Source organism: Phocoena phocoena, chromosome 17 (assembly GCF_963924675.1).
Source record: "Phocoena phocoena chromosome 17, mPhoPho1.1, whole genome shotgun sequence".
In the NCBI taxonomy this organism is placed as follows: Eukaryota; Metazoa; Chordata; class Mammalia; order Artiodactyla; family Phocoenidae; genus Phocoena; species Phocoena phocoena.
The window spans coordinates 19,150,989-19,223,077 of record NC_089235.1 but is presented as its reverse complement, the minus strand read 5'-3'; the positions used below and the strand labels follow the sequence as shown (position 1 = coordinate 19,223,077).

The 72,089-nt window shown below is 35.5% G+C and overlaps 1 protein-coding gene across 1 annotated transcript; it reads right to left on the bottom strand.

Moving 5' to 3' along the window:
- Positions 1–36,294: 36,294 nt before the first annotated feature.
- Positions 36,295–57,623, bottom strand: PI15 (peptidase inhibitor 15). Its single transcript, XM_065895610.1, has 6 exons — positions 57,503–57,623; positions 56,650–56,958; positions 41,592–41,710; positions 40,590–40,722; positions 40,353–40,468; positions 36,295–37,202 (listed from the first exon to the last, which is right to left on the bottom strand). Exons 2-6 carry the CDS (start codon positions 56,920–56,922, stop codon positions 37,067–37,069), a joined length of 777 nt encoding a protein of 258 aa, XP_065751682.1. The 5' UTR covers positions 56,923–56,958; positions 57,503–57,623; the 3' UTR covers positions 36,295–37,066.
- Between the last annotated feature and the right edge of the window lie 14,466 nt (positions 57,624–72,089).

The window sequence follows — 72,089 nt, the reverse complement described above, 5'->3', positions numbered from 1 at the left end:
TATGAGTAAAATTGCTCTTTTTTAAAGGATTGCCGTCCAGAATTCTAAAAATTAAATTAAATAGTGTGTATTAAGTGTGAAGCATGATACCTGCCACATAGCAACTAATAAATGGTAAGAACTCTTTTTTTCTATGACCAAATCCTAATGACCCAGCTTGTTTTAATCAACCAAAGCCATGTTCTCTGGCCATGGCTAATAGAAACCCTTCACTCAAGCTAAATTAAACATATTTTCTTTATTGTCCCAAATAGTAAGTAAGAGGTGGTCACTCCCTCTAAAGAAAGTCAGATAAAAATCTTAACCTGTCTCAGCCTACAAAGGCCCTTTCCTGGAGAATGTCTCTGAATTTAGGCAATCTCAATACCTATTCTGTAGTTTTGTTCATTTTGTTTGAATTGTGAGGGTAAGGAATAACTACATTATTTTAGCTTAGCTGTCCTTTGTGAGCCAAGAGCAGTGTGGCAATTTAGAACCTTTTTGCATTTTCCTGTTTTTCCTATTTTGAGCAGATTGGGTTCAAATCAATATATATGGAATGTCAAATGGGCCATCATTTTGAATTTCTGAAGCTTATAAACTCATTGAAGGCAAAAGGGTGAGTATGAAAATGATTATAATATAAATTGGAGTAAGCTAAGAGAGATATGCCAAAAAACTATGGTAAATTGGAGGAGAGAGATGTTATATAGTGTTGGTGGAGATGAAGACAGACATCTGAATTGAAGTAGCAGGTGTAATTGTCTTGAAGGCTGGATAAGATTTTAATAAATGGAAGAAAGGAATTAAGACATTCCAGATGTGGAAAAACAAACATAAAGGAGCTTAAGTAAATATAAAAATATGGAAAAGCAGCCTGTGTATTTGGGTAACAGCTAGCTATAGTAATCAAAATAAAAATAGTATGGTATTGGAATAAAAACAGACACTGGATCAAAGGAAAACAATAGCAAGCCCAGAAATAAACCCATGCATATATGGTCACTTAATCTTCGACAAAGTACCGAGAACATACAATGGGGAAAGGATAGTTTCTGCAATAAATGATGTTGGGAAAATTGGGTATTCACATGCAAAAGAATGAAACTGGGTCCCTATCTCACACCATACACAAAAATCAACTCAAAACGGATTAAAGACTTGAACATGAACTGGAAACTGGTAAAATTCCTAGAAGAATACATGGGCAGTGAGCTCCTTGGCATCAATCTTGGCAATAATTTTTTGGACTTGATGCCCAAAGCAAAGGCAACGAAAGCAAAAATAAACAAGTGGAACTACATCAAACTAAAAAGCTTCTGCACAGCAAAGAAACCATCAATAAAATGAAAAGGCAACCTATGGAAGGGGAGAAAATATTTGCAAACCATATAGCTGTTAAGAAGTAAATACCCTATATACAAGGAACTCCTACAACTCAATAGCAAAAACAAACCAAAACAAAATTTATAAAATCTGATTTTAAAAAAATGGTCAGAGGACCTGAGTAGGCATTTTTCCAAAGAAGACATACAGATAAGCCAACAGGTACATGAAGAGGTACTTATCTTAATCATCAGAAAAATGCAGATCAAAACCACAATGAAAAATCAGCTCACATACAGTAGGATGCCTGTTATCAAAAAGATAAGAGATAGCAAATGCTGGCTAGGACATGGAGAAAAAGAAACACTTTTACACTATCATTGGGAATGTAAGGTGGTACAGTTACTATTGAAGCCGTTAAAAATAGAACTAAATTAAAGAATTAAAAATAGGACTACCATATGATCCAGCAATCCCACTTGTGGATATATATCCAAGGAAATGAAATCATTATCTCAAAGAAATATCTATACTCTTTTGTTCATTGTAGCATTATTCATAATAGCCAAGAAGTATGGAAACAATTTATGTGATGGTTTACAAATGAATGGATAAAAATGTTTTATATATATAAATACACATATATATATAGAAATATATAGAAAGAGAGAGAGATGTTCAGCCATAAAAAGGGAAATCCTGCCATTTGTGACAACGTGGATGACCTCGAGCATGTTATGCTAAGTGAAATAAGCCAGAGAAGGATAAATGCTGCATGGTATCACATATATGGAATCTAAACAAACAAACAAAAAGTTAAATTCATAGAAACAGAGAATAGAACAGTGGTTGTCAGGGGCTGGGAAGCAAGAAAAATAGGGAAAGGTTGGTGAAAGGGTACAAACTTTCACCAACCTCTCTGAGCTATAAGATGAATAAGGTCTGAGGATCTAATGTAACAATGTTGTAAAGTTGAAACTTGCTGAGAGCAGAATTGTGTTCTCACCAAAAAAAAAAAAAAAAAAAAAAAACAGGTAAGTATATGAGGTGATGAATGTGTTCACTAACAATGGGAATCCTTTCATAAAGTATATGTATATTAAACCATCAAATTGTACACTTTAAACGTACTGCAAATTACCCCAATAAAGCTGAAAAAAATCAGTCTTAAAAATTAAGGGCTTCCCTGGTGGCGCAGTGGTTGAGAGTCCGCCTACCGATGCAGGGGACACGGTTCGTGCCCTGGTCCGGGAAGATCCCACATGCCACGGAGCAGCTGGGCCCGTGAGTCATGGCCGCTGAGCCTGCACGTCCGGAGCCTGTGCTCCGCAACGGGAGAGGCCACAACAGTGAGAGGTCCGCATAAGGCAAAAAAAAAAAAAATTAAAAAGTAAATGCAGAAAATAATATACAGAAGATCAAAAATGTATTTCTTGTTCTCTCATAAGATGCTTTTGGATACATTTTTCAACAAAACAGGCTACTAAAACAAGAATGAGGGATCCATGGAATACAGATAGAGGGTTGAGTTAAAGAACAGTGAAGAATTATAGAATTGAACTGTGAGCCAGTTCAAAGAGCAGAAATATGAAGGTCTGAGTGAGGGAAGGCCTCAAAAAAAAAGAGGAGGAAGAGGAGAAGAAAGAAGAAAAAGAAGAAGAAGATGGATATGACTATTTGAAAACTGAATTGCTGGGCATTTGACAGCCTCTTACAATATTTCAAAATATTAATTTTACGTGCATCAAAAATTAAAACAATAAAATAGAGTAATTTTACAAGAAATAAAATATAATAACATATTTTCTGTTTACTTTAATAGTCACATTATAATAATGATGTATTGGAATTTTATTTAACCAAAAATGTGTGATATAATTATTTTGTAATGGTGCAGTAAAGGGTAATGACTCCATAAAAGAAAGTCACTATTCAGTGTTATATAAAAATGGAAGTAAATAGCAGTAATAAAAGAAAAAAAAGTTAAAAGTGGGTCCCTCTGGGGAGCAGGATTGTGAGGATGCTATTTGTTTGTTTGTTTTTTGTTTTAATATAAGCCTTTTAGTAATGATTGACTTTTTAATCAAATGCCTACATATAAAATGATTTTAATAAAAATAAATTTGACAAAAATAAAAATTCACTTTAAAAAGTCTATAAAACTTCCACATACAGTCATTATAGCTAAATAACTCTAACTAATAGGTAAATGGAACAGACAGTGCAGACAATTAGCCATGTAGAAGTCAGAGGATAATCAGCCCTGGTGTCATGAAAATAGATTTTGTAGACAGTGAACAATGAGAAGTTCCTTGCGGCTGGATCACACAGAGTGTTGAAGGGGGAGACCAGCAATAGGGCAGGTGTTGATGGGCTTTGAGTATCACGGTAAGTTGTTGTAACTTTATACTGTGGTCAGTAAGAAGCTAGCCTGAGTTGTAAACAGAGGAGAAAGAAAATTAAATTCATTTTTGGGAAAGATACCTGGCACCAAACTGGAAAAGAGAAGGAATTTTGGAACGTAGAATAATAAATAGCTGTTGCAATAGTTTTGAGACATGATGAGGGTCACAGAGGCAGTGGAAATAGAAAAAGATCCAATTCAGGAAATATTTCTGAGATAAAATCAGTAACACTTCATGAAAAATTGGATGTGGGGAATGAGGGACATATTCTAGGATAAATCTAAGCTTTCTAACAAGGGAAATTGAGAGACTGGTGACCCATATAATTGACCCTAGGAAAAGTGGAAGAGACAATTCTGCTGTTGCAGATATCTGAGAAAATCAATAGAACATGTGTTTCTCCAAAGTAGGTGGCACACCTGGAGAGTTGGTGTGGGCATATACTTTGCACCGTCAGAAAGTCGGATGAACTAAAATTAATTTTCTTTATTTCTCCTTAAATGAAGTTACTTTTGTTCATAAAATGTCAATTTCAGTTGTAATAGAAAATGTAACCTTGCTATTTTAATGTAACTCAATCAGACCCTGTTAGATCTCAGTCACCTTTGGGTAGCTACTTACACTCTACAAGGATGTCTCCAGCTTCCTTTTCTCCTTCCCTGAAGACCAGAAGGGAGTGATCTAGGTTCAGGATACCTAGGAAGGAAGCAGAGAGTTAGGTGGGGTGGCTTGTGAATTGTCCTGGCACCAAAGGAAGCGTGTCCATTCTATGGTCCTCACATATCCTTCCTGGCCTCAGCTGGCACCCCTCTTTCTTGCACAGTTGCCTCCATCCCTAGAACATCTGCCGCCAATGTCCATAATCTTGCCACAGTTCCTACTTCTCATATGTTATGCATTCTAATCTCCCCAATGAAAGTTTAGTTCTTCTCAGCTGGACCTCAAAATTATTTCCACCTCTTGTTCAAAGGGTACAATTCCCCAGCATTTTTCCTGCAACTTGCTCACACAGGCTGTAACTTGTAAGCCCACACTCTGGACACCTCCCACAGACAGCAGCTCTGGCACTCAGAAGTCATGTTGAACTCTAGGTTTCTCCTTAAAAATCAACATACACATGGAAAAAAACACTTTTCTCTTGTAAATTATTGAAAGTTTTCTTTATTTTTCTCTGATTGAACACAATTTATTTCTTAAGGATTTAAGAGCTCACATTTATTCTCAGTATGTAAATATCATACATGGTTACTAGTACTAGTGTTTTTTTAGGACAAAGATATCAACAGTTAATTATTCTATTTAGGTCTAATGGATCCTTATTTTTCTTTACTAAACCACCAAACCCATGCATTTATATATATATATATATACACACATATACACCTCTCCATACGGATATATATGTATACACGGATATATGTATATATGTGTGTATATGTATACACGGATATATGTATATATGTGTGTATATGTGTACATACATATATGTGTGTGTGTGTGTGTGTAGCTATTTCAGGTAAAACAATCACTTTCAGTTACACCCTCTGGTGGGGATGAGGAAGGTCGTGATATATGTGAATCTGACAAGTGGAGTCCATGGCAAGAATACGGTTATATCAATAAAAATGCCCTAAGGACACTAAAGTCTAAGGCAAATTGTTCCGGTTTAGATGGCAGATCTTCACTGTGTTGAAGGTCAGCAAGAACTAATGAAGGCACACACATCAGATACTCCACCTATGATATTTCAGGACACATTAAAATTCCCCTGTGTATCCCATGGTTAAAGGAAAGAGAAGGGGATTAGGGGGAGAATTCAAAGTTGACTCAGCAGTTACATGAAACAGACTGTTAAAAACTGGTCATAAAGAAAATCTTTATTTTTTCAAAACGTAGAAATAGTATGCATATTCTGCTAACCATAAGAAAACTTAAATAGACTTTAATAGCAAAATGAAATAAAATAGACAATACATAGCCTTCCACCTGGAAATCTAAAAGAAAATGTTCTCTTAAATAATATGTCAAAGTGGAAATAAACTACGTAAAAAAATGTATAGAATTTGGCAATAATGAAAACTCCAGATATCAACACCTAACATATATAGCAACATCAGAGAAAATTAATAGCTTTAATCATTCACATTAATAAAAGAAGCATAAACATAAATAAAAATTCAACTAAAGTATTGAGAAAAATAACAAAATCAACCGAAAGCACAGAAGAAAAAGGTGAAGATAAAAATAGAATTAATGCATTTTAAAAGCAATAAAAATGATACCAAGAGCAGTTTTTGAAAATGCCAAAGAATGTTAAAAATATAGATCATCTAAATAAATAGAGATATCACAAATACACAAAATACAAATGCTGAATGAGTAATCACAGACACTTGGGAATTAAAAGAAGTATAAGATATCGTCTTGCTCAGAGTGAAGCAATTATATTTTAAAGTCTAATTAAAGTGAAAATTTGTTTTTACCAAACTACCCAAGAAGAACTAGAGAACTGAAAGGTACCAACAATTACAGAAAAGTATTTAAAGACCCACTCCCCCAACAAAGTAACAGGTCCAACTAGAAAAGCAGAAAACTCCTACCAAAGTTTTAAAAATATGTAACTTTAGTATTATTTACATCATATCAGAGTATTACTAAAAAGGGAAAACTTTCATTTTTTTCATAAATCCAGTATAACATTTGCACTAAAGCTGTTAAAGTATAGAAAAATTAATTTTATTTCATAAAAATTTAGCTAATCCTGCAAGAAAAATAAAAAGCCAAATCAATTGGAAAAAAATGAAAAACTGTGAAAAAGGTGTTTTTAATAGGTATTCCAGGTAAGAAGCTAATACATTTAATAAACAAAGAGGTTATTCAAATGTAGAAGAAAAAAAGAATAAACCAATAGGAAAACAAGTAGACATTTGAAACCATTTAAAATTAATGTCAAAAACCACCCACAAGATGAGAAATAAAAATTAATCTATGCTGAGATATCATTTTTCTCTAACCAAATATGCAAAAACTGAAAAATATTGATAAAAATATTTTGACCAGGGGCTTTCCTGGTGGCGCAGTGGTTGAGAGTCCGCCTGCCGATGCAGGGGACACGGGTTCGTGCCCTGGTCCGGGAAGATCCCTCATGCCGCGGAGCGGCTGGGCCCGTGAGCCATGGCCGCTGAGCCTGCGCGTCCGGAGCCTGTGCTCCGCAACGGGAGAGACCACAACAGTGAGAGGCCCAAGTACCGCAAAAAAAAAAAAAAAAAAAAAAAAAAAAAGTTTGACCAGGGTATGGATGTGGATGTGGACTAGGGATAAATTAATCCATATCCATTAAAATTTTTAATGCACTTCCCCTTTGACTAATAATTTTACTTTCTATGATTTCAGCCTATAGATACATGCACAGCATGCATTTCATCATTAATTTTAGCATTTTTACAGTAACAAAAATCAAAAACAAATGAAATTGTCCATCAATAGGTTATGCTATGTTTACCCATATAAATATGTACATGCTGTATTCATTCAAAGCAATGAGTCAGGTCTGTTTATTGACATGGACTCATTTCCAAAATATGTTAAATGAGAAAAGCAAGATGCAGAACATTGTGCATATGCTATCAATTGTGCTAAAAATTGACAACAGACATATATATATATATATATATAAAATATATATAATTTGCATTGAATGTCTATAGGAGGACATACAAGTAACTTGAGAACAGTTGCCTTTGAGGAATTACTTTGTATTGATTGTACTTTGTTTTTAACTTGTTGCATGAAGTATCTATTTCAACAAAGAAAGAAGGGAAGAAAGGGAGGGAGGATGGGAGGGAGGAAAAATGTAGCTATTGGTGGAAGATAATGAGTTCAGTTTTAGACCAGTTAAATATGTGCTGTTTTCAGGACCTCCAGGGACAAATTTTCAGTAAGCAGATGGAATTCCAGTCTAGAGGATGACAAAGAAGGAGAAACTAGAGTTTATAAATTTGTGATTCTTCAATGTGTAATAGTGTGGATGAGATCATCCTGAGAGATATACGAGAATTACTAAGACAGGAAATATGGGAAACACAATATTTAAAAAGCAGGAAGAGGAAGAGGGGCCAACAAATGTCACAGATGGGTGGCCAGAGGAAGGGAAACAACAGAGCAAGAGGGGAGAAAGTTTCAAGAAAAAAAACACATACCCTCCTACGTGTTTAACACCACTGAAAAAGCCCATGGTATATTGTATGAATAGTGAATGAAGCCCAGAACAGAAATTCTTTTGTTCTTATGTTAAATAAGACTACAGTATACCTATGCTTACACTTTGCAGATATAAAATACTACATTTTGAGTTGGTAAAGTAGACTGTATCCCTACTTATGATAATTATTATTTTTGCTTTGTAGGTGACTAACATGGTCCTACAAAAACCTAGCATTTAATCTCATGAATCAAAGGGTGAATAAATATACAGTGTTTGACATATTGTACAAAACGAATAAGCAGCTGTTGAATAAATGTTAAATAAGCACAACATACAAAATATTAATAGTTTAAGAATTATAATATATTCTGTAACCATAAATTAAATCAAGCAGCCATGAAATTGAGAATTAATCAGCTATGAGTGAGAGCTCATATCCTTTCTTATCCCTAATTATAAGCAATGAATTTAGGACTCATGTTAATTTCCCAGCTGTGGTGCAAGGAAGGAGAAAAGGTGGATGGGAGGGGGAGAGGAGCTGTTCTTGCATCACTACCATTGTGACACACACTATCATACACACGCTATCACACACACGCAAACATAACTGTATAATTCACAAAGAACGAATGATACAAAAATGAGCATTTTCTAATTGCTATACTACAGGTGACTTAAGATGGCATTTAAATGATAAATCACTATCACAAAGTAAAGGACACACTTTGGAAGACATTTTGGCAGTTTCTTACAAAAGTAAACATATGCTTAGCATAAAACCCACTAATCACACTCCTAGGTATTTGAAAACTTATCCTCACAAGAAGCTCCACATGAAGGTTTATAGCAGCTTTGTTCAAAGTTGCCAAAGGTTGGAAGCAACCAAGAGACCTTTCACTAGGTGGCTAAGACAACCTTAACAAGGACCTGAGAGGTATCTCTTTGATTACTAAGAAAGATAGCGATCAAATCAAAATACTTTGAATACTTAGAACCTGATATTATTGTTGAGCCTCTAAGTGTGAAAAAAAATGCATTTCTTTTCTACATATTTTTTGGCAATTTAAAGATTTATTTATTTATTTATCAGTTAGTTTTTTAAAGAGTTTGATTTTGGATAGTTAAGATACCTTACAACTGAATGCAATTCAGGTAGATGTGTACACAAATGTTTTGTATGAAAATGCTGCTTTTATGTACTTATTTTTTATCCCTGTTTTCATTATTACATTACCAAAATACACCATAGGTCACAGGTTCAAAAAAGGCCATCGTCCATTGATAGAGTCCCCTAACAATGCCACTGTAAATTAACCTAGTAGTTGATTGGTTTTCCAGTCTTAGAAGCCACTTTAGCTTTGGTGAATGTTAGAAGACATCTTGAACTTTATGCATTGGATGCAGTTAGATATCAGTAAAACATGATTTCCTCAAGGGGGAAAAGGGCTTTTTCCATAAGATAACTCTTACCAAAGTTTTGATGAGCTCAGTGTAAATGAATCAGAAACGTATTGTATTTCACTTGAAATATACAGGGATTTAAAAATTAAGGAGAAAAAGACTTGGCAAAATGTGTTAGGAGGCTTTGCCAAACCCAAAACATTTGAAAAAAATTGTCTGGATATTCTCAGAATTCTAACTGCCACAAGTTTTGCCTATCCTTAATTTTTATAGTTTGACATTTAATCATGGAATCTGGTGGAACAGTATTGAAGATTTTGGGGGAAAGTGGACTACAAACTAATTGCCATTTAGTCAGCAAAACTGTGTTTTTTATAATTAGCTGTGTATCAAAACTTAAATCTATATTCGCAGCAACAGATTTTCTATTTTGACCTGGGTTCACATGCTGCTTCTTCCAGTTACCAGCTGTTTGACCTTGAGCAAGTGACTTAATATTTCTGTGCCTCAGATTTCTTATCTTTAAAATGAATGTAATTATATAATATTACCTACATATACAATATTCTTAAGAGCCTTGGGACATAGTAAGTATTCAATAAATATTAACAACTATTGGATAGTACAACTGCTTTGGTTATCAAAGACAAGACACTTCTAAATAACTTTTCTTTCTTAATTCCTACTGAAATTGTAGGAGTTAACCATCCAGACTCTAGTTATGGTGTATGGCTTCAAGCCCCCACCCAGTTTTATTTCTGAATTCTCCTGTTCTTTATCTCCACTCTATATTTTTCCTGTGAGGCTGCTCTTACGTTCCATCTGCAGAGGAGGAGTTGTGGTCTACATCTGTCTGGGCATTTGGGATCAGGCGCTATTCCTCTGCCCCTGCCATCCCACGGTTTACCACACTGCGGTAGCTGCATTCCTGGTTCCTTCTAATGCTCTTTCTGGGGAGGAGGGGTCCCATAACAACACCTCCCCCACTCCAACCCTTGACCTCACCAGTAGAAGCATCAATACCGGAAAGAAAAGCAAAATCTCATCTTGAGGTGATAGCCTTTCCCTGAGATGGTGCTCAAAGCTGATCTTTTATCATTCATGCATTTATTCATCAAATATGTATTGAGGATATAACAAATGATTTGATCTATTATAGAAACCACATTTTATGAAAGACAGGTAAGTTAATTTATCATTGCCACTCAAAAATGTGCAATCTAGCTGAGGAGATGATGGATCCATAAATCATGATGTTATAGTGCAATCTACCTTTAAAGGATGAACTGAGGGGAACAGACAGTGGTGCTGGAGAAGAGGATAGTGAAGGCTGAGAGCTCTCTGCAAGCCGCAGGGGTCCAGGAAGGCCCTGGAAGACGTGGGACTTGAAAACTGGATCTCGTGAAGTCAGACAGTTATTAAATAGATTAAGGAAGGAGGCAAGGACATTCTGAAAGTCAGGAGATGCAAGCTGAGAATAAAGTCAGGGAATTTACATGGGACAGTAATAACACATAGCTGGAAAGAACACAGTAAGAAAATGCACCCTAATGTTTTTTAGGATGGTCTGCATATGGGGAATACACACACACACACACACACACACACACACACACACACAAACATATATATATAAACTTCCTAGTGGAATTAAATGTTCATGGGTCTTAATTTTGGTGCTCTGAGAGTTTGAACACTGACCTTAACTCTCCTGACGTTTTTCACCCAGGGTACATGAACATTGCAAACAAACTCCAAACAACCTACTTGACACACCATAGGTCCCTAATTCTACATATATTCTGGATGCTGACTCCCTCCTGCTCCTTCCTCCAGAACCTCAAATACAGAGATTTTGCAAAAATGATCCTTGGCCCTTTCAGTCATTCTGGTTTCCAACACAATTCTTAAAGCCTATGAAAATGAATCTCTCAACACTGTACCCTGTGAGCAAGTGAAGCTAAACTAACACAAAGGAAAAAAAAGTATACCTTTTAGTGCTTGTTATCATTGGTGGATTTGCTTTCTGGTTTGGTTGCTCTCTTCTTTCTTTCATTCTTTTTTAAGTTACTTTTATATTTTTTTATTTTTAATAATTTTTTTCTATTTTAATAATTTTATTCTTTCTTTCTCTCTTTCTCTTTCATTCTCCCTTCCTTCTTTCCTTCCTTCCTTTCTATTTCTTTCTTTCTTTCTTTCTTTCTTTCTTTCTTTCTTTCTTTCTTTCTTTCTTTCTTTCTTTCTTTCTTTCTTCTTTCTTTCTATCCCTTTTCTTCTGAGCTGTGTGGCTGACAGAGTCTTGGTGCTCTGGCCAGGTGTCAGGCCTGAGCCTCTGAGGTGGGAGAGCCGAGTTCAGGACATTGGTCCAACAGAGACCTCCTGGCCCCACATAATATCAAACGGAGAAAGTTCTCTCACATATCTCCATCTCAACGCTATGACCCAGCTCCACTCAACGACCAGCAAGCTACAGTGCTGGATACCCCATGACAAACAACTAGCAAGACAGGAATACAGTCCCACCCATTAGCAGAGAGGCTGCCTAAAATCATAATAAGATCACAGATACCCCAAAACACACCACCGGACATGGTCCTGCCCACCAGAAAGACAAGATCCAGCCTCATCCACCAGAACACAGGCACCAGTCCCCTCCACCAGGAAGCCTACACAACCCACTGAACCAACCTTAGCCACTGGGGGCAGACGCCAAAAACAACGGGAACTATGAACCAGCAGTCTGCTAAATGGAGACCCCAAACACAATAAGTTAAGCAAAATGAGAAGACAGAGAAATACATAGCAGATGAAGGAGCAAGGTAAGAACCCAACAGACCAAACAAATGAGGAGGAAATAGGCAGTTTACCTGAAAAAGAATTCAGAGTAATGAGAGTAAAGATGAGCCAAAATCTTGGAAATAGAATAGACAAAATGCAAGAAACATTTAACAAGGACCTAGAAGAACTAAAGAGCAAACAAACAGTGATGACCAACACAATAAAAGAAATTAAAAATTCTCTAGGAGGAAGCAATAGCAGAATAACTGAGGCAGAAGAATGGATTAGTGATCTGGAAGACAAAATAGTGGAAATAACTACCACAGAGCAGAATAAAGAAAAAGGAATGAAAACAATTGAGGACAATCTGAGAGGCTTCTGGGACACATTAAATGCACCAACATTCGAATTATATGGGTCCCAGAAGAAGAAGAGAAATAAAAGGGACTGAGAAAATATTTGAAGATATTATCATTGAAGACTTCCCTAATATAGGTAAGGAAATAGTCAATCAATTCCAGGAGGTGCAGAGCGTCCCATACAGAATAAATCCAAGGAGAAACATGCCAAGACAAATATTAATCAAACTATCAAAAATTAAATACAAGGAAAAAATACTAAAAGCAGGAAGGGAAAAGTAACAAATAACACACAAGGGAATCCCCCTAAGGTTAATAGCTGATCTTTCAGCAGAAACTCTGCAAGCCAGAAGGGAGTGGCAGGACATATTTAAAGTGATGAAAGGCAAAAACCTACAGCCAAGATTACTGTACCCAGCAAGGATCTCATTCAGATTCGACGGAGAACTTAAAACCTTTACAGACAAGCAAAAGCTAAGAGAATTCAGCACCACCAAACCAGCTTTACAACAAATGCTAAAAGAACTTCTCTAGGCAGGAAACACAAGAAAAGGAAAAGATGTACGATAACAAACCCAAAACAATTAAGAAAATGGTAATAGGAACATACATATCAATAATTACCTTAAATGTAAATGGATTAAATGCTCCAACCAAAAGACATAGACTGGCTGAATGGATACAAAAACAAGACCCATACCTATGCTGTCTACAAGAGACCCACTTCAGACCTAGGGACACATACAGACTGAAAGTGAGGGGATGGAAAAAGATATTCCATGCAAATGGAAATCAAAGAAAGCTGGAGTAGCAGTTCTCCTATCAGACAAAATACACTAAAATAAAGGCTATTACAAGAGACAAAGAAGGGCACTACACAATGATGTGGTGCAGAAAGTGAGGAAAGGGGGCCTAATATATTAAAATCAGGTGAGCCCACAGACATAGCTGCCATGGGAGGCTGAGGGAGAGTCCCTTGCTTTTTAAGTTCTCAAATAATTGATGGACTAATATCCTGAATGCAGACATGCATTATACACAGGTCAAAGAGAGTGTAAACTTTTTTCCCTCTAAGCCAGAAGCTGGTTTTCTACCTTTTGAAAAGTTATTGAGTACAAGCAGGCACTAAGACCTTTGCTCAGGAACCAGCCAAACTGCGGGCCGTGGTTAGTGGAAATGCATATTTGTTCTGGGAAGCAAAACTAGTGGGAGAAAAAAGGGCAACTTTTAAACAAAATACTAAAAAGAAACAGATCTGAGGAATCTGGTGAAACTGAAACTTTTAATCCAAAGAAGATAATAATGACTGAATGGAAAATAATCTTCATACTCATATTTTGATTTCAAACATTGGAAATTCTTTTATGGTCTAGAATTGCTGCCATCGCAGTGTATAATTGTGCTCGATCGACAGTTGTTTATTGGAGTTATTTCTTCTCTTAACCTCAGGTTAACTGATCGCAGCAAAAGAATTCGTTGGGGAAATTACTTCAAAGATAACTGTTTCAAATGAAAGCGCGTCAGCTAATACTGGGCTCCTTTGGCTTCCAGTGGAAGAACGATCCCATTATAAAACAAGGGAGAGAACTCTATATAGGCATGGCTACTTTCAGCGACTAAGCTCTGCTCAAGAACATCTCTTCCGTGTACTGATGTGATCTTCCTAGTGAACAGGCTGGCTTACGTTGTAGGGGAAATATCAGTGTAGATGTGTGTCCATTCATAATCCATGTCCAAAAATGCCATGTTGTTCCCCATTTGGCAAATCCAGGTGGGAAAAAAAGAGATACTATGTATTAGAACTAGAAAACAGACTTTCTAACCTATTGCTCATATTGAGCAAGGTGCTTCCTGTTTTTCTAGTTTAATTGTCTCCTCTGTCCTCCAGTGGGTACAATCTCTTGGTTATATGTTTTAACCAAGATATGCTTATATGTTTTAAGCAGGAATTTTCATTTTTATCTGAAGCCCTCTGGATCCTCTATGGAAACCTCTTGGACTTTCATTTTTTGTCAGTGAAAACCGTAAGTGAAAGTGTAGTGAAAATTATATCCACTTTTTTTTTTTAGTGAATTAATGTTTTATAACTTGAAATGATAGCAATAAGGTAACTTGCATTCTTTCCTTTCATTGTTTCTCAAACTATTTGCTTTACCAAAGCATTTATTTGAATTATTCATCGATATAAAATGTAGTGTCTCTAAGGCAAGCCTCAAATTCATCTCTTTCTTTAGGTAACAGTGAGCCTGAGATAACCAGTAGAAAAATTATATTTTATGATGAAACAACAAAAAAGTATTCTAGAGAAAATGTTAACCTCTTTGGTGGAAGAGAGTTAACATTAGATTTTTTTGTTATAAAAATGTTACCTTGCACATTCTGTGACTTCTAGTTAATGTTCCCCAACTCTCAGTCTACTCTTTGCCCAACACCAGACATCCGGTTAGTCTTTTGGAATAACAATATAGCATTTAGCCAAAAAAATCTAAAGCCACCTAAATTTTATGTCATTGTACTTAAATTACATATTATTTCCATTTCTATATTCATATTGGAGTCTGGTTAGTTTCAGCATCTAGAGTTGTGGTTTGGGCGACTATTTCTACTCTTTAAAAATTTTAGAATCAAAAAATGTATTCAAAACAACTAAAACCAAGTTTTAATTACATGCTAAAGGTTTTTAAACTATACATGAATGTGAATGCACTTTCATTATCATATTAAAATATTATATATTGGCATTTTTTTCTCAACCATCTATCCATGAAAGCTCAAATTACTGGAACATATAGTACTCTTTTAAACTTATGGGGAAAAATCTCTGCTTGACAAGAAACTTGATGAGATCTCTGAAAGGGAAAAGTTTAAACAGCAGAATTACATACCAAAATTTCAATGGAGAATGTAATCAAATTATGGTAGTTTCATAAATGTTTTACAAAATTCAAATTGCAAAAATGAAAGATTTATTTTGATTTAGGAGGAGGAAAGTCAAAATGTAAAAAATATTTTATTCTACAAATAATATGAGTTTATAAGAAGTTAAATTATACACAACAAAGTGCCTAACTTCAGGGAAGGATCAAAAAGATATTAATGCGTGTTTGATGATTTACTATCAGATGGTGGATCCAAATCCAAGGTCATTTCTCCTGTTGCAACTTTGGGTGAACATAGCAACATATAGAGAATCCATCTAAGACACGGTTCCTTGATTTTCTTTACTCAACTACTTTCACTTCTATAATCACTTGAGTGTTATTACTTATGAGAACAATAGTTATTGTTATTATTTATAACCAGTTATTTGGTCTTTAATTAGGAACAATGCCATTATTCAATATTTATCAAATTTCCATTAATTCTCTAGTAACCATGTCAAGAAATCTACATACAAAATTGAGTAGTGGTTAAGAACACAGTCTGGAGTTAATTTGTCTGCGTTCAAATCCTGGCTCTGCCACTTACTAGCTGAAGATACCCTTGCTTATGGTTCAAACCCTATTCAGATTATGTAAAATACAACTCTGTTTTTAGTAGTGTGGTAAAAGAAATACTTTGAAAACCCCTCACACTTGAAATTATTAAAATTCTGCATAGAATATTTATTTGTTTTAATTCATTTCTGAGCTGACACAGAAGGAAGGAATCTGAGGAACGTTATAATAAAAGAGGAAGCAGGTGGGTAGCCTCATAGGGGACTTCACATAAAGCTGGACCCCTTCAGTCAGTGTAAGAGAGGGTGAGAAATAAACCCACTACACAGGAGGGGACAGCTGGAAAACTTGCCTGACTTGATCTTGGCACTAGGTGGTAAGAAAATAAAATCGTCCTTGAGAATTTGTAACCACAACCTAGCCCTTACACGACAGATGTTTCCAGTCTATATCCACCCTTTTTGCGGTCTTAAAAATCTGAATCAAGGAACTTAATTTAAAGTAGTTCCAGATTGGTAGCGTCCCTTTGGGACTAACTGCAGCAAAGCAAGCTCATCTTAGAGCGTCGGGGCTTCAACCCAGGCCTCAGATAATCTACAGATAACCTTCCTTGTTGTGTGAGGTGGCGGGAAGGGAAACGGGGCATTGTCAAAATCACAACAAAAACAAACCAGCAAGAAATTCAGATATTTGAATTAGCAGATACAGAGTATAAAATAACTATATCTAATTTCTTCAGGAATAAAAGAAGCCTATAAATATATAAAGGGAATAAGATGGTATAAATAATGACCAAGCAATTTTGAATAAAAGCCAGTTAGATCTTTGAAAATAAAAACTCAAATGTGTTGTCATTTTTTAGAATTATGTCTGTCTTTTTCTAATTGATTTATTCAATAATTCTGGATATAAAAACTTCCAGAAGTGCATTATAAAGTGTTTCTGCCAGTTCATGCTTTGCTTTTTTTTTTATAATTGAAGTTGATTTATAGCAGTATATTAGTTTCAGGTGTAAAGCATAGTGATTCAGTATTTTATAGATTATACTCCAGTTAAACTTTTTGCAATATAATAGCTCTATTTCCTTGTGCTATACAATATATCCTGTAGGTTATATATTTTATATCTAGTAGTTTGTACCCCTTACTCACCTACCACTCTCTTGCCCCTCCCCACTTACCTCTCCCCACTGGTAACCACTAGTTGTTCTCTATATCAATGAGTCAGTTTCTGTTTTGTTATATATATGTTTGTTTTATTTTTCAGATTCCACATATAAATGATAACATACAGTATTTGTCTTCCTCTATCTGACTTACTTCACTAAGCATAATACCCTCCAGGGCCGTCCATGTTGTTGCAAATGGCAAAATTTCATTCTTCTTTATGGGCAAGTAGTATTCCATTGTGTGCAAGAGTGTGTGTGTGTGTGTGTGTGTGTGTATATATATATACACACACACACACACACATATAATAATTTCTTTATCCATTCATTTATTGATGGACCCTTGGGTTGTTTCCATATCTTGGCTATTGCAAATAATGCTACTATGAACATTGGGGTGCATGTATCTTTTCAAATTAGTGTTTTTGTTTTTTTCAGATATATACCCAGGAGTGAAATTGCTGGATCATACGGTAGTTCTATTTTTAGCTTTCTGAGGAACCTCCACACTATTTTCCATAGTGGCTGCACCAAGTTACATTCTCACCAATAGTCTGCAAGTGTTCCCTTTTCTCCACATCCTTGCCAATATTTGTTATTTGTAGACTTTGATGATAGTCATTCTGAGAGCTGTGAAGTGATATCTTGTGGTTTTGACTTGCATTTCTCTAATCATTAGCCATGTTGAACACCTTTTCATGTGCCTTTTAGCAATCTGTATGTATTCTTTGGAAAAAAATGTCTATTCAGGTGTTATGCCAATTTTTTAATTGGGTTGTTTGTTTGTTGATATGGAGTTGTATGAGCTGTTTGTATATTTTAGATATTAACCCCTTATCAGTCATATCATTTACAAATATTTTCTCCCATTTGGTAAGTTGTCTTTTCATTCTGTCAGTGGTTTCCATTTCTGTGCAAAAGCTTTTAAGTTTAACTAGGTCCCACTTGTTTAGTTTTACTTTTATTTCTTTTGCCTTAGGAGACAGATCTGAAAAAATATTGCTGTGATTTATGTTAAAGAGTGTTCTGCCTATGTTCTCTTCTAGGAGGGAGAATAGTGATTCAATAGTGATTCAATAGTGATTCTTTATGGTTTCAGTTCTTAGATTTAGGTCTTTAATCAATTTTGAGGGTTTTTTTAATATGGTGTGAGGAAATGTTCTAGGTTCATTCTTTTACGTGTAACTGTCCAGTTTTCCCAGCACAACTTATTGAAGAGACTGTCTTCATGTTTTACCTTTTCATTCTCTTGATGCCATTTTTTGATAAGCAGAAGGTCTTAATTTTAATGAAGTTCAATTTATTAATCTATCCTTTTAGGTTTAAAGTTTATTGTGTCTTGTTTGAGAATGTTTGTCTACCCCAAAGTTATGAAGTTCTTCTCTTAGGTTTCCTTCTAGAAACTTGATTTTTACACTTTTCACTTGTATATCTATGAGTCTATCTCAAATTAATTTTTGTGTATTGTGTGAAGTAGTGCTTAGTATTTTTTTCAAATGGATATCAGATTGATAAGGAACCATTTATAGAAAATATCAACCTTTCCTAATGAACTGCAGTGGTGCCTGTGTCATAAATCAGGAACCATATATGTAGGGGTCTACTCATTTTGATTTGTCTATCTTTGTGCCAATACTACCCTGACTTTACAGGGTAGTTGTAAAATTAGTTCTGAGATCTGGTAATGTACTTCCTCCATTTCTTTGCTCCTGAAATTCAAGATTTTCTTGGGTATTCTAGGTTTTATGCTTTTCATATAAATTTTCAATTCACCTGACTGATTTTCACATACACACAAAAACACACTGGAACTTTAATAGGGATTGTATTGAATTTGTAGATCAATTTGGAGGGTACTGGCATCTTTAAAATATTGAGTTTTCCAATGCATGAAAAAGATAGGTACATTTCAATCAACAATTAAATCAAACTTCTCTCAGCATTTGTTTTTTTGGGTTTTTTTAGGGTAAAGGTTGTACATATAATTCATTAAATATATAACTATGTAGTACTTTGGTACAATTATAAGTGAATTTTTAAATGTTCATTTAGTTTTAGTTGCTAGTAAGAAGAAATTCAAACTGGCATTTATATATGATATCTATAATGAGCAGTGACCTTGTTCATTTACTTATTAGTTCTAATTATTTGTAAATTCTTTTGGATTTTCTATGTATGCAATCATGCCTTGCGCTAATAATGACAGTTTTTAATTTGTCTTTTCTATATTTTATATATTTTTCCCCTTTTCATATTACAGTGACTAAGGCTGAAGTAGAAATATTGAATAGAAGTGATGATAGTGTACATCATTGTTTTATTCTTACCTCAGTAGAACATTGTGTTTGGTGTTTAACCAGATTAAGTAGGATGGCAGCAGTAAGACAGTTGTCAATAGCTTTAATCAGATTAAGGAAGTTCCATTCTTTTCCAAACCAATGAGAAATTACTTTTTTTTTTGTTAGTGTGCTAATTTTTATCAAATGATCTTTCTGATTTTATTCAGATGATATATGAATTTTCTTCTTTATTCTAATAATGATGATAATTACATTGATTTCTGAATGGTAAATAAACTTTTACCATTGATGAATGGTATTTATTATGATGAATAAATATTCATCATAATAAACATAATACACTATCATATATATATATATTTTTTTTTTTTTTTTTTAACTGGGTTCTATTTGAATATTTTATTTAGTATTTTAGTGTCTTGTGTTGAAATACCTTTCTAGGCCCAAGATGGAGGAAGTACTGATGCGGGCAACAAATCAGCAAGCTGAAAAGAAACTTCGATAACATTTGCATTTAGTGTTTTCCTGTAAATGCTTCCCTTGACCAGAAACACAGTATATTCAGTCAGCCAATCCCCAAACACGAAGCCAACCTGGGGCTTCTTACCCAAAACAAGGTTAACTATGTGGCCCCAGCAATCAGGCATTTTCTATTTGTCTCTTCCTTGTTCTTTATTCTTTATCCTATAAAAGCTTCTTGCCTTCTGTCCCATTTGGTAGTTCTCTGAAAGGAGATGGTCCATTTCATGAAATGTTAAATAGATTTTGTTTATATCACCTAAGCATTTTTCTTTAACCTTTTTTTCTAACATGTATTTTTTGAGAGGTATTGGCCTGTAATTATTCTTTCTTGTAATGTCTTTGACAGGTTGATATATCAATGTTATGCTGACCACATAAAACAAATTGGAAAGTATCCTTCATTTTACTACTTTTTGGAAGAGTCTATGGAATTTTACTATTACATTTTCTCAAATTCTTGGATAATTCACTTGGGAAATCATCTGGTCCTGAAGTGTTCTTTGAAGGAATTTTTTTTCTAAGTTTTTTTTTTTTTTAATTGAAGTATAGTTGATTTACAATGTTGTGTTAGTTTCTGGTGTACAGCAAAGTGATTCAGATAGATAGATGATAGATAGATATTCTTTTCCATTATGGTTTATAAAAGGGTATTGAATATAGTTCCCTGTGCTACACAGTAGTGAAGGAATGTTTTTAATTACCTATTCAATTCATTTAGTAGATATGTTTTATTAAACTTTTTCATTTTTTCCTGTGGAAGTTTTGTTAAGTTTTCTCAACTGTTTTGCTAATTTTATCAGAATTTTCAAATGCATTGGCATAAAGCTATTTATAATATATTTATTATATTTTAATATTTGCAAGATCATAGTGGGTTCCAGTTTTCATTCTTGATCTATCTTGTTAAGGGGGTATCACTTTTATTAATCTTTTCAAATAAGAACCTTTTTGATTTGTCTGCGTTCTCTATCATTACCTGATTTCTTTCATCTATTTTTTCTCTTATTATTCTTTTTTCTTCTATAATCTTTGAATTTATTTTATTATTTCTTTGTGAGATTCTTGTGATAGAAGTTTAAATCATTAATTTTTAACATTTTTCCTTTCTACTGTATGCATTTAAAGCTATAACTCTATATTGAACAGTGCTTTAGTTGTATTACCCAAATGTTTTGGTAACTTTTTCATTATCATTCAGTTAAAGATATTTATAAAATCCTTGTGATTTCATCTTTGACCAATGGATAAATTACTTAATTTTCAAACAGTTGGGATTGTTTTATTTATATTTATCTTTTTTTTCTAGTTTAATTTCATTATGATCAAAGAACATACACTGTGTGATTTCAGTCTTTTGAAATTTGCTGCTTTCTGACTCAGCATATGGTCCAATTTGATAAATGGTCCATTAACACACATATAGAACATTATTCTGTTGTTGGATGAACTCTTTGATATGTCTCTATATGTATCAAATAATTTATATTGGTTGATCAGATCTACGTCCTTCCTGATATTTTTGTCTGATAATTCTATAACTTACTAAGACATGTGTTAAGCCCACCCACCCTCTAAATTGTTGAATGGCCTATTTTTTCTTTTAGTTGTCATTTCTTGATATTGAAGCTATGTTATTTTGTGCATAATATTGATACTTCTTATATCTTCCTGTGGATCAAGATAAATATGAGTCTCTAATGTATAGTTGATTTAGTTGGATTTTAAACTAACATCCAGCCATTGATTTTCCCTTTGTCTCATCTCTTCTTTGTTTCTAAGTTCCTCCTTTCTTGACTTCTTTCAATTAATCAATTCCTTTCAATTTTCCTGATCTATTAGGTTATTTTTACATTATTTATCTGCTTTCTTAAATTAATACTGCTACCATTTCCTAATCAATGCAAGAATCTTATAACAGTTTAATTCCATTTATCCTCCTTTGTATCATTGTTATGACATACACTATTGTATATACATTTTAAAATCCACACAGCATCATGATTATCATCATTTTAAGCAGTTAATATTTATTTATACTTACTCTCATATTCACCTTTCTGGTGTTCTTCATTGCCTCCTGTAACTTCATTTTTCCAGCTAGGATCCCCTTCAGTATAGCTGAAGAACTCCTGACAGTACCTCTCACAATACGGATATTTGGGCAACAATTCTCTTAAATTTGTTTTCTTGTAATCCGCAAGTATGTTTATTTCTTTTTCATTTTTGAAGGATGGTTTCTATGGGTGTTGAATTCTGTCTTGAAGATTTTCTCCTTTTAGTACTTTAAGGGCATTATTCCCTTGCATTCCATCTAATAGAGTTTCCATTGAAAAGTCATCCATCAGTCTTATTATTGCTCCCTTAATGACCAGGGACCTCTATTTCTAGTTACCTTTAAGATCTTTCATTGTCTTTGACTTTTAGCAATTTGACTATAATGGGCTTAAGTGTGATTTTCTTTTTATATGTCATGATTGAGAGTGTAGAGCTTTTAAAATCTGTTTGGCAAATCACTTTGGGAAAAATCTCAGTAACTCAGAGGCATGTATAAGTCGTGTTATGACTATAGATTAAAAGGGTTATGGGGAGAGGGGAATTAGTTCAGTTATCTCCTTCAGAAAACCTCTTAAACACCCACACCCACTCACAACGCCCAGGTCTCCCTTAGGTGCTCTCTCTTGGGACATAGCATTAGAGCACATTTCATACTACATTGTAGCTATCTTTTTCACTACTGAAATGAGCAGAATGCAAATAATATGGACACTTTTTTCAATATTTACAAATGTGTATGTATGTGAAGCATATAAAAATGTTAATAAAATGATTTTATTATGGCCTTAAGTTTTTGTTAGATCATTTTTCATTTGTGTATTTTGCTTGTTTAAAAATTTTAAAAACCTAGAAAATAGAATAGGTGATTTAAAATGCCCTGAATAGTATTTAAATAGTAGAGTTGAATATAAACCAATTGTTTATATAATAAAGTTATATTTGGCCAAAACTCATTAAAGTTACTTAAGAGGATCAACCCTTACATTGTAATCTGTTTCTAAACGTTTACTACATACAAATTACCTGTAGTTAATTCAGCTTTGAAAATACTTTTCAGTAAATATAAAGTACAGCATTGAATCATCTTTTAATATTTACAATTCTATGCCAGTTTCTCAAATTCTTTTTTTTTTAACATCTTTATTGGAGTGTAATTGCTTTACAATGGTGTGTTAGTTTCTGCTTTATAACAAAGTGAATCAGCTATACATATACATATACATATATCCCTATATCTCCTCCCTCTTGCATCTTCCTCACACCCTCCCTATCCCACCCCTCTAGCTGGTCACAAAGCACCGAGCTGAGCTCCCTGTACTCTACGGCTGCTTCCCACTAGCTATCTATTTTACATTTGGTAATGTATATATGTCCATGACACTCTCTTCATCCCACCTTACCCTTCCCACTCCCCGTATCCTCAAGTCCATTCTCTACGTCTTCATCTTTATTCCTGTGCTACCCCTAGGTTCTTCAGAAACATTTTTTTTTTTTAGATTCCATATATATGCATTAGCATAAAGTATTTGTTTTTCTCTTTCTGACTTCACTCTGTATGACAGACTCTAGGTCCATCCAGCTCTCTACAAATAACTCAATTTTGTTTCTTTTTATGGCTGAGTAATATTCCATTGTATATATGTGCCACACCTTCTTTATCCATTCATCCGATGATGGACACTTGCGTTGCTTCCATGTCCTGGCTATTGTAAATAGAGCCACCATGACCATTGTGGTACATGACTATTTCTGAATTATGGTTTTCTCAGGGTATATGCCCAGTAGTGGGATTGCTGGGTTGTATGGTAGTTCTATTTTTAGTTTTTTAAGGAACCTCCATACTGCTCTCCATAGTGGCTGAATCAACTAACATTCCAGCCAACAGTGCAAGAAGGTTCCCTTTACTCCATGCCCTCTCCAGCATTTATTGTGTGTAGATTTTTTAATGATGGCCATTCTGACTGGTGTGAGGTTATACCTCATTGTAGTTTTGATTTGCATTTCTCTAATGATTAGTGATGTTGAACATCCGTTCATGTATTTGTTGGCAATCTGTGTATCTTCTTTGGAGAAATGTCTGTTTAGGTCTTCTGCCCATTTTTGGATTTGGTTGCTTGTTTTTCTGATATTGAGCTGCATGAGCTGCATGTTAATTTGGAGATTAATCCTTTGTCACTTGCTTCATTAGCAAATATTTTCTCCCATTCTGAGGGTTGTCTTTTCATCTTGTCTGTGGTTCCTTTGCTGTGCAAAAGCTTTAAAGTTTCATTAGGTACCATTTGTTAATTTTTGTTTCTATTTCCATTTTTCTAGAAGGTGGGTCAAAAAGGGTCTTACTGTGATTTATGTCATGGAGTGTTCTGCCTGTGTTTTCCTCTAAGAGTTTTATAGTGTCTGGCCTTAGTTTTAGGTCCATAATCCATTTTGAGTTTATTTTTGTGTATGGTATTAGGGAGTGTTCTAATTTCATACTTTTACATGTACCTGTTCAGTTTTCCCAGCACCACTTATTGAATAGGCTGTCTTTTCTCCATTGTATATTCTTGTCTCCTTTGTCAAAAGTAAGGTGAACATATGTGCTTGGGTGTATCTCTGGGCTTTCTATCCTGTTCCATTGATCTATATTTCTGTTTTTGTGCCAGTACCATACTGTCTTGACTACTGTAGCTTTGTAGTATAGTGTGAAGTTAGGGAGCCTGTTTCCTCCAGCTCTGTATTTCTTTCTCAAGCTTGCTTTGACTATTCAGGGTCTTTTGTGTTTCCATACAAATTGTGAAATTTTTTGTTCTAGTTCTGTGAAAAATGCCATGGGTAGTTTGATAGGGATTGCATTAAATCTGTAGATTGCTTTGGGTAGTATAGTCATTTTCACAATGTTGATTCTTCCAATCCAAGAACATGGTATATCTCTCCATCTGTTTGTATCAACTTTAATTTGTTTCATTTGTCTTATATTTTTCTGCATACAGGTCTTTTGTCTCCTTAGGTAGGTTTATTCCTACGTATTTTATTCTTTTTGTTGAAGTGGTAAATGGGAGTGTTTCCTTAATTTCTCTTTCAGATTTTTCATCATTAGTGTATAGGAATGCAAGAGATTTCTGCGCACTAATTTTGTATTCTGCTACTTTATCAAATTCATTGATTAGCTCTAGTAGTTTTCTGTTAGCATCTTTAGGATTCTCTATGTATAGTGTCATGTCATCTGCAAACAGTGACAGTTTTACTTCTTTTCCAATTTGGATTCCTTTTTCTTCTCTGATTGCTGTGCCTAAAACTTCCAAAACTATGTTGAATAATAGTAGTGAGAGTGGGCAACCTTGTCTTGTTCCTGATCTTAGTGGAAATTGTTTCAGTTTTTCACCATTGAGAACAATGTTGGATCTGGGTTTGTCATATATGGCCTTTATTAGGTGGAGGTAAGTTCCCTCTATTCCTACTTTCTGAAGGTTTTTTTAAAATCATAAATCGGTGTTGAATTTTGTTGAAAACTTTTTCTGCAGCTACTGAGATGATCATATGGTTTTTCTCCTTCAATTTTTTAGTATGGTGTATCATATTGATTGATTTGCATATATTGAAGAATCTTTGCATTCCTGGGATAAACCCCACTTGATCATGGTGTATGATCCTTTTAATGTGCTGCTGGATTCTGTTTGCTGGTATCTTGTTGAGGATTTTTGCATCTATGTTAATCAATGATAGTGGCCTACAGTTTTCTTTTTTGTGGCATCTTTGTCTGGTTTTGGTATCAGGGTGATGGTGGCCTCATAGAATGAGGTTAGGAGTCTTCCTCCCTCTGCTATATTTTGGAAGAGTTTGAGAAGGATAGGTGTTAGCTCTTCTCTAAACGTTTGATAGAATTCGCCTGTGAAGCCATCTGGTCCTGGGCTCGTTTTTTTGGAAGATTTTAAATCACAGTCTCAATTTCAGTGCTTGTGATTGGTCTGTTTATATTTTCTATTTCTTCCTGCTTCAGTCTCGGAAGGTTGTGCTTTTCTAGGAATGTGTCCATTTTTTCCAGGTTGTCCTTTTTACTGGCGTATAGTTGCTTGTAGTAATCTCTCATATCCTTTGTATTTCTGCAGTGTCAGTTGTTACTTCTCCTTTTCCACTTCTAATTCTATTGATTTGAGTCTTTTCCCTCTTTTTTTTGATGAGTCTGGCTAATGGTTTATCAATTTTATTTACCTTCTCAAAGACCCAGCTTTTAGTTTTATTGATCTTTGCTATTGTTTCCTTCATTTCTTTTTCATTTATTTCTAATCTGATCTTTATGATTTCTTTCCTTCTGCTAACTTTGGCAGGGTTTTTTTGTTTCTGGTTCTCCTTTCTGTAATTGCTTTAGGTGTAAGGTTAGGTTGTTTATTTGAGATGTTTCTTGTTTCTTGAGGTAGGGTTGTATTGCTATAAACTTCCTCTTAGAACTGCTTTTGCTGCATCCCATAGGTTTTGGGTCATCATGTTTTCATTGTCATTTGTTTCTAGGTATTTTTTTAATTTCCTCTTTGATTTCTTCAGTGACATCTTGTTTATTTAGCACTGTATTGTTTAGCCTCCATATGTTTTGATTTTTTACAGTTTTTTTTCCTGTAACTGATATCTAGTGTTATACTGTTGTGGTCGGAAATGATTCTTGATACAAGTTCAGTTTTCTTAAATTTCCCAAGCCTTGATTTGTGACCCAAAATATGATCTGTTCTGGAGAATGTTCCATGAGCACTAGAGAAGAAAGTGTATTATGTTGTTTTTGGATGGAATGTCCTATAAATATCAATTAAGTCCATCTTGTTTAATGTGTCATTTAAAGCTTGTATTTCCTTATTTATTTTCAATTTGGGTGATCTGTCCATTGGTGAAAGTGGGGTGTTAAAGTCCCTGACTCTAATCTCGTTACTGTCGATTTCCCCTTTTATGGCTGTTAGCATTTGCCTTATGTATTGAGGTCCTCCTATGTTGGGTGTATAAATATTTACAATTGTTATATTTTCTTCTTGGATTGATCCCTTGATCATTATGTAGTGTCCTATTTCTCTGTAATAGCCTGTATTTTAAAGTCTATTTTGTCTGATGTGAGAATTGCTCCTCCAGCTTTCTCTTTATTTCCTTTTGCATGGAATATCTTTTTCCATCCCCTCACTTTCAGTCTGTATGTGTCCTTAGGTCTGAAGTGGGTCTCCTGTAGACAGCATATATACAGATCATGTTTCTGTATCCATTCAACCAGTCTATGTATTTTGGTTGGAGTATTTAATACATTTACATTTAAGGTTATTATCTATATGTATGTTCCTATTAACATTTTTTTAATTGTTTGGGATTGGTTTTTGTAGGTCTTTTCCTTCTCTTGTGTTTCCTGCCTAGAGAAGCTCATTTATCATTTGTTGTTCCTTTATCATTTGTTCCTTTATCATTTGCTGGTTTGGTGGTGCTGAATTCTCTGAACTTTTGTTTGTCTGTAAAGGTTTTAATTTCTCTGTCAAATGTGAATGAGATCCTTGCTGGGTAGAGTAATCTTGGTTGTAGGTTTTTGCCTTTCATCACTTTAAATATGTCCTGCCACTCCCTTCTGGCTTGCAGAGTTTCTGCTGAAAGATCAGCTGTTAACCTTATGGGGATTCCCTTGTATGTTATTTTTCCCTTGCTGCTTTTAATATTTTTCTTTGTATTTAATTTTTGATAGTTTGATTAATATGTGTCTTGTCTTATTTCTCCTTGGATTTATCCTTATGGGACTCTCTGTGCTTCCTGGGCTTGACTGACTATTTCCTGTCACATATTAGCGAAGTTTTCAACCATAATCTCTTCAGATATTTTCTCAGTTCCTTTCTTTTTTTCTTCTTCTTCTGGGACCCTTACGATTCAAATGTTTGTGTGTTAAATGTTGTCCCAGAGGTCTCTGAAATTGTCCTCAATTCTTTTTTCTTTATTCTGCTCTGCAGTAGTTGTTTCTGCTATTTTATCTTCCAAGTCACTTATCTGTTCTTCTGCCTCAGTTATTCTGCTATTGATTCTTTTTAGAGAATTTTAATTTCATTTATTGTGTTGTTCTTCATTGTTTGTTTGCTGTTTAGTTTTTGTAGGTCCTTGTTAAATGTTTCTTGTATTTTCTCCATTCTGTTCCCAAGATTTTGAATGATTTTTACTGTCGTTAGTCTGAATTCTTTTTTAGGTAGACAGCCTATTTCCTCTTCATTTGTTTCGTTTAGTGGGTTTTTACTTTGCTCCTTCATCTGCTGTGTGTTTCTCTGTCTTCTCATTTTGCTTAACTTACTGTGTTTGGGGTCTCCTTTTCACAGGCTGCAGGTTGGTAATTCCCATTGTTTTTGGTAAACCTTATCAGTGGGTAAGGCTGGTTCAGTAGGTTGTGTAGGCTTCCTGGTGGAGGGGACTGGTGCCTGTGTTCTGGTGGATGAGGCTGGATCTTGCCTTTCTTGTGGGCAGGACCACATCCAGTAGTGTGTTTTTGGGTGTCTGTGAACTTATTATGATTTTAGGCAGCCTCTCTGCTAATGGGTGGGGGTGTGTTCCTGTCTTGCTAGTTTTTTGTCATGGGGTGTCCAGCACTGTAGCTTGTTGGTCATTGAGTGGAGCTGGGTCTTAGCATTGAGATGGAGATCTGTGGGAGAGCTTTCTCCGTTTGGTATTATATGGGGCCAGGAGGTCTCTGGTGGACCACTGTCCTGAACTCGGCTCTCCCACCTCAGAGGCTCGGGCCTGACACCCGGCCAGAGCACCAAGACCCTGTCATCCACATGGCTCCCTGGGCTATTCTGAGGTTCTGAGAGAAGAGGGAATTGCAAGGTGGATCAGAGGCCGGCATCTGAGCCATGGAAGGAGGCAGTGGTGTCCACCCCGGAGCCATCCATGGCTCCAGAAAGAGCTGTCCTTATTATTTTTTATTAACTATTATTATTCACTTGGGAAGGAACAGGTCATAAATTTGGCTCTTGGATTTTTAACTGCCAACAATAGTCATATAAATAATATATAGAAATTTTCACAAAGGTAAAACATGTCACTGAAGTAACTATATTGGCTGCAATAAATCTGAGAAAATGTCATAGATAAATTTCTAAAACCTCATCCAAATCTAAATCTGTATAATTTTATGGGTTAATTATGGAGTAGATTATTAATCTCAATATTTGCAGATGGCCAACATTTGCAGGTGGCCAAATTACAAGATTATTTAGAGTTTATGGCTCTCTAACAAAATAAGGCAATAAAAAGGGAAGTGATTGTACAACAATAATTAATTAATTAAACAATTATAAAGAGTAGCCTAGTTATTACTTGCATTATTCTTGCTCTTCCTTCTCCCACTAATATTATTACTGACAGACTTCTGATAAAGTTTTGTATTTATTTGTAGCTCTGTATTTGCAATGTACTCCACTGAGGTTGTACCCTCAAAACACTGTCTTTCAAAATCATTTGAAAAATTTTTGTCCCCTCCATACTGTTTCTTTCGTATTCCTGGAAGTAATCATCTTTATTTGTTTTAAATTTACTGTTCCAGCTTTATTTTCACCAATTAAAAACAAATATCTATTATTTCCTGTGTGTATATATGTATTGCTCCCTCTTGTCTTTCTTACAAGGTTGACATGCTAGTTACACTCTTACATATCCTGCTTTTCACTTTTACTCACATCCTGGCAGACCACTCTATCAATTTAGAGATTTTTCTCACTCCACATTCATTTGCATAGTATTCTCTTATGCCAGTCCCCTTATGATGGACCTTTGAGTTGTGCCTGGCCCTTTACTAGAATAATGCGATAATGATTAATGTTGTACACATGTCATTTCATATATTGCCAGTGTATCTCTGGAATGGATTTGTGGAATAGGAATTGCTGGGTCAAAGGGTAAAAGCATACACAATTTTTGGAGAAAATGGCGGATTCTAAGGCTTGTAGAATTTTCATGTACCATTTAACCATTTTTATGTTAGAAAAAAAATCATTTCTGAAGAGATAATTAAGGACATTGCTCAATTTATTATGTGAAAACTCACAGAACAAACCCCTGTCTACACTCACGTTTGGTAAAACAAAAGTGCCCCTGGATAAGTGGCCACATTAACTTCAATCAATAGGCTATCAATAAAGGAAACATGTCAAGACCTCACTCCTCTTTCATCAAGGGAGACATTTGGGGCCAGAGAGATTCAACTAAGGTTGGTGCCACCTCTCCAGTTTGCTAAGACAAAGCCAGTCGCTCCTGCAGTGTTGGCTTAACAGTGCAAGCACAGGTCAGGAAGAAGTTGGCGCCCTTGGTACTGCAATGCCAAGGTTACTGTCTCAGAAGGAACTGGGTCAGAGTCACTGGCAGTGGGAATAGGCTTTGCTCCCAAGAGCATACTCAGCTGTTTCTGGGAAAGCTGATGTTTGCCTTATCAGGGTTGGCCTGCTTCTCATGAGGTGGTCAGTTATCACTCTCACTATTGGGGAAGACTGAATGGCATCAGGCACCCACCAGCCCCCTATTTCTTCACTGTCAGAGGTGTGCAAGACTCAGGAACAAGACTTCTTTTGCATCCATCCGGCCTAGTCCGAGGGGCTATAAACTGCAACACACACACACACACACACACACACACACACACACACACACACACATCAATGAATGAAGCCCCACCTCCTGTAGAGAAGGAAAGAACTTTCCAAACATGTGGATGAGAAACTGGAGGCATAAAAGAGGAGGAAATAAAGTGAAAAGGGAAGACTAGCAAGAGAAGGAGAAGCTGTGAGGGAGCCACAGAGTTCTGGGGGGTGGGAGACATTCTGAAAAGGCTTAAGTTAGTGAGGTTTTTTTATCTTCTGTGAAATAAGGAGAAATTTAAATTTTAAATTAAGTCCTAGATTTGGGTCCTTCTCAGCAAACTAGCCTGGGAGTAACCCTCTGCAAGGCAGAGCCACCCTGTAACCAACAGCCTTGGGCCAACTAGTGACCAGAGGTGGTGCTTCTCCCCCAGGAATGCCTATGGTTTCTCTTCTTGCCCTTAATATGGGGAAGCATGAAAATTTTTATGTTCAACTGCTGCAGTTTTCCTCAGCCAGAACTTCTTGATATAATGTTCTTTTCCTCTTTTTCCATGGAACCGTGTTTTATATTGGTACCTCAAAATATTTTTTGAATTAAATAGAAAAAAAAAATGGAAGGAAGGAAAGAGGCAGGGAAGGAAAAAAAGAAATGGAAAAAAAGAAAAACAGAAGATCTGATGTATTTCAGTGATGCTCAAAGATGTAATCATTTCTGCTTTAGAAAAGTAGTCCATTCCTTGTCAAAACTATAATGCCATCTACTTCTAATTCTATTGTAAAACTACTGAAAGCAAGAAAACAATTAGATTAATTGTTATTAATTAAAACCCTAAAAACAAAACAATTAATTATAATATTTTATTGAAAGAAAAAATACAGCAGAGCTCAAAAAGCTACACTTGTTATGCTTTATGAAGGTAGATGTTTACACAGGTTTTATAAATGCACACATTCATGACATTATATCACAATATCAAAGGTACCTTTTACTGCCACAGTATTAGGTAATGAATAAAAAATATCAAATTAATCTTTAAAAAATCTAAAATGATACAATATATTTTAGGATTATATACATATTTGAAACATTTAGCTATTTTTAAACACTTTATTTTCATACGTGCATCAGAATTATCTCTAATTCTCAAAATATTATGGTACCAAAATTCTGTTTGTCAAATAACAAAACACAAGATGCTGTAATCTATAATCAAGCACCAGTTAAAGTCAGTATTTGAAGCTCCATCAGTTTGGCTTCTAACATGTGCAAAGTGAAGTGGGTATTTAAGATAACCATTGCAAAACATTGAGTCTCAATTTTTTGTGTCTTTAATTAGCTGATTATTTTAGAGAAAATGGGGAGAACTGGATGATTTAGATCAATGTTCTTCTAATGGTTCAATGGAATCCTAGGGCTCTCAGAAGAAACTTCCAAGGCACAGAAGAGGATTTGGGAAATAAGTAGGTCCATTATATGTATATTATATGTTAGAGCTTTGTGCAGGATTGAGATCATACAAAGAGTTCTATTGCTTTAAAATGTTTGAAAATACTAATTTGGAAAACTGCTTCAAAGCATATTTCATTTGGTTTTGCTAACGCAGTTTAAGAAATATCTTTGTCAAAACAGATTATCACACTTAGTTGCACAACTCAAGTGAAAGTTTATCTAAAGATGTTGCCTTCATTGGTTATAGGGTATATAATTCTAAGTTTTTCTGTACAATTTTAAGTCTAGAAAGACTTTGGATGGAACAATAAAATGTTATCATTAGCTCAATAGTATGACCAAAGAACATTATCAAATTATAGATCAACACATAAAAGTGGAGAGATAATCCTTTGATATATGGAATTGTTTTAATATATAAAAATAAATGATCACTTCTGAAAGTGAGACGCACTATAATTCTGTTTGATAATTTTAACTCTTATTGTATTTATGATGTAAACAAAATTAAAAATGTATTTTATTAATACCTACTTCACAAAAAGAACACTTTAATAAGCACCTCAGATCTGGAATATCATTTAAAAAAATATTATTATTTAGGAAAATGGATGTCAAGATATATTATCTCTATTATCTTCCTAGAAAATTATGTCAATAGAGTCAAGCACTTTTTAATGCTCTCGGATTTAGAGAGTATCCAAGAATTTAAAACTGTTCAGCTTAAATTTTTATTGAACGGAAGAAATGGTTTTGTTGCAGGCCAAGTAGCCATCAAGAATTTGTTCTTTTAACCACCAGAGGGCGCCGGTGCCTGCAGCATGGTTGGTGTAGGTGTAATCTAACCTTTACTTGAATTTTACATCGCCGTGCTAAAAAATGCCTTTAAAAAAAATTGAAAACTTCTAAGAAATATATTTACATTCTGTAACACCTAAATAATGTTGGGCTATTAGATTAAAAAATTGAGTGTACTGGCTTATTTTGGTTAAGATTAATTTAATAGGACTTTATTAATATTTCTAAATCAGGAATTGAATGGATAACACTTTTAACTCTGAATAAAAAGAGTCCCTAAGCTCCTAACAGTAACAATTCATTTAGCACCACATGTTTAGCACCAGAATAGATATTGATAGTTCACACTTAATAAAAACTTTAATTCCAAAGAAATTTCAAAATTGTAGCAAGCATACGGTGGTTGTTATGCATTTTCAGCACCATTAACCAGTGAACTGTGTAACTTTCTAAGTTTTTGATTGACCTCTCATAAGTCAAAGTCAGACCATGACATAATTTTTAAAAATCATTCTGCATGCGTTTAAATATGTCTTCCCTCACACATATAACAACAATACAAAAAATATATATAAAACAAAGATAATATTAGACATTGATAGAAATCTAATTTCACTCTACCTAAACACTTCTGCAGGAAAAGGCTTCCCTACATCCATGTCAAGATTTGTGTCCTATGCTACTGCAGAACATAGGGAATGCTGTTATACACGGGGGAGAACACAGACCCCAGGTTAACCATGACTTTTCCTTCCTGGACACATTCAAATTATCTGTTTAACTTATGTTAAGCAGGATATGAACACAAAACACATAACTGGCCTAAGTGTGTTTTAGATTTGCTTATGTAGATGTTATACGTTGATCTAACACAAGCATGTATTAATGAGAAAAAGATATATTGTTTCAGTTCAAATATTCTGAGTAAATTGTATCAGCTGAACTTTCCCTAGTGTTTGGTCAACTCTTCGCTAAAGCTGCATGGAGCTTTCAAATGAATATTTCCATGAAGGTTTCAAATGAACACCACAGCACTGCCAACTGAATTTGGTAGGGAAGCCCTAATGGACCACAGAAGTGATGTTGCTTAGACTACTGAACAGACAAAAGCATGATAACAATAAAAACTGTTTCTGCCACATCTTAAAAGCATGCTTATCCATCATAACCAGCAACATTAAGGGTGTGCCTACACAACTCAAATACAATTCTGTAAAGAAATCCATCAGTTTAACAGCAAAAATTGTAATTTTTCCAGTCTTTTGATGACACGGAAGCCAAAACAATCTATATCGAGACAGAAATTTTTTACTTTTCTACTGAATAAAGGATGACATGAAAAATCTATACCAAAGATAAAACCAGTGCTGTAGAACATGCATGCCAATTACTATTTCTTTTGAATGAAACCTATTAAAATGAAAACCTCAGTAATGACTATTTAAAGCTGCTCTTATGAAATAGCGTATACCCACACCCTTTGTGCTCTGGGAATTACAGTGAGAAATAGCTATCCTAGCACCATTGTTGCATGCTGTGAAAAAATATGACACTCTTTGTTGATACTAGCAAACTTTCATTTGCTTTAGCCTGGAAAATAAAACATTTCACATGGCCACTTCATATTACTAACTTTAAAAAGTACAGATAGAATAACAAATATACCCGTTATATTTTCAGCTGAGTTGTTAAGTTATAAATAAACTAAAGTTCTAGTTGTGATTTGGAAAGGACTGTTGTGTACAAGTTATGAGTGTGTGAACCACAGTCATAATCTGATATGTTTGATGATTTATCTGGATCGTTGATGCACTCAAAGCTTTGTATTTAAGACATTTTTGTCTTAATGAAACGTGGAAAGGTGGAGTTCCTCTAAATCCTTGCAATTCTGGACTTTCTAGTTAATTCTAAAAACCCATCCATGTAAACATTTATTACATTACAGCCACTATATAATAAGCTGGTATAAATACAAAGATAAGACAGAATTTCTGCCAAAGGGGAGCTCAAATAATTTTATCTCAAAAGTCTCACAACATGAATGATAATTTTAATATTCATACATTTCTGTTACTATGGTAATCTTACCTTCACGTGACAAAATATCACTATACTTTTTGAGACTTGAGAAACGAAGTTACACAAGTAAACCAGCAACAGAACTGGAACTGATAGTAACCTTTTCTGGTTTAATAGTACTTTTCCTACTTCTGTAGAACTAGTTTAGCAAACTCAAGGAAGGAAATATTTTCTAGATAAATCAAATGAATATCGCGCTAATGAGCTTTCTCTTCAACTGCCGATATATATGTTAGCTAAAAGTTGAATTGGGGCCTGATTCTTACTGTTATTTTTATTTTTCATTTTAGTCTCCAAAATGTTTAGTTTTAATAAAGTATATGTCCCCACAAAAGCAAAGTAGTGTGATATGAAAACATTTGGTCAGATTCAGTTCGTAAAAGGAATCAGGCCAATTGTTTGTCATCATGTAAACCTGAACTTCAGATGGTGGATGTTTCCACCACTGGATTTAATTAACTACCTGTCACCTTTCAGCGCATCTACCCTAAGAAATTGCAAACGTGTAGGGAGTTTTAAACAAGTAGTTTTCTTCTGTTATTTGTACTCTGGAACTAACCGTGTTTACTTATACTGTGATTCTGTTGAAGCATTGCATAACCTGAAATACACACACACACACACACACACACACACACACACACACAAATGCATGCACACTTGAAATGTAATGTGTTAAGTGTCTTGACCCCTGTGTTGAATTCTCCTCTCTGAAAGTGATTCCCTGATTTGGAAATAAGCATTTTCAAAGTCACATGAGTGAAATTTTCATAGTGACTTTGATTTGATTTCCACCAAACTTAATGGAGAACTGAAAATTATTCTTCTACTCAGATATGGGAATAAAATTTAGTAATTAGTCCTTAGAAAATCATCTGAAGAGGCCCCTTTAACAAAATCATAGCTGTCTGTGGTGTGCACATGGGAACTTGTACATGATGCTCAAGGACCATGGTGATTAGATCGATTCTCACCAAGTAAGGATGGGCAAAGCAATGGAGAGCTGGAGGGATCCTTGACACCTACAATGTTTCTTTCTGACATCCCTCACCTCCTGCTGAAAGGCTTCAAGTTACATTAGACCTTCAGTATATGCCCTTCAGAAGCTCTCCACCGGTGTGTGTGTGTGTGTGTGTGTGTGTGTGTGTGTGTGTGCAGTAACCCTATTTCTGCGACTTTTCTTACCTGTGACTTTTCATACCTGAAGCTCATTTCCCTTGGACCTTCTCAGTTTACTTAGGTCTTGCTTTCTGCCTTCCAAAATCACAACTATTTACTCTCACCCAGTAATCCCTAGGCAGTTGTTAATTTTTCCCTGCCTCATTTAGTTCCAGACGCTATAGCTACATTTTCATGCTAATCAGAAACCTTACATATTACACAGTGTGGCCTATCACCTATTCCACCTACACGTGAACATTGTTGCACTCACTTCCTCAAAATTACATGGAAAATAAATCTGATAAAAAAATAATAATTTTACAGCAATATAATTAGGTGGCATTATTTCCTGAATATTTTTGTGAGCTTCTTGAAGTCAGGAATCATATCATAATCTTTGCTTGATCAGAACATAACTCTCAGAGTGCCTTGCCCATCATAACCACTCAACACAAGATTCAATAAAAGAGATTAAGCAAAAGGCATGATTTGAACCTTACATAAGTCAAGAGTATCTTTTGGTGAACCCAAGTAAGATAAAATATCTCCAGAATGAAATCTGTGGTTGCTTAATTAAATTATTATATCCAGATATTACTGAGTGTTATTTTGCAAATTATCACTTTTGGGGCACTATAGAAGTGGGTGCTGAAGATGGCCCACCACCTCACATACATTTTAGAATAGGATTTTTAAAAATTTCCCTCAAGTTAACTACAAAATCATATTATTACCTATGTGTTATATCATCTATGTGTGCGTATATACACACACATACATTATAGGCCAAATATATATTCTATTCCTTAAGAACATAATTCCTTTGGAAAACAAGTTTTGGAATTGGATGCATCAACTATGTCAATACTACATACACAATATTTTAATTTAGGCTTAAAGGTCAGAAAACAGAAATGGATGCTTTGTTTACCTCCAAGGATTAAACAAACATAATAGACAAACACTAATTTATACAATGAATAATAAAAGGAAAACAAGATTATGATAAAATATGTATAATATGTGCAAAACTCAATATATATATATGCCTATGATTCCCAGAAACCATTATATTTCCTGGAGGAAAAGACAAGCTTATTTAAACCAGTATAGGTAGTTTGACGTTACTCCTGCAAAACAAAGATTGTCAGTACAAGACCCCCCGTAACTGGGAGGGCAAGCTGAACATGGTACCCCTACTTTATATGGCGCTTCTCCAATCCAGTTGCCCCTTGAAAAAAAAAGAAGAGAGCATTAGTACTACTTGCCCATTCTTTAAAATCTGATTGTCCTTAAGCACAAGATCACGTGTTGACATGTGATGATATTTTTAGAAGTCTGTCGTTTTAGAAAAGCACTAAAAGTTATAACCATTTCTTATTTCTACAGTAACTTGTTCTGTATATCTTACTTTTAAAATATTTTCTTTCTGAGTAAATTAACATTATGTTAATTTACAGATAAGAAGTGAGGCACTACAATGCATGGTGACATTATTAGTCATCCGACACCAGGCTTGATGCTCTATCCACTCACCACAGCTGCCTCGTTCCTGCAGCAGCCTTCTAGAGCACATGGGCTGTGTCCACTTAAACTTACTTCTTAAAAAACTCATGCTAATATTATTATAAAGATAGTAAAGTATATACAGATATAGATATATACACGTCCATTATATATATAAAGAGATATACATGTAATTCTGGGATGCTTAGAAACGGTGAAATGAGCAAGAAGTTGTTACAAGCATTAAAAAATAGGTTTTACGTGTTCAAAGGATTTCTTCCTCAAGTTGAAAAAATAGTTTAGATTCTCAGTATTCATAAAATGAGATAACGGAAAACTCAGTAAGAGAATAATGGCTCACAGAAGCAGCCATTGATGGTGATTCCAAAACATTTTCCCATATGTAAAGTCATAGTTATAATTTTTAGTAATACTATTAGTTTTTTGATAATGCTGAACCTATTTAATTGAATCATTATGTGTTATCAATATTTTTCTTCATCTGTAATTATGGCCATGATTATAGTGATACACCAAATTCACCATTTAGGGTAGTTAAAAACAGCCACAATGCCTTATGTTATTAAGCTCTTTTAGCTGTGAGGAAGGAGGCAATGAATGTATTCTCAGTAGCATGGTGATTAGTAACTACAGTACTATACAGCCAGTGATGTGAAGGAAGTTGAATGGTCAGGAGAAAATTTCGTTGTAGATAGTAAAAAGTCAAGGTTGAAGATAAGACAACAGTGTAAAGGCTAAAATATGAAACAAGTGGGTCTCATCTTTGAGACCTAAATAAGACCAAGCAGGTGACTCATACGGTGCATCTACCAGACATGAAAATATCCTTATTCAGTCAGTTGAAAAGTCACATTTTTATCTATAAAATATCTGTAAAGGAAAAGTTGAGATGAGATTACAAGGCTGCCCACCTCTATCTAGCTTATTCTACTCTGCCTTCCAGAGAAGCTTCCTCAAGCATAATTTTGGTAATGTTACATGTTTGCTTATGAACATTCAAGGAGGTCCATCCCTCAAGAATGCAGTTCACTCCTTTATCCTAATCTCTCCCATTCTATTTTCATAATCTTATTTCCCTCTATATCTTTACCCAAACCTATAAAAATATATGAACCCAGCCTGTGGTATTTTAATTTCATATTTTTCAACTTATTCTACATAGCTTTTAGAAATTACACAGCACATATTTTTGGTAATGTTAACTTAGAAATACAATTTTATTATATATTATATTACAAACTTTTATACGAATGGAAGATAATTGTATTCAGTAGTAGATCAGTCAGTTGATAAACTTATATTATTTTTCCTTCTAATTTTTATTCTATTTCATCTAATTCAATTCATTCTCATTCTCTCATTTCTCTCTCTCTCTCTCTATCTCTGTCTCTGTCTCTGTCTCCCCCCCCAACCCCTTTCCTTCTCTGTTTTATTTTGCCCCTGAAAAACAGTTATACTTGAGATAAGTTCATATTGGGATTGGAAGAAACATAGTCACCTATCAGTCAGGATTTTAAAACTTTCTTCATTGCCTAGGTTTCAAAAGAATGGTTCTCTATCACAGCAAATATAGCATACTAACACAATATCTTAAACTCTTAGACTTATAAAACAATCAGACATTTCATCAATACTATTACAAAATTCCAATCATTGGCCAAAAACAGAATAGTTAAATGAAAGTTATAAAAAAACCTCTTTCACTATTTGAGTACTACTTGGCCTATTTATGTCAGAAAGAAGGGTTAAAGTCTTAATAGGAAAATATATGGTATAAAACTGAAAATATCAAACAAATGCAGTTTTAATGCTTATCATAATGCAGCCACATTTTACTTTCCAAATCTTACTATTCTAATAACTGTGGAGAGGGGACCATCAGGAAAATTGCTATTTTTCTAACTTTGCAAAAACACTGCCACTGGCATACTACCATATAAATGAGTAATGCAGTTATTTGTGAAACATTTTCTCATTCCCTCCCCATACTGGCAAAGCTGGAGAAAATCTTTGTTTGGGACTTACTTTGGAAGACACCAGGAGTGTCATAAATCCTTTGTACATTTTAGTATTTATTCCAAATGAGAACAGACTCATGTATAAATACTGGAACATTTTATCCGAAGAGTCATTGTTATCAAAAAGGCATTTTATCAGATGTTAACAAATGCTTATTTATCCTCATATTATAAAGAATGTTCATAAATATGAGCCTATTTTATAATCTTTGATCAATTTTCACAGTACCTTTTTATGTATGCCATAAGAAGAAATTACTGAATATTTTTTGTACTGAAATTTAAATCATGGCAAAGCTTTCATTAAAAAGAAGTCATAGCATTTAAATTTTCCCTTCTGATTCTGAATGCCTCCTTAACCATCTATGGAAAAAGTAAACTGTGATTGTAATTTTACTCTTAAAAGAAAGGAGAAGGGCTTGTTTTGCTTTCCTAGTGAAAAAGCTAAGCCAACATTCTAGTACTGATTGATGAGAATACTGTGGTGTTGATAAATTCCCTAGAAGATCCTTTCCTGATGCCTTTTATATAGCTATCAAAAGCCTAAAAGCATATGTTTATTTTATAATTACCATGCCTAAAGAAAGATGGTAAGGAGAATTTAGTGACTCTCCAAATCACAAATAGTCTTGCCTGCAATTTTAATCTAGAATCCTTGTGAACAGAAACCTTTCAGCTTATAACTTTTCAGATATACAAGAAGATGGAAGATTTGAGGATTAGTGCTTGTTAGTTAAGTCTTACTCATATTATTTACCTGTTAAAAGTATCTATCAGACTGAAGATATTTAACATCATTAAAGATTCCAAGAAGTAGAATCCGACTGGATACTTACTTTGGGGCATAGTTGCATACCAGATAAACTGCACGGCGCCATACAGCTCCCCAAACATTCATGTTTTGACAAGTATGAATTGCACATCCTATTCGATTGGAAGTGGCCCAAACCATCTGAGAAAGTAAATCGATATACTGTCATTGAAGTTGGAGCTAAGAAAATTCATGTTCACCAAAATAGTAAGAGCATTTTTTTAAAGTATGAATCAAAAATGAACAAAACAATTAAAATAACCTGTGTATAATGTGTGCACATGGGGCCAAAACATCTCATAGGACATCTGGGATTGCAATCCTGGGGATACGGAAAAGCATAATCTTTCACTTCATCATACCATGGCTTGACCAACTGGAGAATAGAGCGATATCTAGATATCAAGAAACACAATGAAAACTTAGAGTACAGTAGTGGCAATATATAGTGGACTCACGTTAAATTATAAGCTAATTGGTCCTTTTGCAGATTATTCATGGTAAATCAAGAACATACCCACCCCTCACAATTACCATCATCACCTAGTAGAATCCTCTATTCCTCCAAGTAGAGCCAAGCATGAAAATGCCCAGGACTGGAGCAAGTGATCCTGTATTTGTCTAAGTATGTGTCTGGTTGTTTCAAAAAGAGAAATGCAAATCTTTCAGGAATTATCATCTTTATCTTGTTTTACCACCTGATTTTCCTCCCCTATGTGGAAGAGAATGAGTCTTTGGAATATTGGATGATGACATTCCACAGTGGTAGAAAAATTATCCTGTTACTGGGAACAGCTTTATCCATTGTTGCATATACTTGCATATACATACGTGTGCCTATTTATATATACATATGTGTGTAAATATATTGAATTTGTACAACACACACAGATACAGGTATATGCAAACATGGGAAGGCTGCATACACAATAATGGCTTCTGCCACCATCAAGGGATTTTTCTGAAGTAGAAGAGATAGGATACAGGATACAGCCTGATCCTTTCAAAGATTCTGTGAGATAAGGGTAGAATACAGGCTAAAGGAGGGCGTTCCAAGGGTGAAAGGGAAAACTGGTTTTACTAGGCCTTTTTAAAAAATTAAATAATCCTTGAAGACATCTAAAACAGTCATAGGCCAAGCATCAGTGCCTGACACATAGTGAGCCCTCTTGTAGATATTACTTGAAATTGGTGTCACTAACCCTTGGATTCCATAAGCAATAAAGTTGCATGGATAAACAGTATCAGTGAAACTACTTCCTACCTTCCAGTTCGTACAGATAGATTTTGACCCAAAAATCTCAATAAGTAAGAAGGCCCATGGTCCCAAATGCAGGTAGCTGCCCAAGCCTCTGCAGATTTTGCAAGATTTTCATCCCAGACCTGTGAAAGTGAAAAAGACCTTCAGCTTTACTGGGTTTGCTAGTAACAAACAAAAAGAGAAAAGAAATGGCACTACTATTTCCTAAAGTTCTTTCAATTCTGCTTCCTGACTAGAAGAAAGCAAATTTAGACCATTGTTATTCAAAGTTCTACAGTGCAATATTGTTATTCCTCAAAAATCTTTATTGTTTTTACAGGGCCATCTAGACCCAAAATCCAGACATAAATTTTGGTAAAGGATAGATTAACAAAAATATCGTATCCAGATGTAACTTGGAGATACCTCATACTGACCACTGAAGTTTGAATCCACCAAAGTCAGTTGATTTCCCTGGAGTTTATTCACAGCAAAAAGGAGCCATGCTATTGATATATCTTAAAAATTAATGAGATCAAATTTATTCAAATCAATGTACCAAAATTAACAATGTCTCATAGTCCAACTTTTTTATTGAGATATTATTGATATATAACATTATTAGTTTCAGGTGTACAACTTAATGATTTTTATGTACATATATATTGTGAAATGATCACCACAATAAGTCTAGTTAACATCCGTCACCACACACAGTTACAAATTTCTTTTCTTGTGAAGAGAACTTTTAAGATGTATTCTCTTAGCAGCACTCAAATGTACGATACAGTATTATTAACTATAGTCACCATGCTGTATATTACTTACATCCTCAGGATTTATTTTATAACTGAAAGTCTGTACCTTTCAACCACCTTCACATATTTCACACACCCCACACCCCAACCTCTGGCAGCCACCTATCTGCTCTCTAGATCTCTGAGTTCAGTATTGTTTTTGTTGTTGTTGTTTTTAGATTCCACGTATGTATGAGATCATAAGTTATTTGTCTCTTTCTGACTTATTTCACTTACCATAATGCCCTTAAGTTCCATGCATGTTGTCACAAATGGCAAGATTTCCTTGTTTATTATGGCTGAATAATATTCCATTTATCTACTTATTTGTTGACGGACAATTAGGCTGCTTCCATATCTTGGCTATTGTAAATAGTGCTGTTATGAACATTGGGGTGAAGGTATCTTTTTGAGTTAGTATTTTAGTTTCCAGACTAATACCCAGAAGTGGAATTGCTATATCATATGGTAGTTTAGTTCTATTTTAATTTTTTGAGGACACTCTATACTGTTTTCCATAGTGGCTGCACCAATTTACATTCCCACCAACAGTGCCCAAGGTTCTCTTTTCCCCACATCCTCACCAACACTTGTTATTTCTTGACTTTTTGACAATAGTCATTCTAACAGGTGTGAGATTATGTCTCACTGTGGTTTTGATTTGCATTTATTCCAACTTTTAAGTGTCAAACTATATTAAATTATAATATGATATAAATGATATTTTATATCATTTGAATATTTGATAGTAATAATAATATCAGAACTTTTAATTGTTATGAGCTAGAAACATAGATTTACTTAATGTAACAGTGTATTTAAGTGAAAGGAAATTAATTTAGTGACTTTGAAATAAAATAGGAAAAAAAATTGATGAACGCTTCGGAGACATTTTTACCCGAGAAGGCCATGGCACCCACCCTGAAAAAAGATTTGTTAGCCACTTAGAAGTTGTCTTAAATTAGAAAAACAAAGTCATCTTACATAAATCTATCTAGAAGTACATTAAATTAAATTCACTCACAAAATTACATGAAATCAGAATTATCAAGAAAGGATCTGGAGTAATTCTATGGTGACAGTGGCCATATCTCCACTGTCTGTGTAAAAAGAAAGATCATTCAAAAAGCTATAATAAAATACACTTTCCTTAATTATCCAGAATATAATCTGCCCATTTTGTGGATTAATTAAATGTGGCAAAACATTACACAATACCCTTTTAATAAGTAAGTAGTCAGTGTTAAATATAGTATATAAATGGAAAATACTCATTCTATAATATTTTAAAAGTTAGTGTCTCTTTATATACTTGTCTTCTCCTTTGAATTGATATCATGCTTTTTTACAGTTATAGAAAATACTTTGTATTATTCTTTCACACTTAGCTCTGTAAAATAATCATTTGATATGTTTTATGAATTATTACTTCAAACCTCTCCTTTTGTTTGTAAAAATTCTGTGCAGAAATATCAGTGAACCAAACTAAATTTGCAATGAAAATCGTAGTATTCTACAACTGAAATTAACTTTTAAAAGCATTTTGTTTGGCTAATAATGGATTCAACTAGTATTTATTCTTCTGATATTTTTAATGAAATACGGATTTACAAAATATGGATTTCAGTTCACCAAAATGCAAAATATTACCATTAGATCACAAATGAATTTTAGATGGAATAGCATCAACAAATTATGTGTCTGAGCTAATTGTACTCACTTTGGGAAAAAAAATACATCTAAATATTATTAACATATTGAAGTGGTGTGCACTCAGAACAGTAACTGCTAAAAACACGGCTTTTCTGTGTTTTTATATAATCTTTCTAAAAACAGTCTTTCTTATAGTCTTGTTCTGAAATATCAGCACTGCATGGCACAAATAATACTGAAAAAGAAAATAAAATATCCTGTATTCTAACCCTAAGCCTACTGCTAAGATCATCTGTGACTGAGGACATGTCAATTATTCTGTCTCCCAGTTAACTCATCTCTAGGGTCCCTTTCCTCTTCAGCATTTCATGATTTAGTATCCCTGAGTAACTCCAGCATCAGAATCAGGAAGATCTGTTATATTGACCTATGACTTGTTCAGTTCTAGCCTTTTCCATACCACAGAAAGAGGAAACGTAGATTCTTCACAAAATAATTTAAAATATTTAAGGCAGTTAACAAATTTAAGGTAACTTAGCATATATAATTCTATATGCTTACTCATATACTTAAAACGTATTGTGTATGTCAAAGAGATAAACCCAAGAGTTCATGCCTGAAAAATATCTTACATGAGCACCATTTTAAAATTATTATAAAGGATTTTGATAGGAAGACCATGTATTTAGCATTACCGTTGCCTACGTTTTTAGGTGTTTCTATGTACAGATATCATAATTAAAATTTTTGAGATGATAGTTGTGAGGGAGGAGAGATGACCACTTTTTTTCATTTCTTCATGTTTGCTTTTAGGAAACTGATGGGAGGGATTTCTGCCTGTCCCTGAAGGAAGATGCTGGAGACCCTGGCAACACTGGCCAGGTGTCACACAGAGAGTGGGATCATTTTGCCTTCCCATGGGAGACATACCAACGGTCTCTCTGATGCCTACTGCAGAGGAAGTCAGAAAGTCCTGTGCTCTTTCTTGCCTGTTTGTCCCCAGGCAAGACTCACACCCATCCTGTAAAGAGGGGAAGATCCTGCTCTGAAATTTAGGAATTGCATATCTACTGTATTTGCTGTCTCCGTCTTTCTCCACTGGTTACAACTCCCAGGAGAATATGGGTGAGTGATGTATCCCTTTAATCCACAGTGGTATTTAAATCTATTAATATGATGAGAGGTCTTTCAGGGTTGAAAACAGCAAATAAGGATAGCTTCTTTCTTATCCAGAAGCTCTAAATTGTGATGAATGTTGCCAGTTTAACCATGTGAAAGAATTCTAACAACGTATACAAATTTAGGGAATGAAGTTGTAATCACCTAAGCATTTGACTTATATACATTTCTGGATGCTTAGTGGATAATCTGTCTCTGAATTTTGCTGAACACCTGTGATATTTATTTGAAATAAGTTTAGTATCATACCCTACAAATACAGCAAAAGAAAAAAGGTCACAGGTGTGTACTTACTTAACATTCTATGGAATGACTAGCAAATATGCAACATATTATGATCATTTGTTAGAAAAGCTAAACACCTTATATTTATTCAGCTTTTATGCAGCTAGCCTCAAATTCTGTATTTCTAGTTCTTGTCCCTCTAAATGGATAAAATACTTTCACAGATAACTGAGTTGTGAACACTTAAAATATCATGCCTTCTAAAAATTAGGCAAAAATTAAGAAAATGATGCATGGAGATAAAAATCATTTACAGGAGCTAGTAGAAGTTAGATATTATGATTAGATAACTCACAAAATGAAGATGGCTTAAAACGGTGTCAGAGCGTGCAGAAGCCTGTATATGTGCCCTATTGCTCTACAGAATTTTCTTCCATTCTTTGCTGTTACGAGCCATTTAGTTGGTCAGCTTGTAAACTGATTGATTTAGCTCTGGACTAAAATGTTTACCATGAACTACTCTGTTTATCAACAAATTTAGCACCTTGTCTGTGGAAACCACATAGTCTGATTAAGCCATGAGAAGCATCCAGAATTCAAACTGATGTCATTTCAATAGCTAGAAGACTGTGGCTCCAAGAGATAGGAGGCATATGAAAAGAATGAAAAGACCTCAAGTCCAGAGGTCTTCAGAGGTTAAGCCAAAGAAATACAAAATTGACTCAAAGAATGTCTCAGCATGGGAAAAAATCACTGACTTCCATAAATTGAAGAATTAGAGAGTGATATGATCCAGCCCAAAGATGAGGTTGTTTTATCAGCCATTTCCTTAAGTTTTGTTACCCACAACACAGTGGGCACCGGGACATCCGAAACTGCCTTCTTAAACCCCAGTCACTATCTCCGGACAATAAGAAATGTAGACCAACTGAAAGGCAACCCTGAAAATTACTTGAGAATATATCCCCAACATTGTTTGATATGACATACTGTTTTTTTTCAAGTGGGTAACATCTTTTAATTCCAAACATAAGAGTTAAAGGTAGACGTGTTTGAAAGAATTAAATATAAGATGTTAAAAAGGAGAAGGGAACATGTAGTCTGTGGTGACATGGATATGAATAGAGAGAACAGATGAGATTCATGGTCCTTATTCAGAAATCAAGGGAACTCTAAATGGCTTTATTAACTGAGATATAAGAAGTAACATGTACATAACTTTCTGAGAATCCAAAATTTGGGGGGAAAAAAGAAAAAAATTTAAAAGTAAGGCAATCCCTTTCCATAATAACATTGCATCTGTATTTAAAACACACATTTGATCTACAAGCCACTTAGTTCATGAGAATTTGATATGACTCAACAGGAGCACACGCTACCTTATCTGCCAACCCATTGTAAGATGTGTCCACAGAAGTAGAACAAATGGAGAATCATTTGTCATCGCTACTCTGTGTTGGCTGGGTCACATCAATTCCAGGCACCTCACTGTCAGAACAGCACACACATGTTGGAACCCAAACAAGGACAAGAGCCTGGTGAAAGGCATTCCTTGCTCAGAGCCATACTGCTTGCAGATCCCAAGATGATCGAACTGGCACCATTCCTGTGTGTATGTGTAATGTAAGAGGTAGCATGGGGGGTGGGGAGGGACTTGATTTTCCATTCCCTTAATGGCACAACTTCTTACCTTTTCCAAGATTTTCAGAAAGCAAATATCTTCGTGCCACCTTCCTTACGCTGGTCATACTCTGGTTGCAAGAGGTGGTGTGTACAGGTATTTTACACAAAAGGGCTGGAGGCTTAGAAAGAGCTGGGTGACTGGGGGACAAAGGTTTAAGGCATAGATGCTCACAGGCTTCAAAAACTTGAAACACTATCGTAATACAGAGTTTTCCTATGTGGTTGCCAAGATTAGAAAGAGTACAGGAAGCAAGATTTGATTCCATATGAAGAAACACTTTCTAATATTCAGTGGTGTCCTCAGATAAAAATGCATGTGGAGCGGGCTCAAGAGCAGGAGATGAACTCATGGAGGGGAGTGTGTATTGTAGTCTTTCAAAGCATGGGCTCTGTTGTCATACAGAACTGCTTTCTCATCATTTTGATTTACTTACTCTGGGACCTGGGGGAAGCAACTTACACTCTCCAAACTTCAAATTTCCTGTCTCTAAATGAGGAAAATTGTCCCCATCTCACGAGACTGTTGTGAAGGTTAGGCAAGATAGTGATTGAAGAGAATTTAGCACAGCTCTAGCACGGCAGGGTGTACAGAATGGTAAACGCTATTATTATTGGAAGATCAGGCACTGGAAGAGTGGTGGTGTCTGTGAACTAGAAAGATGCCTAAAGTGAGAGGTAACGAGAGGTGCACTTTTGATCACCTTATCTGGCAGCCTGAAGTTTGAGACACATCAAGCTTTAATCTCAACTTAGCAGGCAATCAGAGAAAGTGAAAACAGATAAAGCCTGAAGCAACAAACTAATCAGAAACAGAACTGTGTATAGATAACAAGGACCTTGCTTCTTGGCAACATAACATCAGACAGTGGAAGATAAAAATTAGAGAACATTTCAGAAGTTTTAAAACCTATTAATTCCTCTCCTTAAATCCCTCTTTAACATGTTTTATCTTTAAATTTAAAGACCGTTGGTTGATGGATTCTAGCAACAGTTCTCCTTTCCCGGGAAATTAATACCCACCAGCTATCATTTAATACTGTAGTTATATGCCAGGAAGACATTTTCATGTGTGGTTAATTTTTTCCACCAACTCAGGGTTACAATCAGCTAAAAACTGACTTCTTGATTGTTAAACTATCTTGTGAGACACATGCAAACCCCGTACCTTGCTGTTGCCCACTTAGAAGAATTCAAATGCCTTTCCGCCTACCTACTGCTTGCTGAAAACATGATCTCACTGGAATGCAGAGACAGATTTGGTAGAATGTTCATATTTAATGAAATTATGAAATGTGAATTTGATGCACTTTGTAGGGTAAAAAAATATTGTGCCCTTAAGCAACATTCCTGGACTGTTTCAGTTTGGAGTATGTGATGTGAAATTTTAAGAGTCATGAAGTTTAGTCTAAACACACAACTTTGGGAGCATTCTTCCATATTTGTGTCAAAAAAATGCTTGGTACCTGATTTTAGACTCTATGGGTAACATAGACTGGGAACATTCAAATCATACCCCTCCAAACCTCAGTCCATGATGTATTTTATGCCAAACATTTCTCTTGACCATTTTAAGCTGTTAGTCTTTATCTTCCCTGCCTTCTTTCCAAGCCATTCTTCAGAAATTCTCATAGACAATTAAACATCTCAAGTTCATAACCATTTAATGGCCATTGACTGACTATTAAATGGTTTTCAGATATACTAAATTCAGGACACCAGCCAGACTACTCAACTTCAATTTTTCTGAAGTCCTTTTATTAGTTTCCAGAAAAACCTTATCCTGAGTGTGACAGAAGACTAGATGGACCTGGTGCTATCTAGGCCCCTGAAATAGATTTGGAGTCATGTTGACTTAAGTCTCAGCACTGATTCTAAAAAAAAAAATATATATATATATATTCTTAAAAGATACATGAAACTTTCTTGCAAAAATTCTTGAGTAGATTCCCAGACATAAAATCATGCATCCATGCTGTCTCCATGACACTACCCTACCCCATTATGTAAAGTGGTCCGTTCTGATTACCAAAGCATATTCCCCAAAATTCTTTGTATTGGAAGAATGTTCCCTCCCACACACTAGCTACTTTTTTCAACCTCTGTAGATGTGTACCCTGGATGATAAACCTTCAGCTACTTAATGACTACCAGAAACCTGTACTTTATTTTGTGTTCTCCAACTCAGGGAAACCCAATTGTCCTAGTCAAAAATGGAGGCATCCTCCTTGGCTTCTCCATCATATAAATCCTTATGCCACTTCTTCATATAAATCACTTACACATACTGATTTGATCCTCAAATTCATTTTGTCACATCCCTATGTCCTTAAATGTCATTGAGGCTTCAATTATCTCTTGCCCAGGCTATTATAACAGTCTCTTGACTGTGCCATTACTTCTGCCTGTCTCCAATCCCTTTCTCAACCTGTAGCCAGAATGACCCTTCTGAAGGCAAATTAATTACACAACTTAAAACCTTCAACCAATTCCCTTAATCTTAGAATAAAACTCTAACAAGTTTCTGCTTGCCTTCCCAGCCTCATCAAACATCACTTTTTCTTTTATCCTCTACATCCAAGCCACACTGAATTTCATCTATGCCTTCAAGGTACCATCCACCTTCCCAAAACACCCTTCCCCACCTACCACATATTCCCTCTTTCCAACTCCTGCCTGTATAACTTTAATTTATTTTTCATATTTAATAGCTGAAATCATTTCCTTTTGGAAGCCTTCCTTGTGTCTCTACCCCCAGTCCAAGTCTGGGCCAGATATGCCCCATGTGATCCCAAAGCACCTGTATTTATTCTACTTTAGCACACAGCTCACTGCTTTGCCCACTTACTCGTCCATTCACAGTACTTCCTATCAAGAAATGTCTTTTTGCTCCCTGCTGAAACCCTCAGCACAATGCCAGGCACATGAATAAATACTGTGGAATGAGTGATTGAATACTGAGTGACCCCTGCCCACCTGAGCACCATAGCCATGTGCTCTTTACATGGAATGCCCATTCAGTTGTTCCATAGATTGTTACTGAGTGTTCTCTGTGGGACAGATATGATGCTAGGTTCTATAGTCAGCAGGAATATAATAAAATTTTCTATACCATTGCATATGGTCAAATATAATTTGCCACCAAAAAAGCAGTGTTGAATACTAGGAAATATGGTCGATATATATGTAGCCTATGTATGATTCAAAGCTCTTCCTTCTACCAACTGATGGTGAGGTTTTTACATTTGCACATCTTAAAGCCTGTACTCAAAACAATCATAAACAAAATGTTCTTACTTTCAGCTGGCTCCATAAGTGGAGAGCTAAATATTCATATATAAGCAATACTAAGTAACTAATACTATGCAACATGCACCTTGGAAGAAAATTCATACAAAATGTGCCCAGTCTCCATTTGAAGCCAAGACACTTAAAAGGTTCTACATGTAGGAGAACAGGAATGTGGAGTTCCAAATGAGCTGGAGAAATGCCTTCCTGTCAGCAATCTTTCTCAGTTCCCTGCTGGCTGGCAATGTTCTCAGGAGGCTTTCTAGTGGTCATAAAAGCATTCATTGAAAAAATTTAGGTTAGACACATCAAATTTCTCATGTTTATAAGAAGAAAATTGAGTTATCCTTCCCAAATGAGAGGAAAGGTGCCATCTGGTCCAGTATATGGTTTCATTTAAAAAAACGATAAGGATAGACATCACAAGTGTTTTGTCAACTATGAATAATTTTTTTTAAAAGTCTTTTACATTATCTACATTCTCTTACACACAAAGCCCAAATGAACAAAATCCAAATTTTTCCTTATTCTCAAGACATAAATTACTGTAGGCAAATACTTTATTGGCTATTTCTGAGGACGGATTAATCTATTCTCCATTCATTCATTTGAGTCATGCTTTCTGTAACTTTACTACCTGCTGTGACTTGGTAACTAGTATTTTTCTCTTTTCCAGAAGAGTATAGGAGACTTATTCCCTTAGCTCTGCAAATAATATTTGCAGGCACCAAACAAATGAAATAGGGCATATTATCAATATAGCTATTTTGGCTTCTTGAAATTACATTACACATTTTTTTTTTCATTTTTAAGTTGTTCAGTTCATATCTATCATTATCTTCACGCTGTCCCCTACCTGTCTTTCCATCATTCTCTACCATTTATGAAGATGGCTACCATGTGTTCTCATGAACTACTTCCATTAACTGTTCATACCTGTCACTGTGGTAGGTATAGGTGCCCAGTTCCTCCTCACCTTTGACTAAAAGAATGGCCCTGTTGGGCTTCCCTGGTAGCGCAGTGGTTGAGAGTCCGCCTGCCGATGCAGGGGACGCGGGTTCATGCCCCGGTCCGGGAAGATCCCACATGCCACGGAGCGGCTGGGCCCGTGAGCCATGGCCGCTGAGCCTGTGCTCCGCAACAGGAGAGGCCACAACAGGGAGAGGCCCGCGTATGGCAAAAAAAAAAAAAAAAAATGGCCCTGCTGATTCAGTGGTTGCCACCTCTTGGGTCACCGTCACAGCCAATCTAAACTCCATCAATTGATAGTGCCATCTTTCTCATATGCACCTCTGACCCTGCTCTAAAACCTCCATGGCCTCCCTAATTGCTCTTGTATTAAGTGATCCTCAATCTTTTCTCAAAATCCTTGAAAACATGGCGAATGTGTTATGCTTTTTCTCTCCTGGTGATTTTGTTCATTCATTGCTTTACCTACTATAACATCCAGTCCTACCCTTTCCTGAGCATCTATCTCATATACCCTTCCTCTAAGCAGCCTTTCTTGATTTTGCCAAATAGAGATTGCCTCTTCTTTCTTTGATTTCTCCATGGTATTTTGGTCTGTACTCTTTTATTACATCAGTCTTACACAGCAGCGTCTTATACTGAATTATGTGCCTAGGGTTTTTTTTTTTTTTCCTGCTTGTTTTTCCTGTTTTGTTTACAGTTTAAATACAAAGATTTCTGTTATCTTTGGATCTCATCCTCTCACAGAAGGACTTCAAATATTTTTAATTAATTTATTCAATTGCCTTAAATTCAAGAAATATCTTACAAATTTTACTCCATGTATGAGTCTTGTAATTTCATTCTTTTAGGGAATGATTCTTATTCTAAGAAACTAGTGTGGTCTGTGGTTTAGAGTCACGGTTTAAGTTGCCCTTAGGAAGAATGAAAAACAGCTGGTGTCCAAGGAGCTATGGAAATTTGTCAAAAAACTAATCGTAGAACAGAAGCCAAGAGTTTGACTTGCATATCTTAAGCTCTATCTATATTATTATTTTTTGAAAGGATACAGTGTTTGGAAAATCATGGCCAATATACCCAAAGAAGATATTATACACTAAAATATGAATGTCAACACTCTAGTGTTCAAATTGTGTCCACTTAATTTACTCAAGCATACACTAACGTAACCAAGTACTTAAAGAGGATAAAATCATTAAATTTTAAGGGACTTTTTGTTTTTTAGAATTTTGAAAAACTTCTTTTGTATTTTAGGTGCACAGGATAAAATGTTATTATAAATGATGAGCGAACTTTAAATATAAATAATAATATCAAAATTGATTCAAGTTATAAACATGTAACAATTCATAGGATTTCAAATTCACCAAATAATGGTTGATTACTGTCTATACACAAGAAATTTCCCAAGAAAATAGTTATACAAAGGTGAATAAACATGGACTGAGCACCCTGAAAGCTTAAAATTAGGAAGATTGCAAGAAATATACAAATAACTGTAAATTGAGTCTGATTTTAATAAGAGCAGTGTGATAAACGTAATAAGCTACAGTGGTTCAAAAGAAGGAGAAATCAAATATGACTGTGAATGTAAGAAACATCAGTGAAGGACACAACATCCTTACATAAAACTTGAAGGGTAGGATTATAAATATTGGAATAAGTTAAGGAGGAGACATTAGAAGGTGAGGAAATGGCATGGGAAAAGGCTCAGAGAATAAAGTTGTGAATGAAGGGGATTGCAAATCAGGCTGGTGCAATTAGAAACAGCCCTGACACCAAGGGGGAAAGGGGTGGGGTGGGAGGAATTGGGAGACTGGGATTGATACATATATATTATTGATACTATGTATAAAATAGACAACTGATGGGAACATACCATATAGCACAGGGAACTCTACCTAATGCACTGTGGTGACCTAAATGGGAGGGAAGTCCAAAAGGGAGGGGATATCTCTATGTGCATGGCTGCTTCATTTTGTTGTTCAGTGGAGGCTAACACAACATTGTAAAGCATGCATACTCCAATAAAAATTAATTAAAAAAAAATATAGAACGAGCCCTGAGCTGAAGACCATCTTCTATGAGGCTCCCATAGTGATATCACCCACTGATGGGGACAGTTTGAACACAGGGCTGGTAGCCATACTGAGGTAAGTGTCCTAAGCTTTTGAAGTCCATATTTGAGGTTAGGAATTGAACTCACTTTCGAATTGTTCACAATCCAAAGCAATGTTAAACAAATTAAAATAAAAGTAACAGTGTTCAACTGAGATCTGTATTTTTCACCTGGCCTGGAGGTTAAAGTCACTGACATTCCTGCTCTGACCTGTTAGATTTTATTTCTCTCAAAGTTCCTCTGAGTCTGCATGAGGGATCCAATGAATTATTTCAGTTGGTCAATTTACTCACAGAGACTTAGGATTTCACTAAATTGAGCACATTTTTCTAACTGAAGTAATCTGTTCCTCTCCCCCCACCTCAGGGAGTTTGCCCACTCTCTTCCCTCTGTCTGGAATGGTCTTCCCTCATCTATCAGTGTGGCTTACTGCCTCACCTTCCTCCAGGACATCTCAGGGAGCCCTTCTCTGACCACACTATTAAATGTCCCAGCCTCAACCTGCTTTATTTTTCTTCATAACCTTATCACCTTCTAACATACTATGTAATTTATTTATCTTGTTTATTGCCTGATTGCCCACCCAGGAGGCCAAGGATTGTCTATTTTATTCATAAATTTATCCTAGGTGCTTAGAATAGTACCTAACATATAGTAAATGCTCCATAAATATTAAGTGAATAGATACATGTGTGATGAAGTGTATGTAGTATTTACATGATAATTTGAGACAATGTTACTTTATAGAGCTTAATATTCTGACTACTGTTTCTCATTAACTTTACTAAGTGAAGAAGGATTTATAAAGCATTTACTATATAACAAGCACTGTATCTGGTTCTTACAAAATAAATTATTATGTAGTAGCTCCCATATTTGAAAAGCAAATAATAAGAAAGGAATGACAAATAGAATATGAAAACTATATGATTTCAGCTGGCATTGCAAAGAAGGAAACAGTGATATCCTGACATCTCCAGCAGTTTCCCCCAATGTAGTATTTGCTCGGTCTAGAGAATGAAAAGATGCTCCCCAATACAAGCATAGGCTTTGAAATTACACAGACCTTAACTCTAATTCCAATGATACCGTTCATTATCCAAACCACCTTCACCTAGTCATTAACTTCTCTGTGTCTAAGTGATTTCATTGGTAAAATGAGGATCGAAATCTTAACCTCACAGGGAGACTGAGCTATCAAATGAGATCATCTGTGGAAACAATTAGCCAAGTCGTTGGCACATAGAAACAATTTAATAAATGCATGTGGCATGAATTAATTCTTGATCAGTGGGGAAAAGTATAACTAGAAGAATGTGGCTTTTTAAAATATATTTCTACTGCATTGTACCCCACATATTATTCATGATGATCCCTCTTCCCTCAATATTATTGAAATAATAAATTGCCTTATATATTGATTGGTTATCATATAAATTATTGTTCCCATTTCACAGAGATGGAAGTTGAGTCTTATGCATATTAAGTAACTTGCACAAGGCCACAAAGTACACAGCAGAGTTAGGATTTCACCCCACATGAAGTCCTCTCCAAAGCCGGTTCATTTGTCTTTATCCTTACCTTAGTCTGCATAGCTATGTGATTGCCGCCAGAAAGTATTCCCTAAACCTGCAGTCTGGATAGCATACCTTTTTGAGCTCACATAGAATCTTATGCATATTTCTCTCATAATGCATGATGTTTGAAAACATGTTTGTTCTTCTCCTTTCTATACCTGGGCATCACCTTCTAGAAACACCTGTTCAATGTGAGTAATTGTTCCTATTTTTAGATCTTGAACAGGTTTTCACCGGGCACTTTCACGGTAAGCTCACAGAAACCCATAAAAACGAACGTTTATTGAACATTAGTTTTCTGTAGGCTCTGGTCTAATTGTTCTAGTCCTCAACTCCATACATTCCTCATAACAACCCCATATGGCAGATACTACCTTTATCCTCATATTAGAGATATTGAAAATAAAACACAATTAGGTTAATGAATTCACTCAGCTTATATTCCAGGACTGGGGTTTGAACCCAAACATTTAGATTCCAGACTACACATTCTTAATCATGAGACTATATTGCCCCTCATACACCAGGACTGATGACATCTTCTTTTCCACTTTCATTTAAAAATCCTAGAAAAATGCATTTTCATAGAGTCTAAATTGTACTTCTATGAACCATGACTCTCTTACATTTGCAAGTCTGTATTTTTCTTGTGACACTGATTTCTACAATTAGTCAAACTTTAAAAGCTTATTTAAATAAAATAGATACATTTAGAATCTGACAGAAACCCCCAAATTTTAGGTCAGCACTTACAGAGTGTTGTTAGTGGTACTGCAATACCCACCCCAACTTAGAAATACCATACTGGTGGTCTTCATTGCCTGAAACAGGCTTCAAGCTGTGCTCTTGGAAGGTGCTGGAAGTTAAACCATAACCTTGTATAAATTCAAAAACAAAGAAACTTTAAAAAGACATCTATCCTTTTAATACCAACTTTTTAAAAAAACTTTCCAAGTAAAATGACTTAAACACAGAGAGCCTATTTTTTATTTTTAAGAGAGAGCAAAGAATGTGTTCATGGCAAGTTGGAACAGTGTGCAAATGTGCTGACTTCACTGTTATCTGAACGACAAAGCATTAAATCACAAGAAGGAAAAAGTCAGCATGTTCTCTGAGAATACAAATAGATTAGTGTCAGGAAGAGCTTTGTCCAAGAAAGGGAAGAGACACCTACCCAGAGAATAATTCATGCACATGAAACCTATAATTAAAAAAAATCATTTTCAAAAAATATTTTAGCTGATAAATATGACTATTAGATAAACAAAGCACAGAAAAAGTTCCATGTGAATTTTTTTTTAAGTGGACCTTCCAAATGTGATCAGTCATCACACCCCACTCTTTACCTCTTTCTTATATAAGACCTGATTCATTAATGGTTATGGAACTCACACAAAAATATTAGATCCCTTTCCTCCCTTTTAATTATATGATGGAACAGTACTTAAGTTTACCAGGCACTTAAGAACATTCCCTAAGTTAAAAGGTGTAAAAAACCCCATATCCCTTAACATATGAATTCTTTAGGTTCTCCTAATGTACAATTTAAGTAAAACGTCCTCACTCAGAATTCAAAGAAAACAATGTTCTCTTACCATATATTCCATGTTTGCTGCTGGTGGGAACACTTTGCCCCGAACTTGGTTATGATAATCAAGAATGGCGATCATGTCATTCTGCGAAATGTAGCGCTTCCGCCTGGCTTTGGGGATGTCCGCAGAATCTAGTTGTGCTTTTAGAGCTGCTTCAATATCAGTGAAATTATTGGTTGGCGGGGATGAGTCAGTGGAATTGAGTAAGATGACGGCACTTGCTTCACAGAGAAGGGAGAACAGGAGTGCACTGCTGATGGCAGAGATTGCTATCATTTTGAGAGATGGAGAGGGAGAGGCCACAGAGTTTGCCTTAAAGCAGAAAGGTAGAGTTAGGGTCTATGAAAGGAAAAAAAAAAATAGGGCCAGAGGGTATGAATTTACAAAATCATTGCTTGACTTGACTTTCTTCAAAAAAATCCAAGCAAATGCTGAACTCAAGCCTAGAAGACAACCTGTAGTGGTCTCTATACATTTTACTTGGTGTTATGAAGCAGTCCCCTAAGAGGAACTTCCTATAGCTAGAGAAAAATAAACAGCATGGCTACTAACCCTAAAATGAATGTGAGCCATTTACCCCAAACGCCTGAGCCACAGAATGCATTACTGCATATTTATTTTCAGAGGGAAATCTTTAGGAATTGAAATTCATCTTGAGAGTGAAAAGGAAAAATGCATCACAGGTAATAACAGAGAATGTGCTGATAATGTTCCCCAGACATATATGGACACCAAATAATAGAACAGATAGAAAAAAAAAGTTAGAATAATCCAATCTCATTTCTAAAAAAATTAAAATGTGAGCTACTTTAAAAGCAATGCATGCAAAATAAACTTGTTGAGCTAAATAGCTTACCTCTGCACAATGCCAAAATGAATATAGTATTCTTCCAAAAATTTAAAGTTCTTTGCTAGGTTGTAGCATGAACTCTTGTAAGAGGAGTGTGTCTTATTACAAACTCTCAGAGCAAAACTCTGCAAGGTTTGAGTGCTGCTGGCTACAGGAGCAGCTAACAGCTTTTATATGTCACAGTCTGCAACGTCCAGAAAGGGCAGTCTTTCTTAGGGTCTCTCTTAGCCAAAATCAAAGGGGAGGGGTTTTGGATAGAAAAAACAGTGATTGGGTGGCAACCTTTTTATGTGGGTGGTGAGGAAATTGAGTCACACCCACAGCTTACAAAGTACAAACCATAAAAGACAAACCCTTTTTTCTCTGAGCTTCCACCTTTTCTGTGACTGGTTAATTTTCCTCATTTAATGCTTTCTAGTTCCTGGTTCCCATACAAAAAAAGGAGAAAAAAAAAGGGACTGTGAGTTTTTGAAAACACAGAAGGTTGAGTAACAAGCAGTACATTTTTTTTTTTAAGACAGTAAATGACATGGGAGCTGAAAAGAGCAAGCTGATATTAACTCAAAAGATCAGCTCACATAGTTAATCTGGGTGGCCACAAATATGATTCAAAAGAGATGCCAAGCAAATCAGTAGTAGTCAAACTATAGCATATGATATTGGGATAATAGATGCTCAAGTGGTTGCACTTTCTGTCTCCATGTGGCTTTATTCCTCTAATTTTTATATTTAGTCTCTCTCTATCTCTTTCTCTTGTTTTCACTCTCTCTCCTTTCTTTCCTTTCTCTACAGAGAGGCAGCAAATTACCTGCCTTTTACCTGCCTTGTATAGAATGCAAATAGAGAAGCTTATGACAAATGACAGCAGCCAAGATAACATCTGTTTCAGGTTTAGAAGCATAGAGTTGAAATTTTAAGCAAAGAGTAGCCCAGCCTCTCAGGAAGCATATTGGAGGGCACAGCTCCGAGGCCATGAAGAATGTCACAGCAGCAGCTGCAGCTGTCAACCGTCAGAAATGCCTTCCTAGAAAGATGCCATTGGAGCAAAACCTGTGTCTGGCAAGACAAGAGCCAAGAATGTGACTATTAGGGCAATTTGTAACAAAAGGACCCTCACAAATACCCTGTGTCATGAGAACTTTAACAAAATGTGGAATATTCCCAGTCTGTGGCAACAGGAATCTTAGAAACTACACATTATTCAGTTAAACTTGCGTAACGTACACCGACTAGTCTAGTTGGTCATTGTGTGTTGCCTCCTGCATGTTTCAGCAGGAGGAGTACTACGTGGATTTATATTTGTCAGAAAGGATGATCATGTGGTAAGAAGCACACCAGGCTGGGAGCCAAGTTTCCTGGGCTATATTCCCAGTCGTGTCTCTAGCAGTATGTGTGGCCTGACGCACATAGTTTAGCTCTTCACTGGTGCATCTAAAAATGGGAGGGAAAAGGTGTGTATTCTATTCTTCATCAAATTCCTTATGAGAGCAGGACAGTGTTTGAAACTGAAAGTGCCACTGAATTTCAAAGTTCAGTGTGGAGATGCATTCTTTGATGTTGATAACATGTGCCAAAGTTCAGGTTTTACTATATTTTCATGAGCCTTAAGTTCCTAACTAAATTCGAGTAATTTGAGAAGAGCTCAAGGTGCAATACTGAAAGCTGTAAATAGGAATTAATGAATACTGTTGAATTGAAAAGGCAAGAACATCTAATAGGAGCTCAGAAGGTGAGCATGAGTATTATGAAACATCAGAGCAGCTTCAGGGAATGCACGTGGCTGCTCACAGCTGCCTCTGTTTAACAACTGGAGCTGTCCAGCTAGGGTCTCACCCCTTCAGAAAGGACTCATGGCACATTGAATGAATCTCAAGGATGCTGCATCAGAGATTCCTGAATCGAATAGAAGATTAGATGACATATTCTCTGTGGGCCATCCAACTCAAAGATCCAAGACCTTTTGAGAAATAGTGCCAGTGCTGATTAGCCTATATTTTTCAACATATCTCTTATAGCTGTCTAGCATACAGGAGACTAAAGGACTTTTAATGCCTAAGCAGCAGACATGAATCTTTCTTTCTCCAGGGTGGCTGAATTCTTGCTTAGAATCTCATAAAAATCAACCATTGCTTTCACGGTTTGTCATGTATACAAAGCGATATTGTTCATCTATTGAAGTTTGACTTGAGGTACTTCCACAGGGATGAAAATGTGTCCCTCGAGAAACTTGTCTGAACCATAAATGGATTTCCTCTACGAGGAAGTGGAGGGATGGAGGAGGAAAAAGAGAAAGAAGGAATTTCTGAGATGGACCTAAGCATGCCCAATTACATGAGGACAGAGATGATAGTTACTTAATCCTGAGACCCTGAGGCATGTCAATGATTTCAGATGTCTTTCAACAAACATGAATTATAGTGTGGAATTTCAGACTATTAAGAAAACCCCCAAGGGTATGGAATCATAAAAGAAAAGACCTGTGGGAGGAGAGTTAAGAATTCTGCTTCCAAGCAGACATTATTGCCAGAAGAAGTATTTTAAATGCTTTGGAAGTCATTTTAATTTTAAAATATTTGCAAAATTAAGAGGCATACATCCAAGTTGTCAGTAAAAGAACTACTAATGAACAACTAACAATGAGGTGGTTCTTTATGAGATCTCTTCTTGAAAAAGAACATTGATGTGTATAGAAACATTTAGGGGAATGCTTGCCAACATGGACAGAAAGGAAATGCAGTTATATTACTGAGAAGAAATATAAACAATTGACAGCAACTATTGTATACCTTGAAACCTGTGAGAAAATAGTTGCGATTTTAAAATTGAAATCAGATATATTATGTATCCCAGAATGGCACAACTGCTTAAGCAAAGGTACTGTGAGTGTTTGTGTGTGGATACAGATACACATATGGTTTTAGTCTAAAACATTTCTAATCAATGGAGAACAAAGAAAGAGTTACACGAAAATGAGTGAAATGATTCAGTTCACTTTTTAGGAAGGTAACAAAAGACAATGTTGATAATGAATGACAGGAGAGGCACTAGAGTAATACTAGGAAAAGATTGTGGAATTAACCTTAAGCAGTCATAAAAATGTTTAAAAGGGGGGAGAAATTGGCAAGACATTTCAGGCATAAAAATCCACAGGTTTGGCCAAGCTATGGATGTACGAAGCAAGGTGAGAAACAATAAACAATGGATAATTTGGATTTCTGTCCTGGAAATGACAGAAGAAAGTTATAATTTCTATTTATATGGTACAACACAAAACACTGTCACACACACTCGGCCACCTGAACCAAGATGGTGGAGTAGAAGGGCGTGCTCTAACTCCCTCTTGTGAGAACACCAGAATCACAACTAACTGCTGGACAATCGTTGACAAGAAGACACTGGAACTCACCAAAAAAGATGCCCAACCTCCAAAGACAAAGGAGAAGCCACAATGAGATGGTAGGATGGGCACAATCACACTAAAATCAAATCCCATAACTGCTGGGTGGGTGACTCACAAACTGGAGAACACTTATACCACAGAAGTCCACCCACTGGAGTGAAGGTTCTGAGCCCACGTCAGACTTCCCAACCTGTGGGTCCGGAAACGGGAGGAGGAATAGCTAGAGAATCAGACTTTGAAGCCTAGTGGGATTTGATTGCAGGACTTCGACAGGATTGGGGGAAACAGAGACTCCACTCTTGGAGGGCACACACAAAGTAGTGTGCGCATTGGGACCCAGAGGAAGGAGCAGTGACCCCATGGGAGACTAACCAGACCTACCTGCTAGTGTTGGAGAGTCTACAGAAGCCGGGGGTGGCTGTGTCTCACCATAAGGACAAGGACACAGGCAGCAGAAGTTCTGGGAAGTACTCCTTGGTGTGAGCCCTCCCAGAGTCTGCCATTAGCCCCAAGAAAGAGCTCAGCAAAAATCACATTCACAGAAAGATAGACAAGATGAAAAGGCAGAGGGCTATGTACCAGATGAAGGAACAAGATAAAACCCCAGAAAAAAACTAAATGAAGTGGAGATAGGCAACCCTCCAGAAAAAAGAATTCAGAATAATGATAGTGAAGATGATCCAGGACCTTCAAAAAAAAATGGAGGCAAAGATTGAGAAGCTGCAAGAAATATTTAACAAAGACCTAGAAGAATTCAAGAACAAACCAACAGAGATGAACAATATAATAACTGAAATGAAAAATACACTAGAAGGAATCAATAGCAGAAGAACTGAGGCAGAAGAACAGATAAGTGACCTGGAAGACAGAGTGGTGGAATTCACTGCTGTGGAACAGAATAAAGAAAAAAGAATGAAAAGAAATGAAGACAGCCTAAGAGACCTCTGGGACAACATTAAATGCAACAACATTCACGTTATAGGGGTCCCAGAAAGAGAAGAGAGAGAGAAAGGACCCGAGAAAATATTTGAAGAGATTATAGTCGAAAACTTCCCTATCATGGGAAAGAAAATAGCCACCGAAGTCCAGGAAGGACAGAGAGTCCCATACAGGATAAACCAAAGGAGAAACATGCTGAGACACATAGTAATCAAATAGGCAAAAATTAAAGACATAGAAAAATTATTGAAAGCAGCAAGGGAAAAACAACAAATAACATACAAGGGAACTCCCACAAGGTTAACAGCTGATTTCTCAGCAGAAACTCTACAAGCCAGAAGGGAGTGGCTTGATATACTTAAAGTGATGAAAAGGAAGAATCTACAACCAAGATTACTCTACCTGGCAAAGATGTCCTTCAGATTCAATGGAGAAATCAAAAGATTTACAGACAAGAAAAAGCTAAGAGAATTCAGCACCACCCAACCAGCTCTACAAAAAATGCTAAAGGAACTTCTCTAAGTGGTAAACACAAGAGAAGAAAAGGACCTACAGAAACAAACCCAAAACAATTAAGAAAATTGTCATAGGAATATACATATTGATAATTACCTTAAATGTGAATGGATTAAATGCTCCTACCAAAAGACACAGTCTTGCTGAATGGATACAAAAACGAGACCTATATATATGCTGTCTACAAGAGACCCACTTCAGACCTAGGGACACATGCAGACTGAAAGTGAGGGGATGGAAAAAGATATTCCATGCAAATGGAAATCAAAAGAAAGCTGGAATAGCAATACTCATATCAGATAAAATAGACTTTAAAATAAAGAATGTTACAAGAGACAAAGAAGGACACTACATAATGATCAAGGGATAATGCAAGAAGAAGATAAAACAATTATAAATATATATGCACCCAACATAGAGCACCTCAATACATAAGGCAACTGCTAATAGCTATAAAAGAGGAAATCGATAGTTACACAATAATAGTGGGGGACATTAACACCTCACTTACACCAATGGACAGATCATCCAAAATGAACATAAATAAGGAAACAGAAGCTTTAAATGACACAATAGACCAGATAGATTTAATTGATATTTTTACTACATTCCATCCAAAAACAGCAGATGACACTTTCTTCTCAAGTGCGCACAGAACATTCTCCAGGATAGATCACATTTTGGGTCACAATTCAAGCCTCAGTAAATTTAAGAAAATTGAAATCATACCAAGCATCTTTTCTGACAACAACACTATGAGATTAGAAATGAATTACAGGGGAAAAAACGTAAAAAACAAAAACACATGGAGGGTAAAATATATGTTACTAAATACCCAAGAGATCACTGAAGAAATCAAAGAGGAAATCAAAAAATACCTAGAGACAAATGACAATGAAAACACGATGATCCAAAACCTATGGGATGCAGCAAAAGCAGTTCTAAGAGGGAAGTTTATAGCTATACAAGCCTACCTCAAGAAACGAGAAAAATCTCAAATAAACTATCTAACCTTACACCTAAAGGAACTAGAGAAAGAAGAACAAAAAAAAAACCCCAAAGTTAGCAAAAGGAAAGAAATCATCAAGATCAGACCAGAAATAAATGAAATAGAAACAAAGAAAATACTAGCAAAGATCAATAAAAATAAAAGCTGGTTCTTTGAGAAGAAACAAAATTGATAAACCATTAGCCAGTTTCATCAAGAAAAAGGGGGAGAGGACTCTAATAAAATTAGAAATGAAAAAGGAGAAGTTACAACAGAAAGTCCAGAAATACAAAGCATCCTAAGAGACTACTACAAGCAACTATGCCAATAAAATGGACAACCTGGAAGAAACAGACAAATTCTTAGAAAGGGATAACCTTTGAAGACTGCACCAGGAAGAAATAGAAAATATGAACAGACCAATCACAAGTACTGAAATTGAAACTGTGATTAAAAATCTTCCAACAAACAAAATTCCAGGATCAGGTGGCTTCACAGGTGAATTCTATCGAACATTTAGAGGAGAGCCAATCTTCTCAAATTCTTCCAAAAACCTGCAGAGGAAGGAACACTCCCAAACTCGTTCTATGAGGCCACCATCACCCTGATACCAAAGCCAGACAAAGATTCTACAAAAACAGATTACAGACCAATATCACTGATGAATATAGATGCAGAAATCCTCAACAAAATACTAGCAAACAGAATCCAACAACACATTAAAAGGATCATACACCATGATCAAGTGGGACTTATCCCAGGGATGCAAGGATTCTCCAATATACCGAAATCAATCTGTGTTATACACCATATTAACAAATTGAAGAAGCAAAACCATATGATCATCTTAATAGATGCAGAAAAAGCTTTTGACAAAATTCAACACCCATTTATTATAAAAACTCTCCAGAAAGTGGGCATAGAGGAATCCTACGTCAACATAATAAAGGCCATATACGACGAACCCACAGCAAACATCATTCTCAATGGTGAAAAACTGAAAGCATTTCCTCTAAGATCAGGAACAGGACAAGGATATCCACTCTCACCACTATTATTCAACATAGTTTTGGAAGTCCTAGTCATGGCAATCAGAGAAGAAAAAGAAATAAAAGGAATACAAATTAGTAAAGAAGAAGTAATACTGTCACGGTTTGCAGATGACATGATACTTTACGTAGAGAATCCTAAAGATGCCCCCAGAAAACTACTAGAGCTAATCAATGAATTTGGTAAAGTTGCAGGATACAAAATTAATGCACAGAAATCTCTTGCATTCCTATACACTAATGATGAAAAATCTGATAGAGAAATTAAGGAAACACTCCTGTTTACCATTGCAACAAAAAAAAAGAATACAATACGTAGGAATAAACCTACCTAAGGAGACAAAAGACCTGTATGCAAAAAAACTGCAAGACACTGATGAAAGAAATTAAAGATGTTATAAACAGATGGAAAGATATAGCATGTTCTTGCATTGGAAGAATCAACATTGTGAAAATGACTATACTGCCCAAAGCAATCTACAGACTCAGTGCAATCCCTATCAAATTACCAATGGCATTTTTTACAGAACTAGGACAAATCATCTTAAAATTTGTATGGAGACAAAAAAGACCCCAAATAGCCAAAGCAGTCTTGAGGGAAAAAAATGGAGCTGGAGGAATCAGACTCCCTGACTTCAGACTATACTACAAAGCTACAGTAATCAAAACAATATGGTACTGGCACAAAAACAGAAACATAGATCAATGGAACAAGATAGAAAGCCCAGAGATAAACCCACGCACCTATGGTCAACTAATCTATGACAAAGGAGCCAAGGATATACAATGGAGAAAAGACAGCCTCTTCAATAAGTGGTGCTGGGAAAACTGGACAGCTACATGTAAAAGAATGAAATTAGAACACTCCCTAACACCATACACAAAAACAAACTCAAAATGATTAGAGACCTAAATGTAAGACTGGACACTATAAAACTCTTAGAGGAAAACACAGGAAGAACACTCTTTGACATAAATCACAGCAAGATCTTTCTTTGTCCACCTCCTAGAGTAATGGAAATAAAAACAAAAATAAACAAATGGGACTTAATGAAACTTCAAAGCTTTTGCACAGCAAAGGAAACCATAAACAAGAAGAAAAGACAACCCTCAGAAAGGGAGAAAGTATTTGCAAATGTGTCAATGGAGAAATGATTAATCTCCAATATATATAAACAGCTCATGCAGCTCAATATTAAAAAAAAAAACAACCCAATCCAAAAATGTGCAGAAGACCTAAATAGAAACTTCTCCAAAGAAGACATACAGATGGCCAAGAAGCACATGAAAAGCTGCTCAACATCAGTAATTATTAGAGAAATGCAAATCAAAATGACAATGAGGTATCACTCACACCAGTTAGAATGGGCATCATCAGAAAATCTACAAACAAATGCTGGAGAGGGTGTGGAGAAAAGGGAACCCTCTTGCACTGTTGGTGAGAATGTAAATTGATACAGCCACTATGGAGGACAGTATGGACATTCCTTAAAAAACTAAAAATAGATTTACAATATAATCCAGCAATCCCACTACTGGGCATATACCCAGAGAAAACAATAATTCAAAATGAGACATGAATCCCAATGTTCATTGCAGCAGTATTTACAATAGCCAGGTCATGGAAGCAACCTAAATGCCTATTGACAGACGAATGGATAAAAAAGATGTGGTACATGTATACAATGGAATATTACTCAGCCATAGAGAGAAACGAAATTGGGTCATTTGTTGAGATGTGGATGGATCTAGAGACTGTCTTCCAGAGTGAAGTAAGTCAGAAAGAGAAAAAGAAATACCATATATTAACGCATATATGTGGAACCTAGAAAAATGGTACAGATGAACCGGTTTGCTGGGCAGAAATTGAGACACAGATGTAGAGAACAAACGTATGGGGGGAAAGCCATGGGGGGAGTAGTGGGGGTGGTGTGCTGAATTGGGCGATTGGGGTTGATATGTATACACTGATGTGTATAAAATTGATGACTAATAAGAACCTGCTGTATAAAAAATTAAATTAAATTAAAATTTAAAAATAAAACAAAAAATAACACTGTCACATATCTTAACCACCTTGTGATAAATTAATATGTATTAAATAACAAATAGGGTTTATACAATGATCTTAAAAAGACTTTGACCACTACTAAATCCATTGTCTATAGAATTAAGTTCAAGTGCCTTGACCTGCCTGACCAGGGTCTTGAGAATATAAATCAATTTACCTTTTAAGGTTTATTTGCTTCAATCAATGGCTTCTATTTCTCTACCCTGGCCACACTTTATGCCCCCACTACACTTAACCACTCTTTTTTTCTGTTGGCTTCAGTACGTTAAGCCCATGTGTGTTTATTCATTGGGTAGGATGGCAACCTTTTTGCCTTTAATAATATAATTAGTACAGATAATTTTATAATTATGTATGTTATTATAAAAAGAGCTTAACAAACAGATAGCACTGCATTAGATGTGAATTGACCTCTGTTTAATAAATTATTTTCTTAATTACAAGTCTCACATAGCATTGTAGAGTGCCCAACATCTACAGATGTTTAAATGCGCTTTGCAAACATTTTCCCCCATGTTTAGCCATTAAAAACTACTAATCAAACTATAACATATATAGGGGATAGGGGATAGTTTGTTGAAAGGTGCTAGAATGGTAAAATGTTTCGATGTCTAATGTGTATTTCAATTTGTAATGTAGAGGATTGTGAATTTATTGAATTCAGAAAATATGCAGAATAAACATACAAAATATTTTCAAATTTTAGCCCTCTGTCTAATTAATACTATATATAAATATATAATATGTATAGGTTATATATTATATACTTATATAAATTTTATATATTATATAATATATATATTTATGATATGTAATACCAAAATACAGCATTTGGGGAAATATTTGAGAAATTATATAAGATACATATGAACTACCATCTTCACATAATTATGATTTCTTATATTACCTAGTATTATGAAACCAGATTCAGGGTATCTGTACCTTAACTCACCATTATCTCTTCCTTTTCTCTTTCTTACAAAAGTGATTAGGAACTAAATATCACATTATGATATTTGTGTGATTATTCCAACTTCTGTGTGTTTATTTTTCCTCAAATAAAAGCAAAGCCAAAAACACTTTTAGGTATTCTTCAATAAAAAAGCATAAAAATTTACACTTTTCTGTGACCAAACTTGAACTTTCTCATTGAAAAGCATGAGAAAGCTCATTGAAAACCGTTGAAAAGCATGGTTCCAAAGCAACCTTTTAAGTCCCTGACACAGCTTGTTTCTAAAATAAATAATACAAAGTAATAAAGAATGATAGTTTAATGAAATATTTAATGTAAAAGAATAAAATTATTTTATATTCATACAAGCTTTTAAAATCTTATCATTCATGTACTTTTTTTGAAAAGCTATTGAAGAATTTGTTGCAACAAAACAAAATAAGTCAAGAAGAAGATAGATGTGGAATTCAAGAAATCGGTCCACAACATGAGAATAAGAGATTCCCTCACTGATGGAAATTCCTGTGATAATGGTGGAGGGAATTCTCAAGCAAAACTTGTGGTACCCTAGGGGCCAGCCAGTCTAGGTTGGAATAGCAGCACAAAGAACACCAATATAGAGTATTTCTGAAGGGGAAAAGAATGAGATTGATATATTTCATAATACTTTTTAACATGTTGAGCATATACTCGTGAAATAATGTAGGAGAAAGGAAATATAATCACAGAGTACTATGTGATTCTGCCATGAATAATTATATATGCATAATATAAACAATGAATAGTGCTGTCACCCAAAGAGATGAAATTACTCTGTCAGAAGGATGAAGAAAGAAGTGTGAATTTGTATGTTAACAGGGAAGGAGGTGGGGGGCTTGAAAGAGAGCTTCTTTGAAACACTCACATTCTGTTATAGTAAATGTATGACATCAGCTACTGCAAAGCAAATTATCCTGAAGCTTAGAGATTAAAACAACAGTAAACATTTATTATCTCACACAGTTTCTGTGGGTCAGGAATTTGAGAGTAGCTTAGTTGGTGTTCTGGCTCAAGGTTTCTCATAACATTCCAGTCAACATCTTGGGACTAAATGTAGTCAAATGTGGCTGGGAGACTTTAATAGGGCTGGAGGATTAACTTCCAAGATGGTTCATTCACTTGCCTGGCAGGTTGGTGCTGTTGGCATGAGGCAAACACATATGGACCTTACCACATGGACCTCTCCATAGAGCTGCTTGAATGTCCTCACAGCATTGAAGCTGGCTTCCTCCATAGTCAGTGATCCAAGAGTGAGCAAGGTAGAAGATCCAGTGTGTTTTACGACCTACCTATGGAACTCACACACCAGCATTTCCACTATATCCTGCTGGTTACATGAGCCACTCAGACCTATTCAAGGAGGGAGGAGACTGTACAATACCATGAAATAGTAGGTGAGAATTACTGAGGGTCGTCTTGAAGACTAGCTACTACAGGAAATTTTTGGAAAATAGCTAATTTTTTAAAAATCAAGACATATGTATATTAGTTGAAAATATGGAGTAAACTATCAAGGAAAACTATTAAAAGAGGTGAAAGTGGGAAGCAATCTGAATGTCCATCGACAGAGGAATGAGTAAAGAAGATGTGGTTCATATATATAATGGAATATTCCTCAGCCATAGAAAATAATGAAATAATGCCATTTTTAGCAACCTGGATGGACCTAGAGATTATCATACTAAGTGAAGTAAGTCAGAGAAAGGCAAATATCATATGATATCACTTATATGTAGAATCTAAAAAGATGATACAAATGAACTTATTTACAAAACAGAAACTGACTCACAGACTTCAAAAACAAACTCATGGTAACCAAAGGGGAAAGTTGGGGAGGAGGGATAAATTAGGGGGTTGGTTTTAACATATACACACTACTATATATAAAATAGTTAACAAATAAGGATCTACTGTATAGCACAGGGAACTCTACTCCATATTCTGTAATAACCTATGTGGGAAAAGAATCTGAAAAAGAATGGATATATGTATAGGTATAACTGAACCATTTTGCCGTACACCTGAAACTAACACAACATTGTAAATCAACTATACCTCAATATAAAATAAAAATTAAATTAAAAAAATAAAAAAGGTGAAAGTGGCTGTTTCTGGGGAGCAGAAATGTAGTAGAAGTGAGGGACATGAGACTAATGTATTTTTTAATTTTAACTTTATAGAATTATTAGACTTTTTAAAGTATATACATTTATAACCTAGTTAAAGTAAAAATTAACTAATACAAATTAATTTGGTAAAAAGTGCAGATTAACGTATGTCTACTGAGCAAATAAACAGATGACAAAACTGGAGATGAAGATCAAAGTGAAACTACAGCTGAGTTTGCCTGGTCTCTCTCTCATTGGATTTGATTATGTTACAGGAGCTTCTAACTAACTGGACCATTTTATCTTAATAATTCAATAGCTTCACTCCTAGAATAACTCTCCTATAGGTCTTTGTCTACCTTCCTTGTCTGAGTTTGGGGCTACGCTTTCATCCTTTTGTGTTCCAATGGAGAAAATGAGGCCCTGAAGGAACATATATGTAGCAGTTGCTGTTGTGGATGTTTCATGGTCCTGGATAAAGAGGAGGTAGCCATAACTCTCATCTTAGGGACTTTAAAACGTTGTTGCTTTAAAGCGAAGTGTATGAACACTGTAGTCACGGTTCCTTTAGCATCAGTATTAAAGGAAGGCACACCTTCTCTTTTCTAATTAATCCTTAAAATGAGTACATACTTTTCACTACTTCCTCTAGATATCCTTCAGAAATCTCAAGACTCTTAAGACCAAAGTGTCTGGTGAATCAAGAAGAATCTCATAGCTTAGCTACACTTCATCAATTTAGACTTTGCCAGCCCTGAAGGAGGACAAACATGAAAGGACTCTTCAAACAGCTAATGAGTTTGTGTTGATGTAAGAAAAATAGCCAGTTGGAGAGCTGTATTGTTTTCCACTAAGACACTTTAATGCATCTGAAAGATTGTGTAACTGAATTTATAACTATCTGGCTTCAGAAGGTATAAAAATCACATTCATGATTAGCAGATAAGAGATAAAGTTATAATGGTAAATTCTGGTATGAAATATTGGTTATATCTGGTAAAACACACAAAGAGCCAAACGTATGTTAGAGGGAGTTGGTTGGAATTAGAGTATGAGTATTGGTTTCTTAATGAAGGGAAAAGGGACTTGGATATTAGGATCATCCAGAAATTGTATGGTTACCTTATGGAGATGAAAAACCCTAAACTTCTATGCTATATATACATATTTTTTTCTCCCTAATCTTTAGGATAAAGTTGATTCTAGAAAAGAAGAACAGCACAGTGACCCAATGGGAGGATATTTCTTTCCATGTGCCAAGAGTGTATCAAAATAAAGGCCAAAAGGTCTGTGCTGTGGCCAAGTAGACAGAGAGATTTTAATGCACTTATTCATGGCATTATTTCAGACTTTGCCTATAGTTGGCATTCAAAAGATGTTTGTTAAATTTGATAAATAAACAAATGCTATATCAGTATGGCCCTTTTCTAATCCAGGACCTTAACACACAGCCAGAAAAAACTTGCACTCTCCAAAAGCCATCTGCATTCTGGCCAGTCATCAATTCTGCTTGGTCCTTTCACAGTGAAGAAGGTCTGGATAAACTTTGTGGGAAAGTCTCGTTAGCTGCCCAGTAAAAATTTAGAAAAGAACATAGGAGATGGTGGTATTAGGATGCCTTGAGTCATTGGGTAGATTATATATCACAAAGTCCATCATTTGTCATTCACAATGACCATGATTAAAGGTGTGCAATCATGTGGCCCTTGTAAAGGGGGATGGAAAGAACATTAAAATCTCTTGAATGTGTACCATTCCAGACATTATATAGCAACCTCAGACCATCTGGTAGTCAACAGTTACGAAAAATTCTGCTGAGTAAAATTTTGCATAATGGGTTAATATTCTGAAAATAATAAACTGAAATAATTATTATGCTTCCCATTAATCATGTTGCCACAAAGGCTGACTGTCACTGTGGCCCCAAGGAAAGGAATGGGTTACTGACACCTCAAGGATAAGGATGCTATCACATAGCACAAGTCCCTTCTAGACAGAAGAGGAAGAAAAAGAAAGCCTTTCTTGTTCCAGAGAAAAGAAAAGGAACAGGAAGATAGATGCAATAACTGTAACTCAACATTCTCGGTGACAGTCCTGGATAATGAAGCATGGATGACAAAGGATAGATACTTCATGTATACAAAGCAGAGAGCCAAAAATAGAAAGGCTTGAACTTACATCTAATTGGGGCTTTTAGGAGGAGAACCATTGCAGGGTGCCCAATACCAACATGCCATTCCCACCTCTGAATGGCGTGGTGGCATTGGCAACATGGCATATTTGAGCAGAGAAAAGAGCAGGTGTAGTATATGTCAAATCTCTTCCTGATCACAGGTATCACAGAAAGCAATCTTCAGCATGCTCCAGTGGTGGAGAGGATTGGGGGACAGAGGGCTGTAATGAAGAGTGAAGTAACTTTGTTAACTGAGGCTGCAGATGGAGCCGGAGAGCCCAGAGCAAGAGTGGGGAAGAACAACCTGATTGAAATTCAGAAACCCTGCAGTGCCATTGAGAGCTGAAGTGAGGGCAAG

Bases quoted from the DNA above. Each gene is read 5' to 3' on its own strand.
- PI15 (XM_065895610.1), bottom strand. From the start codon at position 56,922: ATGATAGCAATCTCTGCCATCAGCAGTGCACTCCTGTTCTCCCTTCTC. The intron at 41,711-56,649 runs GTAAGAGAACAT...TCACTTTCACAG, and splicing joins CAGCAAACATGGAATATATG to GTCTGGGATGAAAATCTTGC. The intron at 40,723-41,591 runs GTAGGAAGTAGT...CTTGATATCTAG, and splicing joins CTATCTGTACGAACTGGAAG to ATATCGCTCTATTCTCCAGT.